This window comes from Bos grunniens, chromosome 2, assembly GCF_055505025.1.
Source record: "Bos grunniens cultivar Pamir isolate PY7600 chromosome 2, Bosgru_T2T1.0, whole genome shotgun sequence".
Taxonomy (NCBI): Eukaryota; Metazoa; Chordata; class Mammalia; order Artiodactyla; family Bovidae; genus Bos; species Bos grunniens.
The window spans coordinates 66481990-66554078 of NC_141166.1; the positions used below are offsets into that span (position 1 = coordinate 66481990).

The 72089-nt window shown below is 41.8% G+C and overlaps 1 long non-coding RNA gene and 1 pseudogene across 2 annotated transcripts; one reads left to right on the forward strand and one right to left on the reverse strand.

Moving 5' to 3' along the window:
• Positions 1-15203: 15203 nt before the first annotated feature.
• LOC147378194 (small nuclear ribonucleoprotein G pseudogene) lies at positions 15204-15517 on the reverse strand (annotated as a pseudogene). The gene has a single exon (XR_015149736.1). The product of XR_015149736.1 is annotated as a small nuclear ribonucleoprotein G pseudogene (transcript).
• A 26315-nt stretch (positions 15518-41832) lies between these two features.
• LOC147378195 (uncharacterized) lies at positions 41833-45221 on the forward strand. The gene is made up of 2 exons (XR_015151466.1): positions 41833-41959; positions 43947-45221. It is a non-coding gene; the product is annotated as an uncharacterized LOC147378195 (long non-coding RNA).
• Positions 45222-72089: the final 26868 nt, after the last annotated feature.

Consider the following 72089-nt stretch of genomic DNA (forward strand, 5'->3'; position numbering starts at 1 on the left):
TTGTGTACCTCTATCAGAAAAACTGTTTGGGATATGTACCGTACCACTAGTGTAAGTGTTAGTAGCTCAGTTGTGTCTGACTGTTTGTGACCCCGTGGACTGTAGCACGCCAGGCTCCTCTGTCCATGGAATTCACCAGGCAAGAATACTAGAGTGGGTTCCCAGAGGATCTGCCTGACTCAGGAACTTAACCTGGGTTTCCTGCACTGCAGGCGGATTCTTTACCATCTGAGCCACCACAGATTCCACCTCCCATTAGGTGCATATTTATTTGCATATGAATTTTATATGTGAACTACTGTGTTAAAATGTTGTGTATATCATTAAATATACACAAAGAAATAAAAATGTTTGTGATAAAAATAAGTAAATTCTAATTTTTTTCCTCACATTCAAATGGTATGGCTTTATTTGGTTGAAATGTTTGTAAGTAGAACAATAGCTATTTAAATATTAATAACTGAATGAATGCTTATAAAATGCTTAAATGGAATGTCTTCTAAATATATAAAACAGTTCACTTGCAATAGGATTTACCCTTAAGTTGTGTAGTAAATGTGTTCTTTACAAATAAAGATTTTTGAGGGGGGTAACTTTAGATTTACAGAAAAGTCACAAATATGGTACAAAGAGTTTCCAGGTAGGTAGGCTTCATTCAGTTTCCCCTAATGCTAACATCTAGTAAACACATTTTTCATAGGTTGTTATCAACTGAGCACCCTCTGGGATGTCTGACCCAAGCCCTTTTGGGGAACATTAGCTTGTTTTGAGCAGAGCTTGAAAGGTGTGTGCCCCAGTTCTCTTGTTCAAAGGTAGACCTTCAGAACCGAAAAAAAGGTCTAGCACAAAAAAGGCACTTAATAAATACTCCTTAACCAAGTAACAGACTGAAAAAACAAAATTCTCTCTATATGTCTTAGAAAGTAGACAAGGGCTGTAAATATTTTCTCCTGTTGCATGTTCAGATAAAAAAAAAAAAAGAACTTTATTTGTCACAGAAAAGGAGATCAATTAGAGTTTTGTCATTTATGTAATAGATTGCTTGTTAGCTGATAGTGTAGTTTCAACTGACTCCATGATTGGACTTCTGTGTAAATGAGTGTCCTGAGTAGGCACCTGCCTGACCCACCTCTTATACTGGCTTAGGTATCCATGTGATAGAATGTGCTTTTCTGTTAGAGTTACTTCACACAGGGGACTTTCCCCATCCACATTGGTCTCTTCCTCTTCTGAACTTGCCACAGAACTTTCCATCTGTACTGACTTCCCCATAATTGAAATTGTCTTCTGTCTCCCCTCCAGGATCTTGATGGTTTAGTGAGTGAGGCTGTGTTAAATTAATTCATTTCATGTATTCAATCCTTGCATCGTCAACTATGTAATGAACTCCTTGAGTATAGTCAATGTCTTCTCATCACCAATGTCTTACAGATTTTACAATGTAGCAATATCAAATTAAGATGCTGGAGTTCTCAGCTATCATGCAGCTCCTATCCAGGAAGATCACCACAGTGAGTGATCATTACTTGGTCATTCCACACTTTCAACAGATATACATTGAGCACCTACTGTCTGCAAGGCATTGTTTACTACCCTTGAGTGTGTATACATGTGGAGTGTGTGTGTGTGTGTGTGTGTGTGTGTGTGTGTGTTAGATGGAGTGGTCAGGGAGGGCCTTTCTGATAAGTCAACATGTGTGCAGAGACCTGAATGATGCGAGAGAATGAGCCATGAGGATGTAGAGTAAGAAGGAACAGCCAGTGCAAATGCCCTAGAATAAGAAAGCTAATGATGAACCATTAGCAGCTTCCCTTGATTTTCACATTCAGTCTACTTCCCTAAGATCTGAGGGAATTCTTCATTCCTGCACTTAGGTGTCCTTGCCAGCTCACTAGCTTAGTTAACTATACCAGATTTCCAAGCTAATGCATTTGTAACTTTATGGGAAAACTACTATGTGATGGAGAAAACATCTTTTTCTTTGCTAGCTGAGATGGGCACTCTCTTCTCACATATTTTATTTCATTTTCGGTTGTTGGCCTTACCCACTGAGTCTTGAACAGTTATGCAAGGAGGCTTGCAAGGCCCAACTCAGGGGGAGGAGTAGTGACCAAAGGGGAGGTCATTCACTAGGGCAGGAAGCAATCCTTAGAAATAAAATAAGGCCTGGACAGGGAAGAGGAACATGATTTAGCCTGCCTTGTTCTGGATAGTGAGTGGTCTGGAGGGAGTTTTTTTAAAGTGAGTTTGTTATCTTACATGATAAACAAGACTCTGCAGATGTGATTAAATTAATGATCTGGAGACTGGGAGATTATCCTAGATTATCCCAGATTATCCCATTAAGTCCAATATAATCAAAAGGATTCTTTTAAGGGAAAGAGTGAGGCAGGAAAGTCTGACAAAGAGATATGACAGTGGAAGCAGAGATCAGAGTAGAGATCTGAAGATGCTACGCTGTCTTTGGAATGAAGGAAGGGACTGCAAACCAAGGAATGCAGGTGGCCTCTGGAAGCTGGTAAAGATAAGGAAACAGATTCTCCTTTATAGCTTCCAAAAGTAACACAGCCTGACTAACACTTTGATTTTAACACTTCTAAGCTCAGAACTGAAAGATACTAAATTTTTGTTATTGTAAGTCACCATGTGTGTGGTAATTTATTATAACTTGCTAAGTTGCTTCAGTCATGTCCGACTCTGTGTGACCCTATGAACTGTGTAGCCTGCCAAGCTCCTCTGTCCATAGGAGTCTCCAGGCAAGAATATTGGAGTGGATTGCTGTTCCCTCCTCCAGGGGATATTTCCGACCCAGGGGATCAAACCTGCGACTCTTTAAGATCTACCTGCATTGGTAGGCGGGTTCTTTACCACTAGTACTACCTGGGAAGCTGAATGTATTATAGCAGCCATAGGAAATAGCATCAGTTATGGAATGTGCATGACTGTTTCCCTCTTCCTGCAGCCTAAGGCAGGACACTTGTGCCAAGACATGATCCCAAGGATACCTGCCAGCTATGGCCAGTCCCATTAGGACACTACCTTAGGAGATGTGGGCCGGCTCAGAGTTTGTGCTGAACAAGTTACCATAGTGGGAAACAGAAGCTCCCAAAATGTCCTGGGGGCAAAGGGGAGAAGGTCCTCTTGTTTGCCTCAGTTCAGTTCAGTCACTCAGTCATGTCTGACTCTTTGCTACCCCATGGACTGCAGCACACCAGGCTTCCCTGTCCATCACCAACTCCCGGAGCTTACACAAACTCAGGCCCATTGAGTCAGTGATGCCATCCAACCATCTCATCCTCTGTCATCCCTTTCTCCCACCTTCAATCTTTCCCAGCATCAGGGTCTTTTCCAATGAGTTAGTTCTTCACATCAAGTGGCCAAAGTGGAGTTTCAGCTTCAGCATCAGTCCTTCCAATGAATATTCAGGGTTGATTTCCTTTAGGATGGACTGGTTGGATCTCCTTGCAGTCCAAGGGACTCCCAAGAGTCTTCTCCAACACCACAGTTAAAAGCATCGATTCTTCTGGCCTCAGCTTTCTTTACAGTCCAACTCTCACATCCACACAGGACTACTGGAAAAACCATAGCTTTGACTAGACGGACCTTTGTTGGCAAAGCAATCTGCTTTTTAATATGCTGTCTATGTTGGTCATAACTTTTCTTCTGAGGAGCTAGCATCTTTTAATTTCATGGCTGCAGTCACCATCTACAGTGACTTTGGAGCACATGAAAATAAATTCTGTCACTGTTTCCAGTGTTTCCCCATCTATTTCCCATGAAGTGATGGGACCAGATGCTGTGTTCTTAGTTTTCTGAATGTTGAGTTTTAAGCCAACTTTCTCACTCTTCTCTTTCACTTTCATCAAGAGGCTCTTTAGTTCTTCTTTACTTTCTGCCATAAGGGTGGTGTCATCTGCATATCTGAAGTTATTGATATTTCTCCTGGCAATCTTGATTCCAGCTTGTGCTTTATGCAGCCCAGCATTTCTCATGATGTACTCTGCATAGAATTTAAATAAGTAGGGTGACAATATACAGTCTTGATGTACTCCTTTCTGATCTGGAACCAATGTGTTGTTCCATGTCTGGTTCTAACTGTTGCTTCTTGACCTGCATACAGTTTCTCAAGAGGAAGATCAGATGGTCTGGTATTCCCATCTCTTGAAGAATTTTCCATAGTTTGTTGTGATCCACACAGTCAAAGGCTTTGGCATAGTCAATAAAGCAGAAGTAGATATTTTTCTGGAACTCTCTTGCTTTTTAGATGATCCAGTGGATGTTGGCAATTTGATCTCTGGTTCCTCTGCCTTTTCTAAAACCAGCTTGAACATCTGGAAGTTCACAGTTCACTTATCGTTGAAGCCTGGCTTGGAGAATTTTGAGCATTACTTCGCTAGCATGCCAGATGAGTGCAATTGTGCGGTAGTTTGAGCATTCTTTGGCATTGCCTTTCTTTGGGATTGGAATGAAAACTGACCTTTTCCAGTCCTGTGGCCACTGCTGAATTTTCCAGATTTGCTGACATATTGAGTGCAGCACTTTCACAGCATTATCTTTCAGGATTTGAAATAGCTCCACTGGAATTCTATCACCTCCACTAGCTTTGTTCTTAGTGATGGTTCCTAAGGCCCACTTGACTTTGCCTTCCAGGATGTCTGGCTCTATATGGGTGACCACATCATTGTGGTTATGTGGGTCATGATGATTTTTTTTGTATAGTTCTTCTGTGTATTATTGCCACCTCTTCTTAATATATTCTGCTTCTGTTAGGTCCATACCATCTCTGTCCTTTATTGTACCCATCTTTATATGAAATATTCCCTTTGTATCTTCTGAGAGAGACCTCAGAAGAAACCAATCCCACTGATAACTAGTTCTTGGACTTCCAGACTCCAGAACTGTAAGAAAGTAAACTTCTGTTGTTTAAGCCATCCACTCTTTGGTGCTTTGTTATGGCAGCCTTAGCAAATGAATACAAGGTACAGTGGAGATTCATCACCAGGTATTACTAATTCCAAAGCCCCAGCTGGCCCTTTCTCTGTACCATGGAAAAGATCAGCCAGGGATGTGGGAGACAGTAGGACAGGAGTTAAATGAGTGATATGAAAAGTTATTAAATGTGGTAGGAGGGATTGGTGGGCAGGGTTGAAGGTCAGGAAAGGCCTCCTGAATGAAGTGAGCATGCTGTTGATTAGGGGAACTTGGGAAAGATGCAGATGGGCCAAGGGGAAGGAGGAGGGCATCCCAGGCCACAAGGCTGCTTTTTTGCTGGAACCCAAAACCACCATCCTGCTGTCTGGGTGGATGCTTGGCCAGCTGAGCTTGCATGTGGACACACTACTAAGGAATGTTGGCCCTGACTGAGAATGAGGAGATGGTCTGTAAATCAGGAGTCTCTTTTATGGACAACTTCTTCCCCTGAAGCCCCAGAAGATGACCAAGAACAAAGAAGCCGTCAGCTTCTCATATTTATTAAGAGGCAGAGAGTGTGAGAAGGAGGGACCAGGAAGCACTAGCAGAAAAAAAGGACACAGTTAACCTTAGAATAGTTAATCCAGTTTCCTGGGTCTTGAAAAAATAAAGCTGACAAGAAAGCAGTCACGGGATTGAATAGAGTATGGGAATGAGTGAGGGGAGGGGTCCCAAGTCTGACACACAATGTATCAAATATAATAAGTCTTGTGAGGCCAATCAAATCCCCTGTCACCCCCATCACCACACTATGCCAAATAGTAAAAGCAGATGTTTTGCAAACTGGTAACAACTCAGAAGTCTTTTCTTGTGATTGGCAAGAGACGGGCAGAGACTGCTGAGAAGGGTGGAGAGAGAAGGCTTCTGGGAAGGGTCCAAATATTAGTGCACCAAAAACCTTTCCCTGGGCTCCTGCAACAATAGGAAAAGAGAGATTCAATTCAGCTTGGGTAAAAAGAGAAGATCTATCGTAACATGGAAGAAATTCAAATGTGATAGGAGAACAAAGTGACATTTCAAGTGACTGTGATTTATCCAGCCCCGTTGCCTGGCCCATTTCTTTCAAATACCAAGCTGACAGGGCCAATTGCAATACCTCATAGGAGAGTAGGGGTGGAAGGTCCCCTCTTATGCCTCCGGAAATTCAGTCTCTACATACTTCATCCTGAGACTTTGGCTTTCCTCTCCATGGCAGAGGAATACCCATCATCCCTGCAGCTTCCAGAGCATTCTTGATGGCAGTAGTCACCAGGGGTAGCATTCTCCAAAGTAGCCATGGTACTGTCTCTGCCTAAAGGCAGTACCCAATGAGCAGCTCCTGTCCATCCCATCTAGCAGCCTTGCAGGGAGATTCAGGTACATGCACACAAGCCAAGGCCCAGCCAGTGAGAGGGAATCCAGGCTTTTGAAGGGACAAATGGGAGTGAAGTGGTTTGGGTCTAGGCTTTAGGCAATTCATTGAACTTCTTTGCTTTATTTTCCTGCCTTCGTCTATGGGGAGGACATTCTATGAATTCTATGCTCTCATTTTTGGTATGACATGCATATAACTGTATGTATTTAATACATACAACTTGAGTTGGAGATAAGCATGCATTCTTGAAATTATTATCACAGTCTACTACATAAACATATCCATCACCTCTAAAAGTCTCCTCCTACTTTCTTTATTATTATTATCATTACTATTTCATGATAAGAACACTTAACATCTACCCTCCTTGCAAATTTTAAGCATACAAACACAATATAATATTATTAACTATTGGGTCAGGAATATTCCCTGGAGAAGGAAATGGCAACCCACTCTAGTATTCTTGCCTGGGAAATCCATGGACAGAGGAACCTGCCAGGCTATAGTCCACTGGGTTGCAAAAGAGTTGGACATGACCTAGCAATTAAACAACAACAATGGTAGACAACATGCAGATGACTTTTAGGACTTATTCATCTTGCATAACTAAAACTTCGTACCCCCTAGTAATATTGAAGACCTCCTTGTTTCCTCCTCTCTCTAGCCCCTGGTAATCACTATTCTATTCTCTGCTTTTTATGAGTTTACTATCTTAAATTTCTCATATAAGTGGTATCATGTATTAGTTTCACCAAAAAGTTTTTCAGATTTTTCCATAACAGCTTATGAAAAACCCAAACAAATTTTTTGACCAACCCAGTAGTATCTGTCATTCTGTATCTGGCTTATTTCACTTAGCATGATGTCTTCCAAGTTCATCCTCATTATTATAAGTGGTACGATTTCCTTTATTAAAGCTGAATAATATTCCATTGTGTGTACATACCACATTTTCTTTATCCATGTTGATGGATATTTAGTTTGCCTCCATATCTTGGCTATTGTAAACAATGCTGCAGTGAATATCAGAATGCACATATCTCTTTGAGATCCTGATTTCAATTCTTCTGAATATATATCCAGAAGTGGGATTGTTGGGTCTTATGGTAGTTCTATTTTTAGAATTTTTGAGAAACTTTCATACTTTTATTTTAGTGTCTGCACCAATTTACATTGCCACCAATAGCATGCCCGGTCTCTCTTTTCTCCATATCTTTTCCAACATTTTTTATGGTTCTTTTTTAAAATTAGTCATCCTAGCAGGTGTGAGATGATATCTCATTGCTGTTTTGAGTTGCATTTCCTTGATCATTAGTGATGTTCAGCACTTTTCACAAACCTGTCAGCCATTTGTGTATCTTCTTTGGAGAAATGTCTATTTGGTTCCTTTGTATTTTATGGAGTTGCTCTTTCATACCTTTATTCCATCGTGCACTTGTGGTGTACACTGGTGTACAGCAGGAACACCACGGTGTCCCTGCTCGCATAAGCTTGTCTTTGGTTGTGGGGATGGGCAATGGGAAGGCAGATGATGAGTGAACAAATGTATCACTTGGTTATGATAAGATTAAAATAGATTCTAGCTCTGAAAAGTCTAAGCAGATTTGAGGTGTGATTGTGCCAGTGACAGAGCTGCCCTGTCAGCATCCAAAATCAGCTTGATAAGAAAACCCTTGACTCCTAGTGGGCAAAAATGAACTTGACTCAACACTCTCTAAATTTGAGAAAGAATAGGCATGAAAGATGGAGAAGGCAATGGCAACCCATTCCAGTACTCTTGCCTGGAAAATCCCATAGGCAGAGGAGCCTGGTAGGCTGCACTCCATGGGGTCGTGAGAGTTGGACACAACTGAGCAACTTCACTTTCACTTTTCAGTTTCATGCATTGGAGAAGGAAATGGCAACCCACTCCAGTGTTCTTGCCCCAGGGATGTTCTTGTCCCCACCAGGGATGGGGAGCCTGGTGGGCTGCCGTCTATGGGGTCACACAGAGTCGGACACGACTGAAGCGACTTAGCAGCAGAAGCAGCAGCAGGCATGATAGATGATTATACCAGTTTTGTGTGTGTGTGTGTAAAATCTATTGTGATGATGCTTTATTGAGACAATCTGGGGTATGCAAGGTGTTTCAACTTCAAAGGTATCCATTCATGTTTCAGTCTCATTCTCATACTGGACTATAATCCCAGTTCCTGCATTGAACGCTGGGCTCAAATCTCTTGCTTGTCATTCTTATTGATTAGAAGGGAAGTGACAGTTTTTGGTTGTCTTCCAAGCTAATACAAAACAATAATCAAGGCTTTTTCTTATATAATTTTGCCTAATCCTCATCTCAACCCCATGAGGGAGATGTTAGTATACAACTTTATGGATGAGCGATATTCAATAATTTGTCCAGAATTACACGTTACTAAGTGGTAGAGTTGATATTTGAGTTCTAAAGCCCTTAAGTATCTGTTTTAATAAAATCCTTACTAATTTGAGGTAATGAGACTGAGAATTGAACAGTGGTCCAAGAGAAATATATTTTTCATCTATTATCATTTCAGTGATATGCCATCATTGAAACCATTTTATCTATGTTGATTGATTTCTGGTTTTTCAAGTTGTCAGATGCCAGAAAGATGTCTTAAAGTGTCTCTTAGAAAAATCTCAAGACTGAAAGAGTGATAATTATGACAATGATCTCTGTTGACCAATGTTAACCCTAGAGTAGGCAAAATAAGAGACCATGAGTTCTTAGAAAGAGGCCCCGTGGTAAGAGTGAGGGGAAATGCCAGATAGTTCTCATTTCCTTTCTGTGGATTAAAGTTTTTAAACCCATAGTAATTTATATTACTGGGGACTATTGCAGATAAGATGTATCTGAAGTTTAGAAGTTGTTGACTAAATCTCTTAGGGTCATACCTACACATTTAGGTGATTTCATAGTAAAGGGAAGTTCTTACCTAAAAATGTTAAATGCCTTTCTCTAATTCCAGTCTTAACTCCCTCTTTTCCTTTATTGCCAAATTTCTTAAAAGTAGTTCATATTCAAAATGTCAAAATTCTCAGTGCTTTTCTCTGAAACCTATTACAATTAGATCTATGCTTCACAATTTGTTCACTAAGGTCCTCAACGGACAACGCAATAGAAATAATGCCAGAATCATTCCTTTTACCTCCCTGGAGGTCAGTATTTGACGTTGATGATACATCCATACATACTTCCTAAAATCTGTTCTTTGCTCCCAAAGACCTAACTGCTCCTGTATCACCTGGGTGATGATAGGCAGCCCTCTCTGCATGACTCTAACATACACAAGTTTTAGCTTCTACAGTTCAGTTAAATAACACCAGTCCCTAATAACATGGTTCAAATTTTATTTACCATGACATAGTAATTATGATTTCATTGTTAGATTAGATTAGAAATCTAGGCATCGATTTCATCGTTAGCTCCTAAGTCTGAAAACCTTTTACATAAACAACAGATATGCATCATGATTAGAAACGACCGTTGTATCTTTAAAGTCTGTGGTGATTGCTTATTGTGCACCTTTTATTCAGTTCACATACGGACAGTGAAAGTTATCATTGCTTTGCCTTCTGTCTCCCAGTGATAAACCTACATAATATTTTACAAAGAAAGACAATCAAAAGAGGAAATTTGGCCAATAAAAATGAAAGTGCAGCAAAAAAAATCCATAAAACGTGATAATAGTAGAAGTAAGATTTGAATGAAATATCTTGGGTTTATAGAAGAAGTAGCTGGTCATAAGAATATTGACACTGCTGCTTTGCTGAAAACTCTAGTATGCTTCAAGGAACTTAGTAAGGCCAGACTTATTGACATAAATGAGGAAGACGTCATGAAAAGGATGATGTCCCAGAAGAAGTGACACCAGGAAACATTACACACTAAAGAAACTCTCAGAGATGTTTCACAAACTGTAAGTACAGAGGATAAAGTGTTGGAAGTGGATTCAAATGTAGAAAGAAGTATGAAAATCTATCACAGCTTAGGAAAGATGCTACTTCTTTATCAAGAAGCCAGTCATTCTTGTTAAGCCTTTTTTCCCCCCAGTGAAATAAAACACTTTAATTCTCTTCAAGTATTTTAAGTTACAGTGTATTAAATATTAGTTTTACTATTTCTTTTCGTTTGCCTTCATGTTGATAGCCTACAATAAGGATTTTTAATGTTTTGATGAAAATTTTTAGAAGTTTCAGAATAATTGTTCAGTTCAGTTCAGTTCAGGCTCTCAGTCATGTCCAACTTTTTGTGACCCCACAGACTGCAGCACACCAGGCTTCCCTGTCCAACACTAACTCCCAGAGCTTGCTCAAACTCATGTGCATCGAGTCGGTGATGCCATCCAACTATCTCAAGCTCTGTCGTCCTTTTCTCCTGCCCTCAATGTTTCCCAGCATCAGGGTCTTTTCCAATGAGTCAGTTCTTCGCATGAGGTGGCCAGAGTATTGGAACTTCAGCTTCAGCATCAATTCTTCCAATGAATATCCAGGACTGATTTCCTTTAGGATTCACTGGTTTGATCTCCTTGCAGTCCAAGGGACTCTCAAGAGTCTTCTCCAATTGTTTTGCATGAATTCAGCTTGACCAACCTTTCTCTGGTGGCTCAGATGGTAAAAAGTCTGCCTGCAATGTGGGAGACCCAGGTTCAATCCCTGGGTCAGGAAGATCCCCTGGGGAAGGGAATGGCAACCCACTCCAGTATTCTTGCCTGGAGAATCACTTGGACAGAGGAGCCTAGCAGGCTACAGTCCATGGGGTTGTAAGGAGTTGGACCTGACTTAGCAGCTGAGCACACACACACACACACACTTCCATTAAACCACTAATCAATGATGGCAGTCTCTAGGTGATATGTTTAGCTGAAGTGTACCAGCACATGTATAAAAGTATTGTTTGAAATCCCAAAGATGAAATAGTTTTTTTTAGATATATCAATGACTCCAACATATACATTTAAACAATAAATATTTCCATAGAAAAATTAAGTCATTTGGTTATCAAGAGGCATGTTGAAGTTTAAACACACCTCTCAGGAATCAGGCCCTTGGTGGCTAATCCCATTCCCTTGCTGACCACCTCCCCTTTCAGAAGATTCCTCTCTGGGGGCCCTCTGTGAACAAGGTCTGACCCTCTGCTCCTGCCTGGGAATATCCTGGGACATGTTTATGTGGTACAAGCAAAGGAAAAGCAGAGAAACACATTCCTGTCTATTGCTCAGAATATAAATCTGTCACAGAAGCCCTCAAAAGACAGTTTGGCCAAGGAGTAATGAAGTGAGGGAATCTATAGGTGACCAAGGATGACGCAGTCAATTCCAAATAATTCAGTATGATTAGGGAATTAGCAAGAACCAAGGGAGCTGGTGAGAAGAGATGCGTAAATTTCTCCTGGCGTAAATGAGTGCAGATCAGCCTAGCCAGGGAAGGGAGGTGGCTACTCTCCAAAGCTGGCTGGGATTTTAAAAGCAGTACATTTCTGAACAAATCCAAAGGATTGGCTTTTGGAGATTAAATCAGTCTTGACAAAGAAGAGGGGAATGAACAGAATCACAAAGGGTTCTGTCCATAGACTGACTGGGAACTTGGGCGTGGCTGCAGCTGAGAGATTGGCCCTGGTGCTGACTCCAGACCTCAAAAGCTGGCCTCCTTCAGTGGTTTCAGCTTTATTCTTAAGTGCTGCACAGAGAATCCAGGATTGCCTAGCTTTCTGGGACTCACAACATTTATATTATAGGATTTGCTTTCCCCTGGGACCATATTGCCAAAAATATTATTGATTACATTTACAATGTAATAGAAAGGCTTCAAAAATATTTTGGCTTGCTTAGTGCTTTCATGCAAATTTATCTTTTTTGAGTCTTATAATACCCCAGTAGATGGGAAGATACGGTACACACTGACCCTAAGTCTTTTTAAAGTTGTAGTTTTAGTCTTTGTTTTTTTGTTTTTTTTGTTTTTTTTTTTTTACAAAATATCACATTTATTGAATAATTTTGCCTGAACAAACTTCAGAAAATATAGATGAGTTTTAAGAAAAAGGTTTCAATCACTTGTGATCCTTTCATAAAGTTATGTTTCCCTGCATTTTTCTATGCTATTTTATATTCTATTTATATGCACAGTTTTGCAGCTCTAACATAGTTTTGATTACGAAAGTATTTATATATCAATAAGTACACAATTTCATAAACTTTTAAGTGAATGAATATACATACTCTTCTACTGTCTTATTGTACATTGAGTAATTCAATCCCCTAGTGTTGGATATTTTGGAGAAGGCAATGGCACCCCACTCCAGTACTCTTGCCTGGAAAATCCCATGGACGGAGGAGCCTGGTAGTCTCCAGTCCATGGAGTCGCTAAGAGTTGGGCACGACTGAGTGACTTCACTTTCACTTTTCACTTCCATGCACTGGAGAAGGAAATGACAACCCACTCCAGTGTTCTTGCCTGGAGAATCCCAGGCACGGGGGAGCCTGATGGGCTGCCGCCTACGGGGTCGCACAGAGTCGGACACGACTGAGGTGACTTAGCAGCAGCAGCAGCAGTGTTGGATATTTAAATCATTTTCAAGGTTAATGACTGAACACAATTATTTAAATTGTTTTTAATGTATTAATAATCAAATCAATTATGATTTCAATATTAGGTATAAACATAATAATTACACAATCACTAAACAGATTTACACTAAATAAACACTATTTAATATTCAAAATAATAATGAGGTTAACATCTGTGACTAAGTCATCAGGCACACCTGTGCTTATTTCCTGGACCTTTTAAATCAGCTTGATTCTACACTGATACAGACTTTTCAGAGTTTACAGTCAATGAAAATGAACCTTAGATATTTCTGTCCTCTTTCTGGAATTGTAAACATCTATCTCTGCACTCAACATTATTTTTCTGTCTTACTCAACTTCAACTGCCACCCAACTTCTAACACTTCAGTGTTAATCCAAAAACCAATTTCCAGACATATGTGACATATGTCATATGCTACATGCTAAGCATACAACACAGTGCATAAGAACTGGTCCCTGTCCTCAAACTGCATGCAGTTCAGCTGACAATACAAACAAGAGAAGGACGAGTACAGTACGAATTGTAAATACCATGCTGCAGGCAAGAAATGGGTGCTTATATGATTCCAGAGAGAAGCCTCTAGCACAGACTGAGGAGTTAAAGAAGTTGCTAAGATAGATGGTAGGTCACGTGTGATGCCTCTGGAATGATGACTGTGAATTAGCCAGGACACAAGGGGCTGGGCCAGGGAAAGGGGAACATATCAGGCAGAGGTAGCAGTTTTCACTGTGTTCCAAAGGAGATATTAGGATGACCCACCTATTAGATCTGTCTCAGTCATTGTGGTTGCTTGGAAAATACAGATTAAACATGGATAGGAAACGCAATATGAGCCAGTGTATGTGATGGAATTACTAAGAGAGCTTCTAGACCTTGTAGGTGATGTTCGGTGTCTAGACCCAGATGAAGTCTATCCCCGACTCTGAAAAGAACTTGCAAATGTGACTTATCTCAGAGTCAAGAAACCTTGAAAAGTTTCAAGAATATTTGAGATAGTAAAATTATATACTTATTTTTGTTAATGGGGCAAGAATTGCTTCAGAAACTAGTAGAATTGTGTTGACCCTTGGTTAATGTCAGAATATACTCTTACTAAACAGGTGGTTTGCCAACATTTTGGAAATCACACAGTGACTTCTAGTCATCAGCATAGGTTCACTGGGAACATGTCATGGAGAACTAATCTTGATTCCTTTCCATTCAGGGTTACATAAATGACATCTTCAGCAAATTTAGAGGATTCCGTTTTCAGAAAAGCACTGGATAGAATATTTTGTCATTGTTCCTGTGTATAATAGACACAATGGTAAAGCTTGAAGAAGAATAGAGAAGAGATGAGGATATGAAAGCTAAATACTTGCAAGTTAGATGGTCTTAATATGTGTTTATAGTTACAGTTCAGGGAGAGTTGATCATCTAGTACTTGATAGTGGTGAAATTGCATCTGAAGTAGCAGATTTTACTGAAGATACTACATTTGAGGAAGAATGCAGATGCCTTGGTGTTTGGAGATGAATCTGGATATAGTGTCATATATGAAAGGTGATAGAGTTATTGTACATGGAAAAGAGAAACCTACAGAGATGATATCAGTCTGTAAAATTCTGGAGCTTCTTAGATCTATCAACTGATGTTTTTCATCAGTTTTAGAAAATTCTCAGCCATTTTTTGTCTCAATATTCGTTCTACCTTTTCCACCCTTTTCTTCTTATGGGACTCCAATTGACTCTTTTGCTATTACACTTATCATTTGGGTTTTTATTATGTGGCTTCGCAGTTAAAGAACTTTAATTTTATTTTTTCTTATTTTTTTAGGCTTTTAGTTCTCTGGTGAAATATCTAACCTTGCCTACTATCTTCTTGAATATAGAAGGGATTGTTATTTAAAGTCTTTATCTGATAAGTTTGATAACTGGACACCCCATGGATCTGACTCTATCTTCTGTTATTTCTATTTATTATCAGTCATTTTGTTTTACATCTTTGTATACCTACTTTGCTTTTGAGTGTGTTCTCCTAACTGTAGTGCAAAATTGTTGGTGGGAAAAATGGTGAGAACAAAAGTGATGTTATATTTCACCAAAAAGGATTTTTGTTAGTTCTGACTGAAGCTAGGGAAGCTAATAATTAAGGATCACCTTAACCCAGCTTTATAGCTTAAGATTTTACTGGCTATTCAGATGACATGAATCTGCCCTTGTCAGGGCTGGTTTCTTTCTTTCTTTTTTTTTTTTTGGCTATTACAAAAGTTTATTTAACAAAAAAGTTCAGTAAGAAAATGTACACAACCCAATTTTTCTGGTAGTAAAATGTGGAGAGGGGACATGTGGAAGCGTTGATTTCTCTGGTGAACTCAGGCATTGTTCATACTCGTTCCAAGGCTTCTAACATGATGATACTATTTCCTCGTATTACCACCATTCCAATATTGTTCTGTTGTCCACTAGTTGCTATTTCCACACATTCATCTATCACAAGATTCATAAAGGGATCCAATCCCCGCAATATTCTTTGGACATGTCTGCCACTATTTAATTTCAATGATAACTTCTTGTCCATAAATTTCTTCAACTTGGAGGGTGTGCTTTGCTCATGATGTCTACTCTCTGGTTTATTTCTGATTCACCTTTATTTCTTGGATATATTCCTTTGGGGTTACACCTAAAATGGGGGATTACTAGCTTCCCATCACTCCCCCTTGACTGGCTCTGGAATCCAGCTCTAGTCTCTTTAGCCATATGAGGCTAAAAACTAGGGGAGTTTAGTCCCCCTATCCTTAACCCAAGGTCAATGTCTGCTCACGGGGGAAAAGCAACATGATTGCTTTTCTCTAGATTTAGATTTTCTCCTGGGTTTTGACCTGGAAGTTCTCCATTACTCCAGTAGCTCTTAAAAACACTTTATTCATCTCTTCTACTTATTTTCTGTAGGAGGCTTGATTTTAATTACAAGCGTGTAACGGCTAGAAACCATTAAGTGAGAAAATAGATGTGTTCTGTTTTGTCCAATGGTTGGATGAGATCTGATGGATGGAATTTACAAAGAGGCCAATTTCTACTAAACCAAAGGAATAACTTCCTAGCAATTATTTTAAAAATAATAAAAAGCTGCCCACAAAACTGGGAGTTTTCTGTCATGTCTAAGTTAAAATGATGCTTTGCCAAAATTTCTTCCAGAGACTCTCTAGCAGCAGAGGAAAAGGAGCTTGTATCCCTTGGGAGTGTGTAGGAGGCACATGAGGCTGCTTTGAGATTTCCCCAACCTAAAACATATCTCAACCTAACCTAACCCAGACAGAACTCTGGATTTCTCTCCTGTTTCTCTGATGGCACTGGCATCCACCCAAATATTCAGGCTTTAGATTTGAGAATAGCTTTCATTAGTCTCTTTCCTTCACATTCCACATCTAATCCATTGATAGGAATTGTCTCTTCCAAAGTATATCTCTTCCAAAGTATATATCCTGGACTTGACCATTTCACTTATCACTGTCTTTAGAACCACAACTCTAACCCTAACTGAACCTAATCCTAAATTTGCTAGGACTGCCTAACAAAGCCCCACAGACTGGATGACAGAAACAATAGAAATGTCTCAGTGTTCTAGAGGCTGCAAGTCCAAGATCCTCGTGTCAGCAGGCTTGGTTTCTTCTGAGGCTTCTTTCCCTGGCTTGTAGATGCTGCTTTCTCCCTGTGTCTCCACATGGTCTTCCTTCTGTACGTGCTTGTGTCTTCATCTCCTTTTCCTTTAAGGACACCAGTCATATTGGATTAGCATCTACCCTCAATGGCTTCATTTTACCTTAATTACCCCTTTAAAGATGCTGTCTTCAAATATAGTCACATTCTGAAGTACTAGGGGGTTAGAGCTTAAACATAAGAATTTTGGGGACACACAACTCAGTCCATAATAGCTACCATCTTTTCTTGGCTTGACCATGGCAATAACCTTCATTCTCTTTCAGCGTCATTTCCTTACAGTTCCAAAGCCTGTTGTTCACTCAGCAGCCAGAGTGATTTTTCTTTCTTTCTTTCTTTCTTTTTTTTTTTGAGTTGATCATCCATTAAGTTTTATTTTTTTTTAATTTTATTTTATTTTTAAACTTTACATAATTGTATCTAAAGTACACATTATATCACATCATTTCTGTGCTGAAAATGCTACATTGCAAACCAGAATAAAATGTACGTGTAGGAGCACAGGCACTATTTGACCTCACCTTCGCACAACTCTCTGACTTCCTATCTGTTTAGCATTCACACTGCATCAGTTACCCTCATCCTCTGTTGTCCCTGCAAATATTCCAAGTTTGTTCTGAGGAATTTGGGCCATGCTTTCTTTTCTTCTTAGAAAGTTCTTTCAGTCTTTCATGGCTGGCTTTTTGGGGTCATCTCAGTAGACCTTTCTTTATGTTCTAGCTAAAGCAACAACATGGGGTTCCCTGGGGGCTCAGATGGTAATGAATCTACCTGCAATGTGGGAGACCTGGGTTCAATCCCTGGGTCAGGAAGATCCTCTGGAGCAGGGAATGGCTACCCATTCCAGCATTCCTGCCTGGAGAATTCCATGGACAGAGAAGCCTGGCGGGCTACAGTCCATGGGGTTGCAAAGAGTTGGCTACAACTGAGCAACTAACACTTTCACTTTCAAAACGACAACATACCTACACCCCCGCCTTCTACGACTTAACCCTCTTTATTTTATTGATATTACTTATGAGTCGGAAATAACAATGCGTATTTATCGTCTGTTTGCTCGTCACCTTCCTCGTACTCCAGAATGACAGTCCTTTGAAGACAGAAGCACTGCTTGTCTTGGACCCTGCTGTCCCCAGTCTAGATGCAGCGCCTGCCATAGAAGATGCACAAGAAATAGTCATTCATTCACCGATTTCAAGAATATAGGCACTCCAAATCTCTTCCTCTCTCCCTTAATATTTTGATAAAGTTGATTATTATGAGTCTTTTTTCCTCCTGTAAAAACACTTACTCCCTGGCATGAACTGCATTTTTTTAGGGGCTGAAGAAATCTTTTTTCAAAAAGCTTGGAATAGAGAATGACTAGATCTGAAGTGGTAAACTGATTTCTTCTTGTGCACAACACTGGTTGCTTAGAAGTGGCTGAGATGAATGTTGAGGTTCCACCTGAGCTCATTGGGAGTGTCATGATTGATTAGCAATGTCTGCCAGTGGCACTGTATGGGAGACTGCAGGCCTCATTTATTGAATGCCCATTGCTTGCTAACTGGTGTCCACAGCATATATTAATGAATTAAAAGCTTGTTCTATATTCTGTCTTTAGTGGTGTTCCAGGAAAAATTAAAGACTAAGATATTCTGTAAGTATAGAGTCATATAACCATGGGATTCATTTAAAATTATGCTAATTGGAGACAAAATCTTCGAGATAAGTTAATATATCCAGTCCCCTAACTACCGATGATATTTAACCACACCAACAGGAATACGCAGCCTCAGAGACATGAAGCCAACCACGGCCCCATGAGTTTTGACCAAGCCTAAGTATTTTTGCCAAAAGAAATTTCTGAGACTTATTGAATGCTCAAATCTTAAGGCAGCCCTTCGAGATTTTTGCCACTGAAGATTATGTTTGCAAACCAATCAGCAAAATGCAGAATGAGATTATTCTGTTGGTGGTTTGGATAAAGAAAAGCACATTCTTTACTGTGTAGATGAAAGTTGAGTGGGGTGTTTCCCATCTGAATTCTCTGGATCCTATAATTAAGGATACCTGGGAGTTTCAGAATATTAGACATAAGCAAACAGTTGCAAACATTTTATGAAGTAGTGGCAGTGGGGGGCGGGGATCCCACATTTTTCCAATTATTTAGCAAGGCATAGCTCTTGGCCTCTTTATATGAGCAAAATAAACAAAGAAGTCACTCTTTGCTCTTTTATATCATCAGAGCAAATGTCGATAAGGATATGTTCTCCAGTGCCAACATAGTGGCTAATGTTTAGTTCCAAAAGGATCAAGGTGGAAGCAACCTCTCCCAAAGGTAAACCTTCTCCTTTGTGAATTTGCTTTAAGGAAGGCTGTAGACCAAAACTCCTTTTTGTTGTCATTATTAAATAAGTCTCTAAACATAAATATTGATGCTTTCAAACTGTGGTTCTGGAGAAGACTCTTGAGAGTCCCTTGGACTACCAGGAGATCAATCCAGTCAATCCTAAAGGAAATCAACCCTGGATATTCATTGGAAGGACTGATGCTGAAGCTGAAGCTCCAATACTGTGGCCACCTGATATGAAGAGCTGACTCATTGGAAAATACCCTGATGCAGGGAAATATTGAGGGCAGGAGGAAAATGGGGCAACAAGCGATCAGATGGCTGGATAGCATAATCAACTCAATGGACATGAGTTTGAGCAAACTCCAGGAGATAGTGAAGGATAGGGAGGCCTGGTGTGCTGCTGTGTATGAGGTCACAAAGAGTCAGACATGACTTAGTGACTGAACAACAAAACAGAAATACATAAATAAATAAATTCTTAAATCATCTGTTTGAATTACAATTATATACGTGTATATAGGACTTCCCATGTGGCGTTAGGGGTAAAGAACCTGCCTGCCAAGGCAGGAGACATAAGAGATGGGTTCAATCCTTGGGTTGAGAAGATCCCCTGGAGGAAGACATGGCAGCCCACTCCAGTATTCTTGCCTGGAGAATCCCACAGACAGAGGAGCCTGGCAGGTTACAGTCCATAGGGTTGCAAAGATTCGGAGACGACTGAAATTACTTAGCATGCGCACACACATGCATATATATATATTCACTGCATTTGATCCCATGTGTCATATTTCCCCCATGTATTCATTTATATGTGTGTGAGCTGGCATCCAGTACTATTACTTCATGGCAAATATAGATAGGAAAACAGTGGAAACAGTGGCTGACTTTATTTTTTGGGGCTCCAAAATCACTGCAGATGGTGACTGCAGCCATGAAATTAAAAGACGCTTACTCCTTGGAAGGAAAATTATGACCAACCTAGACAGCATATTAAAAAGCAGAGACATTATTTTGCCAACAAAGGTCTGTCTAGTCAAAGCTATGGTTTTTCCAGCAGTCATGTATGGATATGAGAGTTGGACTATAAAGAAAGCTGAGCACCAAAGAATTGATGTTTTTGAACTGCAGTTTTGGAGAAGACTCTTGGGAGTCACTTGTACTGCAAGGAGATCCAACCAGTCCATTCTAAAGGAAATCAGTCCTGGGTGTTCATTGGAAGGACTGATACTGAGGCTGAAACTCCAATACTTTGGCCACCTCATGCAAAGAGCTGACTCATTGAAAATATCCTGATGCTGAGAAAGACTGAAGGTGGGAGGAGAAGGGGACGACAGAGGATGAGATGATTGGATGGCATCACTGACTCATGGACATGTGTTTGTGTAAACTCTGGTAGTTAGTGATAGACAGGGAGGCCTGGAGTCCTCAGGGTCGCAAATAGTCGGACACGACCAAGCGACTGAACTGAACTGAGCTTGTATTTGTACACATATGCCTCTATGAATGTATGTGTTAGATATAAAACACATTTTTCATGTGGCAGAAGGGAATGCTGTCAGTAGCTTTAGCAAATCAGTTAAAGCTGCCACGGTTGGTCCTTTGCATAGCCTTCAGCTCCCTTTCTGTGTCCTGCCTGTACTACTCAAGACTAAACCAGGTAGGAAGTATTGGAGTTCCCATGGGAACATTATAATGTTCTTCACATCTGCCATTGGGTAAGAAGTCTGAGATGAGAAATGAGAAGTTTTATAGGTTGGGATCTAAACACAGGAGGGTGTGTGTGTGGGGGGGTATAGATACACACACACACTCATAGCCTTGATATTGTCACACTGTGCTCTAAAGCACTGTTAATATGTCTTTTGGGGATCCTCAAACAAGCCAGGCTCTAATTCTCCTCTGCCCACTTGTTGTGGGGCTCCTTCTTATCTTTCTTTCCTAAATATCACTATTCAGAGAGGCTGTCCGTGACCGTATTACTCAAATTCCCTTGTTTGCTTCCTTCCAATTTATTATTAGAAGTTTGTCTATTTGGTCCATTTGTGCACCGTTTGTATCTAACTCTCTCAGGAGAAGGTAAGCTCTGTGACATCTGAAGTCTCGTCTCTCGTTTTCTGCTGTAGCCTCAGCCCCCAGCACAGAATGTCTGATGCCCTGGCATAGTTTTCTGGTTGCCCAGGAAACCCCATTTCACTGTCTCACCTGGTCCTGGGCGCTGAACATTTGCTGCTCTGACAGTCCTGTTTCACTTTCCACAGCAGTGCTCAGCCACTTAATCATGTCCGACTATTTGCGACCTCATGGACTGTGGTCCACAAGGCTCTTCTGTCCATGGGATTTTTCAGGCAAGAATACTGGAGTGGGTTTCCATTTCCTCCTCCAGAGGATATTCCTGACTTAGGGATCAAACCCATGTCTCCTGCATCTCCTGCATTGACAGGAAGATTCTTTACCACTGAGCTACCTGGAAGCCCTATTGATTTGTGTACTGATACCCAATCAGAGATGCTCTGAAATAAACATCCTTGCTAAAGTGTGACAGGAGCATGGTGGTTTCTTTTAGTCATTCACTTCCTCACCCATCCCTAAAAACATTCTCTAAGGCTTTTCTGAGACAAGCCTGTGGAGAACATTAAGGATGCTATTATGAATAGTATCAATATATGATAACTGTCCTCAATAAGTTTGTGGGCTAATGGGGGATATGGCCTATGAGCAGACAAAGGACTCTGGTAGCAGCAACCACAGGGTTTTGTGTGGGCTCAAAGGATTGGTCCTCAAACTCAGTCTATATGGGCAAGAAGATCCCTGGAGGAAGGGGAGTTTTAGAAGAATCTTGAAGGACCAGTAGGAGTTAGATAAGGTTGGGCTGGTCTGAGGGGTTATGCAGAGTGATTCAGGGGAGGAAACTCCATGTTCAAAGGCATTAGGATCCTCTGGAGGCTGTAAGAGGTCTGGTGTGCTGAGTGCACTGTAAAATCATAGGGGAGGGTAAGGGACAAAGGTGGTCCTGGACAGATGGCGTACATCATGAGATGGGCTAAGGAATTTGGAATTCATCCTAGTCACCATGGGGAATCACAGAAAGATTTTACCAAGATAATTATATAATTAGATTTGTTTTAAAAATGATCACTCTTGTTTACAAGGTGGTAAGGGTACAGTGCTCATTCATTCATTTGTCCATCCATCCATCCAACCATCCAACAATCTTTATTTAGTACCTACTATATAACAGGCATTGTTCATCATTGAGGATGAATAATGAAGAGCAAAACAGAGTCTCTGACTCTTCAATCTTCTGGTCTGGTGATGATAGACAAATATAGCACCAAAAATAAACAGAAAAAGACAAGTTGTAATAATGGCTATGAAAGGGAAAAATAAGGAGCTGTGGGAGCATTTGACAGGGTCCAGGAGGCCATGAGGAGGAAATGATGTTTGTGTTGACCTCTGCCAGGTGGTGATGTTCAACTGCCCCTGCTCATTCTCCCTGTGAGAAGTTCTCTGGCTTTGACCAAGATGGTGGAAGTGGGATTGAGGGAAGGAGGCAGTTAGAGAGATCATAGGGAGGTAGAATCAATAGGACTTGAAGATATTTGGGGGTGGGGGGCAAGGGAGAAAGGGGGAAGGAGAGAGAAACAATTAAAGAATGGCCCAGGCATTTGACTTGGGCACTCTGTCTTTTGCCATCACCAGGACTGCAAACATCAAAAGCTACAATGACTGGACTTGTCCTATCTCCCAAACACTTCTCTTACAGACTTTATCTCACTGAACTCTCATAACAGCCTTATTTGGTATTCTCCATCTATTGGGTGCCTTATCTGTCAAGTACTGTACTAAGTACTTTCCATATATTAATTCTTCTATTAATCAGATGAGTCAAAGGCTCCTGGCATATCAAACCTCAGAGAGGTTAACTAACTTGATTGGGTCTACACAGCTCATCACTTTCAGAGTCTGTATTGGAGCCCACATCTGCTGCTCTTCAGAATAAGTGGTTGTAACCATCCTGCATGGTCAGTTTGGGATGTCTACAACATAGACATTGACCCCTCGTATTTGTTATTCATTAGAATCATCAGTGCCTTGGCTCAAAAGTCATCATCTAGTGCTACTATTTAAGGAACTCTATTTCTCTACCATTTATAGGCATCATTTGATGAAAATCTCAAGTTCACCCTGAGCTAATAGGACTTACTAACCACTGAAATGCATTTCACTAACCAGTGAAATGCAGACATTAAGGGAGATGAAAGCACAACTGTCCTACCCATTCCCTGGTCAACTTGGAGGCGCCAGGCTCCTTCAGGGTGGACATTTGTTGACCAGGAGTCCCCAAGTGGGGAGACACATGTGCTAGGAGCCTCCTGGCACCCTACTGGGTGCCTTACCTGTGCTCATCCTCATGGTCTTCTAAGCATCCCTCTGAAGTGTTGGGAGTCATTTCATAGTTAAGGAAGCTCCCACACAGACCAGCTAAAGTCTTGTTAAATCTACACCGACTAAGTGACTAGAAAGTTAGAATTTGAATCCAGGCCTGCATGTATCCCCTACTCCACTAGAAACGATGTGGCAGGAGAGGTTGAAGAAACCAAAAGGGCTTAACTTGGAAGGAAAGATTTTGAGATGTCAGGGTGAAATAGAAAATAGATGCCTCCTCCCTAGGGTCCTATCAGGCAGAAGGAGGACCAAGAGTAGGATTCAGATTCAGTCAGCTGACCCTGCTGTGGGTCAGGCCCTATGCCAGATGCTGGGATATCATGAACAAAACATCAGCCTTGGCCTCGTGTAGCTCATAGTCTGGGAGAACAGATGGACACGTGACCAGGTGCTTCCCACAAAAGCCTCACATGCTGAGTGTACCAGCAGACAAGGGAATGGAGGAAGAGGGCCTGATCACTTGTGACCAGGCATACCAGGGAACTTGAAAAAGATGGTCTCCTTTAAACATTGCTTCAGTGAACAAGTAGAGTCTTGACAAATAGAGATAGAAATAGTAGAAGGTTCTTAGGAGCTGGGCAGGAGGAGAAAGAGCACCAAGGCAGGAGACTGGATAGTGGATTTGGGAAGAGTGCATGCTGGGCAGGGTCAGCAGGTGGCTTCTACTTGGAGAAATGCCAACCATGAGCCTGAAAATATCTAGCCTTGAGTTGGGGGCGGGCCTTGAACATCAAGCTTCCTGAAGTAAGATGTGTGTATCTTGCTTTAGGCAAATTTGAAAGAAGAACATACAGATTTACACAAAGATACTCATTGTTTACTGCTGCTTTTTCAGATGTTGCTGATAAGGTGATTGTTATTGAAGTTCAATATTTGCTACTAGAAAAAAAATTCAAACCCTAATTCTTCACAAAGAACTCAGGTCATTCTCCAGATACGCACAACCCCAGTGACTGTGCTTTTAAATATGAGCCTGAGATGAGAACCTAGGGACCTGAAGGTATCTCAGTTCTTTGAGGATTGTCAACTGAGTGAGGTGACAACTGGGTCAGGATAGGAGGGGGAACGTGGGGACTCAGATGCCACAAGAGTGTCCTGGAAATCCCAGCCCATTTGGCATTAGCCCGATGTGAGAGGGGCAGAGGGGTTGGTACCCTAACATTTTCTTTTTGATGACTATTTTGCTCTGTGTATTTATAGAGGAACAAGCACTAACAAGTTTTGGCATTTTTTCAAACATTTGACTCTTGATTGCAAAAAATTGTAACAGGCCTCTTAACTGCTTAAAGTCCTTAGTGCAAAGACTGGAGGTTGTTAGATTTATTATTATTTTTTACCGTCTCCCTCTAACCCAGCTCTAGTGCTTTTCAAATAGTTGAAGAAAGACAATTGCTAGTCTTTAAATTGAAGTGCATGGAAGAATGTCTTGGGAGAAACAGTGTTCAAGAGGTGAAAGATTACCATATATTTAAGTGTTTGAGCCCATCCATCTTTTACAGCAGAAGTCTTTAATCAGGGCCAGTGATTACAGGGATAATGTCAAGATAAAAATCGTATGCATGCTAGCATTTAAAAAAATTCTCTGCCCTAAGTCACTAATGGTAGCTTAGATTATTAGCACAGAGATCATCCTCAAGGCCTAATGGGCCCTGGCTGGTTCCTCTCTTGGCAGGCCTTGGGCACTGGGCTCACCTTTGTAATTTCACCTTTGGCTTGGAGTCTGTGTCTCCACAGGCACCTCGATTTGAAAGCAATCAGCTGACTTCATCCTTAGAAGTGAGTGTTACCAAAAGATCACGTGACTGTTATTTTCAAAGTAACTAGTTAGTTAACTGAAGTCAGAAGTTGCAGCAAAGTGGGTTGAGTGTGTAGCTGCCATTTTGCTTACAAAATGCTTTCCCATTGTGGCATTCATGTGTTTTGTGAACATTTGTTGAGAGCTTATTATCTAGAGGCTCTGTACTCAGTACTGAAATGCATACAAAACACAAGATACAATCCAAGCCTAATGAAGCTTATGGTGCAAGCACTCATTCATCATTTGTTCCTACACGCAGCACACATTACAGGGTGTCTCAGTGTGTCTGTTGTGAAGGCGTTGATCCAGGTGCGGGGCTGCAACACAGCACATTTCCTTCTCTCAGGTTGTTTGCATTTTGGAAAGAGATGTTGGGAACTAGACTTTGTCAGGTATTGATGACAACAAAGGATAATAAAACTGGGGATATGGGCATTTTTAAACAAATGATTGTATTTCTTACCTTCTTTGGGTGAGATTAGTAAACCCATTCTAAAGATGCAAACAAGGTTCAGGATGCACATAATGGCTATGTCCTGCAGGGAGCCATCCAGAGAGAGGTACGTTTGGCCCCAGGGCTGCGCCATTCTGGCCCTCACCTCAATGTGCCGGTACCTTGCCTTTCAGGACACCCTGCTGCTTTCTCTTTGGGGTTCTACCTGAATGGCTAGATGTTCCTTTTATGCATGTGTGCATGGTCAGTTGTGTCCAACTCTTTGCAACCCAACCATGCTCTTCTGTCCATGGAATTTTCCAGTGAGAATACTGGAGAAATGAGTTGCTATTTACTCCTCCAGAGGATCTTCCTGAACCAGGGATCAAACCAACGTCTCCTGCATTTCCTGTTTTGGCGGCAGATTCTTTACCACTGAGCCACCTGGAAAGCTCCTCCCTTAATGCAATCTCCTGTTAAAAACTATCTCCCACCTCCAGCCCTTCGCCCAGACTTTGACTTTCTTTCAGATGATTTTATTTGTTTTTGTTTTTTTTCAGAAAGAATTCTTACAACTGTCACTTATGCTTTTAATTTTAATACCCTCCCTTCACTCCCAGGAGGGAAACCAGCAACAGAATAAAGCCCCAAAGAACCAGCACTGATGAGCTGGAAAGACCTGTGAGTCCTGCAATAAGCCTCAGGGGTCTAGGACTGCCGCTTGCTGCCCTTGGAATTTGTTTCCATCCCTCCCTTCTTTCCTTTTCCAGAATCTCCCATATCTATAAAGTCATGAACACTAGCACCCCCAGCCACTTGCCAGGATTGTAGTGAAGGTCACCTAAGAAAGCAGCTACAGAAGTCCTTCATGAACTCGCCCCTTGGACAAAAACCCAAAAGAATAAAATAGATCACTGAGTGTTGTGGAGAGAGCACCCACTCTGGAGTTAGGGGGCCTGGGTGGGACCCTAGCACACCAACTACTGAATTCGGCTCAAGCATTTAGTCTGCCAAACCTGTTTGCTCCTGTCACTATAGAGCCTGCAGTGATGGAGGGCCACCTGGCTGAGGGACAGAGCAGCAATATCTCCATCATAAGGCAGAAAATTGAATGAAATGGTGATGTAATAGTCTCACTCTGTGTTCATATTTTCTAAACCCCAGGCATTCATGAGCACCTTCATAACATTTGTCACATCAGCGCTCTAAATGTCTTCATTTACATTTGTACTTCAGCCATGGCTAAATAAAAGCTATAAGATCACAGGTTTTATTTCATGAATGTCTTACAATTAGAACAAATATGTAATCATTTAATATATTATATTATATATTATAATAAAATGTATAATATTATATATTATATAATAAATATAAATTCCTGAGATTCTTGTAAGCAACCCCAGTGCCATGTGAATGTTTATCAGGTGAATGCATTGTAGGTCCTCTTTCTGATCTTTTCATGGGCTTTAATCATCAGCACATTTTCATGGAGTTTCAAAGTCTGATACTTTATTTTCACAAATGTCATCTCATTTGATCCTTAAGATATTCACAGCTGAGAACAAGGCTAAAATTATTGTCTCCACTTTATGGCAGAAAGGGCTTGGCGAGAGGAAATAATTTGCACGGAGTCATGCAGCTTATTAGATGGGAGCCAGGAAGAGAACCCAGAGCTCTGGATTCCCAGCCTAAAATGCCTCCCTCCTGTGTCTGAGATGTTCCTTCTCCTCACAGGGCCCTGGGCCACCCACCCGCTGTTGGTTCCTCCCCTCCAGACCTGGCTGAGGCCTCGGAAGGCTGTCTGGACTCTCAGAGCTCAGCTGTAAATATTGGAGAGGGTTTCTCTTATCTGAGAGTCACTTCTCACTCATCCAGCTGCCAGCAGCCTAAGTATCCATCAACTTGCAGACTGTAAATCAGTGCCCAGCTCGACAGCAAATCCATGAGCCTGAGCTGGAGCCCAAACAGGCATCAGCCCCTGCCTGAGGAATTGCAGAGAAAACTTTGAGGCTGAGCCCAGCCAAGAGCCACTTTAAGAGATGCTTTGGGTCCAGACACATCATCCTGCCCCCAATGGAAAAAGACCAAAAGGAGAAAGCCAGGGGCTGCAAACCCAGGCCACTGGACCCCAGACTGCATCACATAGGGACAGAGAGAAGGGAAGCCCACTCCTAAACTTGATGGTTTGCTGCCTGAGCACATCAGCTCTACATCCAGAGGGTCAGGCAAAGGCTGATACGGATACCTATGTCAAAGCGTTAGGGGCCGCTTGAGACTAATGCTCAGAGAGAGGATCCTTGTCTTCTCCCTAATCCTCCAAACAACTCCAAAGTTAACTTGGAAAGACCACTCCATGCTGAGATTGGGAAAGACAGATTATAACTAAAAGGAAAAACAAAAACAAGCAACTATTTCTGTATTTCCTGGAATTGAATATGGGAAATAGATGGGGAAACAGTGGAAACCGTGTCAGACTTTATTTTTTTGGGCTCCAAAATCACTGCAGATGGTGACTGCAGCCATGAAATTAAAAGATGCTTACTCCTTGGAAGGAAAGTTATGACCAACCTAGATAGCATATTCAAAAGCAGAGACATTACTTTGGCAACAAAGGTCCGTCTAGTCAAGGCTATGGTTTTTCCAGTGGTCATGTATGGATGTGAGAGTTGGACTGTGAAGAAAGCTGAGTGCTGAAGAATTGATGCTTTTGAACTGTGGTGTTGGAGAAGACTCTTGAGAGTCCCTTGGATTGCAAGGAGGTCCAACCAGTCCATCCTAAAGGAGATCAGCCCTGGGTGTTCATTGGAAGGACTGATGCTAAAGCTGAAACTTCAGTACTTTGGCCACCTCATGCGAAGAGTTGACTCATTGGAAAAGACTCTGATGCTGGGAGGGATTGGGAGCAGGAGGAAAAGGGGATGACAGAGGATGAGATGGCTGGATGGCATCACCGACTCAATGGACGTGAGTTTGAGTGAACTCCGGGAGATGGTGATGGACAGGGAGGCCTGGCATGCTGTGATTCATGGGGTCGCAAAGAGTCAGACACAACTGAGCGACTGAAATAACTAACTAACTATACAACAAAGTCTGTAAGACCTTCCAGGATGGGGTCCCTGCCCAACCCCTCAGCCCTGACCCTCTTTATTCCCATTCAGAACATTCCTGCCACACCAACTGTGTGATTTCCTAGACAGGCCTGATGTCCCCAGCCTCTAGGACTTCACCCTGAGTACATCTCTGCCAGGGTCATCTTTTTTCCTTTTCCCACCTAATTCCTACTCAGCCTTCAAGACTTTTCCTTTGCTGATTCATTGATTAACCCAACCAAAGGTTTAAAAAAAAATAGATGAAATAAAGTTCAGGGATTAGCCTAGCAATAGAAGAATAGTGCTTACAGCAAGCACCTTGGCAGGGTCAGCTAAGAAGATCAGAGTAATAGGGTCTGAAACCACCCTGAGCGCCCTCCCACCTTCTCTAGCAGCCTTCATCTGTCTGTTGGCTTGATCCCACATCATGTTCTAGGGCCCTCTCTTACCTCCTTACCCATCAGGATCTTACTGAACCGTTAGGGCTCGGGAACCCTACCAGGAGCCCCTCATATCACTAGACTTCTTGGAGAATCTGATGGCTAAATTCCAAAATGATGCCTGTTTATACTTTGCAATTGTTGGGGTTGTTATAAGTTCCTGTTTCTCTCCCCAAAGAAACTCTGAGTTTCTCAAATGGGCCTTCATTTTTCACTCTCCTTGTTCACTTCTCCCTATCCTTCAACCTAACTCCCAGCATCTGTGCCTTGAGTGGTCCACAGGGCAGGGTCAACAATATATTAGGGATAGTTCATGGGTTCTCCAGGGCTGATCTTCTCATTGTTTAATATGCACACTCTGGGTGCCCATATTTTCCCATCATTTCATGGCAAATAGATGGGGAAACAATGGAAACCGTGACAGACTTTATTTTCTTAGGCTCCAAAATCACTGCGGATGGTGACTGCAGCCAAGAAATTAAAAGACACTTGCTTCTTGGAAGAAAAGCTATGACAAATCTAGACAGCATATTAAAAAGCAAAGACATCACTTTGCCGACAAAGGTCCGTATAGTCAAAGCTATGGTTTTTCCAGTAATTACATACAGATGTGAGGGTTGGACCATAAAGAAGGCTGAACACCAAAGAATTGATACTTGCGAAATGTATTACTGGAGAAGACTCTTGAGAGTCCCTTGGACAGCAAGGAGATCAATCCAGTCAATCCTAAAGGAAATCAACCCTGAGTAGTCATTGGAAAGCCTGATGCTGAAACTGAAACTACAATATTTTGGCCACTTGATGTGAAGAGCTGACTCTTTGGAAAAGACCCTAATGTTGGGAAAGAGTGAAGGCAGGACGAGAAGGGGACAACAGAGGATAAGATGGTTGGATGGCATCATCAACTCAATGGACATGAGTTTGAGCAAACTCTGGGAGATGTGAAGGACAGGGAAGCCTGGTGTGCTGCTGTCCATGGGGTTGCAAAGAATCGGACATGACTTAGCAACTGAACAACATTTTGCCAAAGAATAAGATGCCTTTCAACAACAGTGTTTTAGGCCATTTAAAATGACTCAAATTAATCCTATAAATCTGGGATTATTTCCCTCAGGAGCTCAAAAGTAATACAATGGTAAATATCATAATTCTTCCATTTCTCGTATGCCCTCCCACTATTAATGGCTCCATGTTGCAAGCTGGCCAAGGACACAAGTTGCTAATTTTAGCTAGACTGAGAAAGGAACAGCCCTGGCACAGCACAGCGGCTGATAGATAGCAATCCTAGAACTAGGGTGAAACTTGGCAGGTGAATTTCAGAGAGGTGGTTCTCCTACCTTGCCTCTGACCGACACCCATGTCATGACTACAGGCAATTCTGGATGACTGAACAATTTAAAATCTTTTTTATCTTACATGGTTCTTCCATTCTCATTGCAGTTATTGCTGATGGCAGGCGTGCTGATGTCTTGGCAGAGTGGAGCCTTCCTGCTGGGAAGAGGGGTTTTGAATTTGATGTCCCATTATGACTCTGATAGATTCAGACAAATTTCTCAGGCTTGGTGGACCTTTGCCCAGGCTGGAAATCTTCCCTGGGCAGCAGGAAACATCTGAGGCACCCAGACCCTAAACGGGGTGTTTTGCTTTACTAATCCCCAGATCTCCATGGACTGCAGCCAGAAGGGTTTGAGAAAGACAAAGCTGGGATTCAGTCTCCAAGGCCTGAAGTGGTAGCAATGAAGTTCCTCAATGTAGGGAGTCATGAAACAGTGTCCAAGCCCTTCACTAGGTTGGACCAGGCCCAGTACAAGCTTCCCTGGGCTGAAGACATCCAGAATATGAGTTAGCCTGGGCTTTACTAACAGGAAGGCTCTATCCTGGGGCTGTGCCTTTAAAGAAGTTCACGGAATATTTGCATTTAGGTGGCCTGGAGAGAGAAGTTTGGAAGAAATACAAGAATGGAAATCATAGTGGAAGCTGGGATGTGGTAGAAGTGGGTGTTAATGGATAGAATAAGTCTAGGGCAGAACTGAAAGGCTCTAGAAAATGGGCAGTGGTTCCAGAGTCAGGATGAAGCAGGGCATCTGGAAGTTAACAACAGTAAAGCAAGTCATACTATCACCTCTATGTTACATGTGTACCTGGAGTGTGGACTCGGACACACCTTGCAGGGGACTGGGCTCAGCATCTGTCTTGGAAAGTAGGACCTAGCCTGTACCCACTCACATGACCATGAGACTTCATCTGTAGTCTCAGAGCTCAGGAATAAATGTCACAAAGGACTCCAAGTTGCCAGAAGCCAACCTCTGTCCTAGCTTGTCATCTCTGCTAGAATGCCCCAGTAAGCTTCTTGGACCCTAAGAAGAGATATCTGACAGAGTCTTTCCCTTCCTCGGTCCTTGGCCCACGTTCCTTAGAAGATCTGTTCTAATGGAATTCTCTTTACAGGCCAAGGATGCAAGCTGTTATTCAGTATTGTGGTGTGTCAGGCACCAAGACATGCTTTGAATTCCAAATGTTACCATAAGAATAGTCTTACAGTCTAATGAAAGGGAGGGAGACCATTATGCGTAAGGACTTTGAACTCCAGATGTACAAAGTTCTGAGGCTATCCAGAGGAAGCATGATTTGAGTATGTGCAGAGAGGAGTAAATGACTATGTCGGGTTTTGAAGGATAAATAGGAGTTCTCCAGGCAATCCACTCCAGTATTTCTGCCTAGAGAATCCCCATGGACAGAGGAGCCTGGCAGGCTATAGTCCATGGGGTCGCACAGAGTTGGACACGACTGAGTGACTAAGCACACCAGGTAGGTAGGGGTAGCTAGGTAAGTAGATAAGCTCCTTGGTGTGTTCAGGGAACTGGAGGTGGGCATCCGATCATAAAGCACTCACATGCCCTGGTAAGGATTCAGTTTTGCAGGTTATGGGGAGCTACTGAAAGGTTTTCATCAGGGTGAGGGTTACAGATAGCAAAAATGAAGGTGAAAGTGTTAGTCACTCAGTTGTGTCTGACTCTTTGCAATCCCTTGGACTGCCAGGTTCCTCTGTCCATAGAATTCTCCAGGAAAGAATACTGGAAAGCATTGCTATTCCCTTCTCCAGAGGATCTTCCTCATCCAGGAATCAAACCCAGGTCTCTGGCACTGCGGGCAGATTCTTTCCTGTCTGAGCCACCAGCGAAACCCACACAGATAACAAGGATAGCTTTAAATGAAGAGCCTTGCTTAAGTGAAACACAGTTAGAGTAGGAAGAGGTCTAAGTCAGTGGTCGGGAAAGGCAGATTCTGCCCACTTGGCCAGTGGATGGCATGGCTTTCTGGCACTCACTTCCCCTGCAGGTCTTTGCAGCCATATCAGCCAAATCCCTTCTGAAATATACTTTTGTAAGCAGAACATCAGAGGAAGTTAATGAATACAAAAGCTCTTCAGGAAAAAAAAAATGGACTATAAATGCAAGATGTTGCCATCCTGTTTTTATTTTCTTCCTGAGCTTTTAAAACGAATAGCAAAGCTATAGGCTTTGAGTGCTCATTCTGCCACCCAGGAAGGCTTAGGCACACAACTTCTCAAGATGCGCCGTGGAAAATGGAGAGCCACGTCAGCTGTTCACTGGTGTGCCAAATCGGTTCGGCTAGGGTGTCGGACTGTCTGGTGCCGTACCCAGCTGGAGGAAGGATTTTCTGGGGCTCGGAAGCCTAACAGTAGTTTCTTTCCCCTCCCTGAGGAGTCACTGCAGATTCTCGCTTAGAAACCAGATCCACGTGTCCCAGGCGGGCTAATCTGCGAGAAGCTCCAGTGACGGTGACCAGCAAATGGATCATTGACTGACAGGTCCCCAGGCCAGCTTGGAATGCCTGCTTGGGGTGAACTGGCAGTGCTTCCTGCTTTCCGGAGTTCATGGGAACGTGCTGTTCTTGTACAAACAGCCTGGCATGCCTGCAGGCTGGGGAGGCAGGGACTCGGAATGTTTAGAACACAAGGAAAACCCTCAGATGCCTCAAAGAGCAAAGGACAGCTCTGAGGTGGCCTCTGTTCCCTCCTCAGCATCCCAGACCCATATCACCTGGAGCTCTGTTTTATTATCAATTGCTACCAAGTGATCAGCTTCGGACAGATTTTGGAGACCCAATTGCATCATCAACAAGCCATGTGACCACAGGGAACTTCAAACTTCTCAACATCTTGGTCTCCTCGTCAGAAAACAAGACTAGATAATTCTAGAGATTTTGGTGTGGACAGAATGGTACAAGGAGAAAACCTTGGCTTTGAAGTCAGCAGATGGGAATTTAAATCCAGTTCTGTGGCTCCCTGGCTGTGTGATCTTGAGAAAGCTGGTTTCTCTCATCTACATGGTGCCTGGCATTGTGTAGCTCCTCCAAAATAATAAGTAATATGAATGTATTTTACTTAGGCACAACCAAGTCCCTATGCACGCAAGCATGAGTCAATACAAGCACATCGTTAGAACAGTTTCAGGGCAATGGGCTCCAAGTGACACAAATCTCATGATTCTGCTGGGCAGCTGTGGTTTGCAGGTCAGTGTTGCCCATAGAAGACTTCCCAGGTGGCACTGTTTGGAAAGAACACACTTGCCAATACAGGAGACATAAAAGACACAGCTTCAATCCCTGGGTTGGGAAGATTCCCTGGAGGAGGGCATGGAAACCCACTCCAGTATTCTTTCCTGGAGAATCTCTTGGTCAGAGGAACCTGGGGGGCTATAGTCCATAGGGTTTCAAAGAGTCGGACACGACTGAAGCAACTTAGCATGCATGCAGGTTGCCCTCAGAAAGGCCCTCAGGGGCCTCTGGGAGAAGGAAATGGCAATGCACTCCAGTATTCTGCCTGGAGAATCCCATGGACAGAGGAGCCTAGTGGGCTATGGTTTTTGGGGTTGCAAAGAGTCGTAAGGACTGAAGTGACTGAGCACAGGGGCCTCTGGGGTCCGACCTCCAGTCCAACCCCATTATAGGCCATGGAGATCTTCTGCAGTTTCCTCTAATAAGGCAGATGCAATCCCCAGGATCCTGATGCAGGGGCCAGTGGGCTGCCTAAACCTACCATGGCACTAGGGGCAAACCACTCGGATCCTGCTTTGAGATAGGACTGAGCAGGAATCTGAGCTCATTGCTGAAAGATGAGCCTAGTTGATCCCCAAGTAGGGCTCAGGGGATTCCTTTGTTGCCAGGTGGTTGTGGAGGCACCCTCTGACCCAGCAGTACAGATGCCTGGACCAAGAGCCCCGGGATCTCTGAGGAGCAGCTCACGGACCCAGGCTTTATATGGAACAGATCATGGGAGTGGCTGCTCCTGTGTTAGAAATCCTGAAGAAATAGAAACACATTGGAGAAGCAACAGCATCAATAAATAATTGACAAGAATAAAACAAGGCAGGCACACACCCATACAAGGAAATGCAGCACAGCTGTTACAAGTGATGTGTGTGAAGAGTTTTCCATAAGATCTGAAGGTTTATGTCTTACAATGTCAAATAAAAAACTGGTATATTCACCTGTTTGCAAATAAGTAAACCACAGACTTAGGAAAAACAATCCTTGAAGAAATCAATCACTGGACTCTAGGTGGTCCTTCTTGGCTTTCTACTTTGATGTCTTTTCAAATGTGCTACCATGTGCCTATAGCATTTTCAAATGAAAAAAAAAAAAAAAACTAGAATTTCCTTGCCATCATACTGAGACAAGCAAGCTGGAGTGCTTTATCTGAAAGTTTAAACTGGGCAGCAGCTTGATCATCTCAAACACTGATGGCAAGAAGATTCTGAACCATGCAAATGCCAGGAGAAGAGCCAAAGTACAAAAATCTCACCACCACGCAGAGTGCGGAATGTCACACAAATGCCTTTGGTTCTTGGCACCTCCATCAAGAGCACAAATAACAACCCCCACAATAGTACACAAATTAAGAATATAAATTAACATGGTTTAAACTTGTTATATTTACAAACATACAGGGATTTTTATAATCTTTCAAATAGATGCTGCTGCTCTAAGAAAAATCCCTTAGGCGATACACATTTATTCCCACATTGTTGTTACAACTCAGAAAAATCTTTCTCTACTTTTTGGAATCATCCTTATTTATGGATGTGGTCAAAATTGCCACATCTTTGCCGTTTCAAGATGGATTATGATTTTCCAAAAGTTATTTGGAAAATCTGCCAATCCTTAAACTGGGCCATTACCTTGGGAACCACTTTTGGGTAAAAGTGAAATGTGACTGGAAAAGACCAGAATCAGAAATGACCTACCTAGAAAGATGCTGCCGACCAGGCTGGTACCCAGACTTCCTGTGAAACTGCAGCTTCAGAATAACTGCACAATCTCTGCAGGGGGCTACTTTGGGCCCAACTTCAATTGCTATGTATTATTTTGCCTATGTGGCAGGAAAACATTAAACCTTTAAGTACTAATGGAAAGGTTATTCCCATGTAAGTGTGAACCAGAAAATAGAGAAAATGAAGCATAGCTTCTGCTTGTCTTCCAGGGGCTCCCCAAATCTGTCTCTTTGCCATCACTTCACATACACACATATACATATATCCACATATTTCACTGCGGGTATCTGGAAGAGACATGGGAGACAGCCCATGGCCTGTGCATCAGCATTTTTATAATGAGTGGGGAAGGGACCCTAGGGCAAAAGGTCAACTTTTGGACAAGAGCAAGATGAATCTTTTCTCCCTGTCCCTCTGCTGCCTGAATCACCTGAAGCAGACAGACCTGGACTTTGTTACAGGTAAATAATTACAGTTGTATCTGCCATAAATATCTTGCTGAAGGGGCCATTGCAAAAATTGAGATTGTATCTCCAAGCAACTGTCAAATGGCTAGAATAAATTCAGAGGACTTGAAATACTGATGTACATTTTCTATCATAGATATCTCTTGGTCTAGACTTTCAGACTGCAACTTGACAGAACACCTAGGATGGCTGAGAAATTAAGGAGTCAGGAACAAAAAAATTACATAGTGTTGGTGTTCTGTGGTTTGTGTCTTCTTTATCTGTGGTCTCGGCAAACAGGAAGTCCTTGTGAATTGGGGGGCTTGAGCAGAAATGTTAAAGGCACAGATCCCTGGAATTAAAAAAGCCAAGGAGGTAATAAATCTTGGACCAAAATGGAAAGCCTGAAGAGGTCAGTGAGCTACAGCCAACCTAATATCTGTACTTCTCAGGGCCGCAATAAATCTGACACTACTCCTTCTTGGCTCAGCTGGCTTCTGTGTAGCCGGCAGATCAAAGCCTCCCCCAGGACCGTCTGCAATCACCTGTTTCTCATTGGCCTGGTAGGCGAAGTAGGCAGAATGGGGAGGGAAGGATGGGGCTGTGCCCTCCTTCTCAGCACCATCTGGGGACCATATTTAAATACCTACAACCTGGAGTTTAGGGAGAGGGTCCTGGGGGAACTGGAAAGCTCTGTCCTAAACTGGAAGAAGTGAAGGATCAGCAGCAGAAAGGAGTGGCAGTGAAGCAGACAAAGGTTTTCTAGATGAAGATGCTGTGTTGTTTGGGTCTAAAGGGAGAAAGGGAGGAGGAACATCTTGGAGCTCTCTGAATTTGATCACTAGTCAATTTCAGCTCAGCTGGATCTTTATCTCACACATTCCCCCAAATTATTCATTTTTTTCCCTTCGGCAATACTTAGTAAAATGTCCGTTTATTTATTTGTGTAAAAATCTATGGCAGACCTCTTACTCACCTTATCACTAACACTGCCAAGGAGATATTATTACTTTCTTCCTTCAGGTGAGGAAACTGAGGCTCAGGGTAGTTAAGGACCCTAGCTGCGGTCATATAGCTAGGGGGTAGCAGAGTCAGGATTTGAATTCAAGCTTCCAAAATGGAAAACTCCACACAGTTCCTATGCTGCCATGGTAAATCTGCTGTGATCAGGGTACCACTAAATCCTGCAAAGGATGTAAAAATAAAGCAGAAGATCCTAGTTTAAAAAAAAAAAACGATTTGAAAGTTGAGATCTGACATATCTATAAATAATAGTGATACAAAATAGAGTGTGATAAATGCCTTGAGAGACATACAGATGAAATATGAGGGAATTGGAGGAGGCAGCAGTTGCTTCTGGGTAGCGTGGGCACTTGTATTGGCTCTCAGAACATCAGTAGGATTTGGGCCTCTGGCTCTCAAAGGAAAGGATATTGCAGCTGAGAAAATGGCTGTTGGGAGGCTCCAGCCAGCAAAGCAATGAGAGCACATGGGATTTCAAGAAGCTGAGTTTGGAATAAGCTACCCCAAGAGGAATATTACAGGGAGATGAGTTTGGAAAAACCTGTAGTTTAAGGGTATGTATGTCTTCTAATCCTGGATTAGGAAATGGCAACCCCCTCCAGTATTCTTGCCTGGAAAATTCCATGGGCAGAGGAGTCTGGCAGGCTACAGTCCATGGGGTTTCAAAGTATCAGACATGACTGAGTGACTGAGCATGCACACACGCATGTTTTCTAATGGACTTCCCAGGTGGCTCATTGCTGGAGACACAGGAGACACGGGATCGATCCCCTGGAGTAAGAAATGACAAACTCCTCCAGTATCCTTGCCTGGAAAATTCCATGGCATGGAGCCTGGCAGGCTACAGTCCATGGGATCACAGAGTCGGACACAACTGAGCGACTAAGTGCTTGCGCACACACACACACACACACACATACAAACACAAGTCTTCTAATACTGAATGGAAGTTCCTATAAGCGAGAGTTATTGGAGACTTTTAAGCTCATGATTTAGAAAGCTTATTTTTTTGTGACAGAGTAGAGGACAAATTGGAGAAGACAGAAAGGATGCAGAGAGATGAGTGGGAGGCTATTGTAATAATCCAGGTTTTGAGGATCTTGCCCTTGAAGACTGTTTGACTTCTATATATTTTTGGCTTTGTTGTTGGGGGAAGATCAATTTTTTCTGAACTTTTATCAAATGTCCTTTTCCTAATTAAAGTATAGTTGCTATATAATATTAAATAGGTTACAGGTGTACAGTATAATGGTTCACTATTTTTAAAGATTATATTACATTTGTAGTTATTATAGAATATTACCTGCATTTCCCATGTTGTAAAATATACCTAATAGTTTGCACCTTTTAATCCTCTGCCCCTATTGTGTGCTATCCACTTCCTTCTCCCCACTGATAACCACTAGTTTGTTCTCTACACCTGCTTCTATTTTGTTACATTTGTCAGTGTGCTGTATTTTTTTGACTTTCCTGGTAGCTCAGCTGGTAAAGAATCAGCCTGCAATGCAGGAGACCCTGGTTTGATTCCTGGGTCAGGAAGATCCCCTGGAGAAGGGATAGCATACCCATTCTAGTATTCTTGGGCTCCCTTTGTGGCTCAGCTGGTAAAGAATCTGCCTGCAATGTGGGAGACTCTGGGTTTGATCCCTGGGTTGGGAAGACCCCCTGGAGGAGGGCATGGCAACCCACTCCAGAATTCTTGCCTGGAGACTCCCCATGGACAGAGGAAATGATATCACACAGTACTTGTCTTTCCCTGTTTGATTTATTTCACTTAGCATAATGCCCTCCAAGTCCATCCATGTTACTGTAAATGGAGAATTTCATTCTTTTTTATGTCTGAGTAATATTCCATTGCATGTATATACTACAGAAGATCATCTTTTTAATATTTATCAACAGAAGTGTTGTGAAGTCTTAGGTGTCCTGAGTCACACATTGTGAATCATTCTCTAGAGGTGAGCAAGTCTCTGGAGGCTGAGTAAGCATCCAGGGGATAACTAGATTATGAATAAAATGAGAGCTTCTTCCTAGTTTTCTCTAAAGGCTCTTCCAGAGATCCTGTCATTTCCAGTCCAGCGCTTCCACAAGCTTGCCCTTTCTCAAGGAATCAAAATTCCTCTCCAAGAGCTGTTGATTCTCTGGGCAGAGGAGCACAGGATGTATGGGAAGCAGAGGGGCCAGGAGTCAGAATCTCAGATTCCAGTCTCTGTGCAGGCCCTAAACTTTGCACCAATCACTTTACCTCGTTGGATTCAGTTTTACCATCTCCAAAACATGGAGAATATAATTCTTGGTTTGCCTAACATTGTATAGGATTATATAATACAGATTGCATGGGCGTTGGCTTTCAGATACCCTACCACCAAAGTCCTAGACTTCTTTTGAGATGTTTCAGATACTCCCCACAGATAATCACAGTCTGAACAGATCCTTGTGAATCCATTGTAACTGAACATATTTGGCTTCTGCTGTAAATATGTAATGCATGAATTAATGACTAAACCACTGGTGATGGATAAAAGACATTCAGTTGGGAATTGGGGGAGATGTAAAACAGAATCCAGGATCTACATAAATAGTGAGATCTTCAGCAAACCATTTATCCTCACCTGCAGCTTCTGCTTCTTCATCTGTCACATGCTTTGGTTTTGAATAGATGATCTGTGTCCCTTCCAGTGATGAGGCTATATTTCTCCATTATGTGGAGATTAGGGGAATATAAATAAAATGTATTGTGACAATGCTTTAACTAATGCTTAGAAATAGAAAGCAAGGCTTTGTATCACATCAGCTATGCAGATTATGATCAGATACAGGGAGTCAGGCCTGGAAGCATAGAGACAAAATGCATGCGCTTTACTCTTAGGAAGGCCACCTACAAGCCTTCATTTAGTGCTTACTCATTCTTAGTTTTTACACAGTTCTAACATGCTTGGTGATTTGATGTTACAGCTCACAGCAGAAAGGGAACAGCTAGCTAACATCAGGTACTTATGAAGCAGTGACAGTCTGACACAAAGCTGGTAGAAATGAAAAAGGTGAAAGGCCTTAAGAGGCTGGAGGAAGAACACAAAAGCACTTGAAGATAGGGATTGTTGATCATACAGGGGAAATTTTTTTACGCAACCTAGTTGCATCCATCTCCCTCTATGGCAGGAGTTAAGCTCATGAGACATCCAGAGGAATCCAAGACAGTTAGGAAATTGGCTTCCAAGTTAGAGCAGATGAGTTAGCAAAGAAGCAGAGCAAAGGCTACACCAAATATTTGTTTTAAAACCCAACCTGTCAAATCTGAGGGCTGAGGGAAAAACCAACTTCAGAAAAGCATGAGGTAAAAAGGGCATTGAGATTCAAGGGATCCAAGATAAAGAAGATTGTTCAAGTGGTTCTATTAGACACACTAATTGATGTTCCAGTACTGACCCTGGGTCATTATGATGAGAAAAGTACTGAAGGGAGCACAGAAGCCTTGGGAAGCTTTCTAACAGAGTGGATTTGGGATAGGGGAGGGTTGGGGGTTCAAGCTTTGGTTCTTAAAGGGTTAAGAGTTACTTGGAAATCTCCTTATCTAAATCCCCCCCAATATCAGCCCTCTCCTGACTGTTGAGGTACATGAATTTCAGGGGTGTCTGGGGGCATATTCCAGTGAGCCCTGATGGATGATGGCAAGCCCACAGTGCCAAGCATCTGAGAGAGGCTTCAGTGCCATCAGGCGCCCTGTTCATCTGTATTTTGCGCTGCTTTGGGAAGACATGCAGAGAGGAAGCATTACTGAAAACCCCAGCTGCCTCGTGCCAGACAGTATCTTCTTACTCCCTTTTCCCACCACCTCACCACTATAGCTAGTAATTTGCAACAACTTGTGGATCTGGTGACCTGGGTTGTGGGTGCGGGCAGGATCATGGGCCTGGAAGCCTTCATGAAGGGCCAAGGAAACCCTGGTTTGGATCCCTGCTCCCTGTGGTTACACTTCCCTCCGAGGAGCGCCTGTAAAAGCAGAGAGACATTCCAGAGAGCAGCCAGGAGGAAGCAGGAGACCACTTCACAGACGCAGGGCTAGTATGCAGCAATGGGAAGACTTTTAAGGGAAAAATTCGGCTGCTGTTGCCACTTTAGCACTCAGGACACCTGCAAATGTCAAATGTGAACAGGCTCTAAATCTTAGGTCTGCCTAGGAGCACTGTGCTCATACGGGAGATTTAGCCCATGTCCCTCGGAGTAAGGCAGTGATAGACCCATTTCACAGGCAGTGGCACTGAGGCTCAGAATGGTTAAGCAGTTTTCCTGACATAAAAATCCTAGGGTGACAACTAAGGGTTTCAAATCAGATGTGCCCTATACTGCCACACTCGGCTTTTTTCCCTATGCAGGTTTCCTGGAGGATCCCTCTTCAAGTTGGAGACAGAACTCTTCTATCTTGGAACAGAAGCAGCAGGATTACCTGGGAACCTGTTAAGAATGCAAATTCTTAGGCTGCACCCCAGATCTATGGAATAAGACACTCTGGGGTGGGGGGCATGGTTCAGCAATTTGTGTTTCAGTGAAGCTGCCTGGTGATATTGATTGCACCTGAAGTTTCAGAGCCCATGCTTGAAGGGCTTCCTAGTTAAAGTGTAGTCCCAGGACCAGCAGCAAGGAATCACGAGGGAGATTGTGAACAATTCAGCATCTCAGGCGCTCTTCTGAATCTTGGATCTGAGTCTGAATTTCAACAGGATTCCTGGGGACTTGAGGGCACATCAAAGTTGGAGAAGGACCCAGCTCTACTGGTTGAAGGTATTGCTGAATCCACACTGTGGTCCATGACCTGAGTGGTAAGCAGTTCTCCTGAAGTTCCAGAAAAGGACTGGCACCACCCCCAACAGAGCAGACAAATAGGGGTGAGTGAGCAGGGCTGGGCTAGACTTTGAATGGCAGGCCATGCCCAGGACCTCGTTGCTCTACTAAGGTTAGAGCATCTGGAAGAGACCACAACATCAGAAGACTTCACTTCTGTGAGATGCTCCCTGGAGGACAGGGAGGTAAAGGTTTTCTCCTTCCTTACCAAACTGACATAGTAGCTGCTGGGCTGTGTGAGCTGAGAAGAATTCTCCTTCTGTGTCTGGGTGCAGTAGTCGTGAATCCTGGGATCAATTAGAATGCCTGTCATAAGTGTGGGCTGGGGCAATGGTGTTACACCTGGGGCAATAGTGTATAAGAGTAGAAGGGCAGGGGATGGAGATTTTGAGCAGATTCAGGATAACTAAGAAATCTGGTAAACACTTAATTACAGATATGTTTTTCTCTTTGCACAGCTTGTAGACAATCATATATCCTTGTTAAAACCTAACAACCATTTTAAAAAGATAAAAATGAATATAGTAAAAAAAAAAAAAAAAAACGCAAGCAGTGTGTATACACGTATATAAACTGTCCTGTCTTGACAACCACTCCTTCCAAAGATACTTTTAGGCGCCCACGCGTGCACACACACACACACACACACACACACTTCACTTAATTTATTTGGAGTTTGGATCACTCAAATAATTATTTTCCAGGGTTACATAGTACTTCATCATGTGAATACACAATAATTTACTTAGCTAGTGCTTCATTAATGGGCATTTTGATTGTTTCTCATCTCTTTACTACCATGGATTATACTGCAAAGAATACCCCTGTGAATGTGTGTTTGTTTTCATGTGTATTTCTGTAGAATTGATAATCCAAGAGAACGTGCTAACATTGAACATTATTACTATCTAATCATTAGACTTTTTTCTTGAAAACTGTTTTTTTACTATTTAATTTTTTTATTGGAGTATAGTTGATTTACAATGTTGTGTTACTTTCTGCTGTATGCAAAGTACATCGGTTACACATATATTCAATCTTCACAGATTCTTTCCCCATACAGGTCATTACAGAGTATTGAGTAGAGTTTCCTGTGCTATATAATAGCTTATTAGTTATTTATTTTATAAATAGTGGTATATATATTTCAACCCAAATCTCCCCATTCATCCCCCTCCCCTTAGAAAGTGAAAGTCACTCACTCATGTCCGACTCTACACCCCCACAGACAGTCCATGGAATTCTCCAGGCCAGAATACTTGAATGGGTAGTCTTTCCCTTCTCCAGGGGATCTTTCCAACCCCTGGTAACTATGAGATGACTTTCTACAACTGTAACTCTTGTTTCTATTTTGTAAATAAGTTCATTTGTACCATTTTTTAAGGTTGCACATATATATGGTATCATATAATATTTGTCCTTCTCTGTCTGACTTACTTCACTAACTATGGCAGTCTCTAGGTTTATGCATGTTGCTGCAAATGGCATTATTTTGTTCATTTTTTATGACTGAGTAATATTCCATTGTACATATGTACCACATCTTTTTTATCCATTTCTCTGTTGATGAATATTTACATTGCTTCCATGTCCTGGCTATTGTAAACTCTGCTGCAATGAACAGTGGGGTACATATATCCTTTATAACCATGTTTTTCTCCAGATATATGCCCAGGAGTAGAATTGCTGGATCATATGGTAGCTCTATTAATAGTTTTTTAAGGAAACTCCATACTGTTCTCTATAGTGGTTTCACCAATTTACATTCCACTAACAGTGTAGGAGGGTTCCATTTCTCCCCACCCTCTCCAACATTTATTATTTGTAGATTTTTTGATGATGGCTATTCTGATCAGTCCACTCCAGTACTCTTGCCTGGAAATCCCATGGTCAGAGGAGCCTGGTAGGCTGCAGTCCATGGGGTCGCTAAGAGTCGGACACGACTGAGTGGCTTCACTTTCACTTTTTACTTTCATGCATTGGAGAAGGAAATGGCAACCCACTCCAGTATTCTTGCCTGGAGAATCCCAGGGACGGGGAAGCCTGGTGGGCTGCCGTCTATGGGGTTGCACAGAGTCAGCCACCACTGAAGAGACTTAACAGCAGCAGCAGCAGCATTCTGATCAGTGTGAGGTAATACCTCATTGTAGTCTTAATTTGCACTTCTTTAAGGAATGATGCTAAAGCTGAAACTCCAGTACTTTGGCCACCTCATGTGAAGAGTTGACTCATTGGAAAAGACTCTGATGTTGGGAGGCATTGGGAGCAGGAGGAGAAGGGGACGACAGAGGATGAGATGGCTGGATGGCATCATCAACTCAATGGACGTGAGTTTGAATGAACTCCAGGAGATGGTGATGGACAGGGAGGCCTGTCGTGCTGCAATTCATGCGGTCACAGAGAGTCGGACACAACTGAGTAACTGAACTGAACTGAATAATTAGGGATGCTGAGGTTTTTTCATGTGCTTTTTGGTCATATGTATGTCTGGAGAAATGTCTATTCAGATCTTCCACCCATTTTTTGATTGGGTTTTTTGTTCTTGTTGGTATTGAGCTTCATGAGCTGTTTATATATTTTGGAGATGAATGCCTTGTTGGTCACTTTGTTTGCAAATATTTTCTTCCATCCTTTGGGTTGTCTTGCTTTTTGTTTATGGTTTCCTTTGCTGTCGAAAACCTTTTAAGTTTAATTAGGCCCCATTTATTCATTTTTGTTTTTATTTTCATTACTCTGGGCGATTGGTCAAAACAATATGGTACTGGCACAAAGGCAGAAATGTCGTTCATTGGAGCAGGATAGAAATCCCAGAGGTTAACTAATCTGTGATAAAGGAGGCAAGAACATACAATAAAGAAAAGACAACTCTTCAATAAGCTACATGTAAAAGAATGAAATGATAACCCTCCCTAACACTATGCACAAAAATAAATTCAAAATGAATTAAGGACCGAAATGTAAACCCAGATACTTATAAACGTTTTAGAGGGAAATTTATGCTCCAGCATAAAATTTATACTTTGATCCACCTCCTAGAGTAATGAAAACAGACTTAAAAAAAAAAAACTCTCATCAATTGCTCCAACGATGCTCTTTGTAGCAAACAGATTCAGTCTGAAATCAATGGTTACTTTTAGTGTCACGTCTCCTTAGTCTCCTATTTGGAAAAGCCCTTCAATCCTTTTTGGACCGAGGATTACAAACCAGTTATTTCATGGAATGTTCCTCAATTTGTGTTTCTCTGATGTTTTCTGGTGATAAGATTCAGATGAGGCATCTTTGGCAGAATTATCACATGAGTGATGCGGGAATCTTTTCATCGCATCCTAGCAGGTGACGCATGAAACTTTTATTTGTCCCCATTGCTACCGAAGTTCACTTTGATCACTCGATTAAGGTGATGGTTGCTTGTGCCTTCATATTAAAGTAACTCTTTTTATCTTTATAGTTCATTAGTATTTTGTCAGGAGGAATTTTGAAGCTGTGTAAATACCTTGTTCCTCATCAGACTTTCCATGTACTCATTTATTGATCTTTCTTAGTACGCTTTACTTTTTAATAAGTCACATTCCATTACAATTGCTACTTATTTTGGTGTTCAAATTGCTCTGATTTGGCCATAGGAGCCCTTTTGAACAGGCTTCTACACGCTTTTGGCCTTTTGCATCACTGAGCTTCCCCGTTGTCCAGCCTCTGGGGTGTTCCTCTATCATATTGTACTTTCCCCTCAGTCCTAAATTCAGCCACTTCTCCAAGGAGTCCTGATTTCTTTTAGGGTTGAGTAATGGTTACATACACACACAAGCATACATTTACATTATGGTTATTTCTTTGTCTGTCTATACATACATATTGAAAACGGTGAGCTCACAGTGGTACTTCAGATTTCTGTGTTGTGTGCTATGCTAAGTCGCTTCAGTTGTGTCCAACTCTGTGCGACCCCATGGACTGCAGTCTGCCAGGCTCCTCTGTCCATGGGATTCTCCAGGCAAGAATATTGGAGTGGGTTCCATGCCCTCCTCCAGGGGATCTTCCTACCAGGGATAGAACCTGAGTCTCATGTCTCTTGCATGGCAGATAGGTTCTTTATCCCTAGTGCCACCTGGGAAGCCCCTATGGTTTGGTCTGATTTTCTCCCTTTCCATATTTTAAACTCCTTTCTGACAATAAGAACCTTAGGTGCTATTTTTCTGAGTATAGTCAGTTATTTATTTTAGCCTCTTGTATATAACCAGTCTCCCACCTTGATCTATACCCCTCTCTCACACAGATGTCCTCCATATCCATTCTGGCTACACATGTGGGATTTCTCTGCCACCCTCTCTTCCCACTGGTGAAATCTCTCCTGACATCATTCAGACTGGCCATTCCTGTGGGGTCCTCCTTGGCTCTCTTAGGCTGTGACTCCCACTCAGGGCCACATTCCCTCACATAGGTGCCCTCATCTTGCCAGGCTTCCACTCTGAGCCACTATGGCTTTTCCTACCTCCAGTCCCACCTAAAACCTTTAGGGCTGAAGTGCACAGAAAGGAAGGAAAGAGAAGGAAGAAGACACCAACCAGCAATTTAATGGTCTAGAGAACTCCTTCTCTTCCAAGAGAAATGATCCTTCATTGTTCCCTACTGTTGAATTTGATAAACCCCTATCTTGGGCCGCTTTCTGATTCAAGGGATCTTGGAATGTTTTCCTGAAAGAAATGTATGCTACTGAGGTTTGGTCTCGAGCAAGAGCATATGTGAGGGCAGGTTTCTGAGGCTATGAGTGGGGCCCAGATCTATTCTTGAGCACTTTTTATGTGTGACTTGTAAAAATGTAGATCCTCTGATAAGCAGTCATTAATGTGGGATTAGACATGCAAGAAATGTAACAGCTATGAGAGGAAAAGGGTAGGGGAAAGAGAGGCTGGAAGAGATGTCTACTTTGATGGTGGCCTGCCCTTGAGTGAAAGAGAGAGGGAAGGAAGGAGGGGCGGGTGAAGGCATTTCAGACTGTAGTGCGGTTCTAAGGAGAGTACGATAAGGCTTTCAGGGGGACCAAGCCAGTCTCCCAGCAAAGAAGTCCCCTGGCATATAGGAAGGGACCTATCTTAGCATCCCTGCTGACCTTAGTTATTGGCTGGGATAAGCTGTAGGAAGAGTGCTCTCAGCAGGAATGCCATGATGAATTTCAGAGGATGGCAACTGGGCCATGGGTTAATTATGCTTCCTGACATCAGAGATCTAAGAGGAGTCTTCTCATGGCTGCCACGTAAACAGAGGGCAAGGTATCTTTCAAGAAAAGTAAGATTACATCATCGTCTGTGACCATACAAGAATACCAGCAATCAGAGAGATGTCACCTGTCTCTACAAGCAGAGACACACAGAGAAATAGGGTGCGAGAAGTCTAGTAAAGAGGAAGAAAGATGAACCCTCTTGCCAGGTATCTGATGCAATTGGCAGTCCATTTTTAGACTAAGTGAAAGTACCCATCCATGAACCCCTTTGCCTGGAATGTTGAAACTGGCCACTCACAAAGCCAAACTAGCCTCCCACAGGCCCACTGCAACCATCACTCCCCTCTCTTGACTCTTGGATCTTTGATCCCCTGATTTCATTCCTACTTTAACTCCCCATGATTACCTAGCTCCTCCTTCTTGGTTGGCAACACACTCACATTCCTTTCTTGGCTTTAGTAGCCTTGGCGCCTCCACACCAGTGGGTTTTTAACTTGGCATCTCCCTTGGGCTCTGTGGCTCCCACAGCTGTGTGTGGGAATCATTTTCTCTTCCAACTCCTCTCAGCAGAGCCCACTGGCCAAGCCAGGCCAGTGACCTTTACTCTTCAGTGTAATTGGCAATTCAGGCAGAATGGGGACAACCTGGAGCATGTGGGTCCCCCAGGTAGCACTGGAAGATAGTAGGAAACTCCACAGTCCTATGCCTCTTGGTTAAATTTGATCAAAATACTCTTCATCTTTTGACATTGCTCATAGCCTTCCCAGGTGTCACAAGGGTAAAGAATCTGCATGCAAAGGCAGGAGACACAAGGGACATGGATTCGATCCCTAGGTCAAAAAGATCCCCTGGAGAAAGAAGTGGCAACCCACTCCAGTATTCTTGCCTGGGGAATTCCATGGATAGAGGAACCTGATGGGCTGTAGTTCATAGGGTGGCAAAGAGTCAGACACGACTGAGCAACTAAGCATGCACTCACAGCCTTCCAGTTTCACCTCTAATATTGGAAATAATTTGAATCCTTACATTTGTATACCATCTATACATCTTTTTAGGTTTTACAATAATGAAAGGTTGTAATAGCATTTTATAGGTGGGAAAGTGAAAAACCCATAGAAGGTTAAGTGATATGCCTAAGGTCACAGCTAGATGCTACAGAAGCACAACTGAGTTAACATTTAGTTAAATGTTCATTCCACAACACATAACCCGCCCCCCCCCCCATCTATTGTGTGTCTCCCACCTATGGATTCCTTCTCAGCTCTCTTGAAAACCTGCTGCATGAATTCTGATTCCCTCCCCCAGCTTCTGCAACCTTATGAAATAACGTGCTTTACTGAATCATCGCTTTACCTACAAGATATAATTTTATTCTACTGCCTCTGATTTCATTATCTCTGTTTTGTCACTCGATCTCGCTTTTTCTAGGGGTACCAAAGGATTTACAATGAATGATAAGAATGGAATTATAAGCACCAAAAAAATAGAGAATAATTAAATGTCAGTCATGGCCATGATAGAGTGAATGGAATTCTGTATCTCACTATTTGGGGTGCTGACTCTGATAATACTCATTAACTGTGTTTTTATTCTTATGGCTGTGAATTTGGCTGAGAATTCAACTGTATGTGGTGAATCATACTTACCTTGCCTTCCCCCCACCCTCGGGCCTCCCCCGGTAAGAAGATAAGCATCTTTGGGAGTGAGAATTTTTAAATAAGATTGTTTATGAATCAAGGAACAGTTATTAATACCTAAAGTGCATTCATATGGTGATTGTTTTCTGGTGATGAGAATGAGAAGTGTTATTTCTCTATTAAATTATGGAAGCTACTATATTATGCACGCCATACTGATGTGCCAGCTCTGTTTCTCTCTACTCACAGTGATGCTTGGAGTTTCATTTTCAAACCTGATACCTCCATAAATTGGCCTGAATGTTTTGTGCGTACATGAGTATTGGTGCCAAGGAAAAAACAATGGTTGCTAAATAAGCAAGCTGAGTCTACTCTAGGGTCTGCATTACAGGCAGGTTACACTCTGTAGACTGCTCTAGAATCATGTGGTCTGTCCAGGGCCCCACTCTTAAAGGAATATTAAAAATGCAGTGAGAAAGGGTTAGATCTACAAGGTGAGCCACAGGAAGAGCAGCCAAAGAAACCTGAGGAGTTCAGTATGAAGAGGCAAAGGCCAGAGCAGACGTGAGATTGTCTTGAAACACCTGAAGAGAACAATTTCCTCTGGGAGGCTGAAACTTGCTCAGTGTTGCCCTGGAACACAAAACCAGAATTTAAAGCTAGACTTATTTTACATCTTTACAGTTTTGAGGTACCTAACTACTCACAAAACCCTTTCAAAGACATGATCACTAGAAAGTAATCTTCAGGTTGACAGAGGTTTTACTGAAAAAAAAAAAGAAAATTTTTTTTATTTAGTGTCTGCAGCTCTTATGACATGCCTGGCATATAGTAAATTCTCACTATACATTGGCTATATAAATGAATGAATGAGCTGGCTCATGAGGGTTTGATGTTTTAAGCCCATTTTGCAGATGATGAAAATTAAGGTTCAGACAAAGATTTAATAATGTTGGCTTTCTATAATGAATTAGAGATTTCCAGTGGTAGTTAAGAGTTCATCAGAATTTGAACAGATTAATTCATGTTTCTACTTCCATGATTTCCTTGCATCATCTGGATAGTCAAATTTAGAGGGGTTGGGTGGAAACAGAATGGTCTTTCTTATCATCAAGGTAATAAGAGCACAGCTTTTCATACTCTGGAATTGAGTGCTGTGGAAGGTATCCAAAAAGGAGGCTGTTGGGCCCAGAGAAGATAGAGAGAAGTGGTACGTGTGCCTACTACGTAGCTTCAGTCGTGTCCAACTCTTTGCGACCTCATGGACTATAGCCCGCCAGACTCCACTGTCCATGGGATTCTTCAGGCAAAAATATTGGAGTAGATTGCTATGCCTTTCTCCAATGGATCTTCCCAATCCAGGGATCAAACCTGCATGGTGGCTCAGACGGTAAAGAATCTACTTGTAATACAGGAGACCCGAGTTCGATCCCTGGATAGGGAGGATCCCCTGGAGAAGGGAATGGCAACCTACTCGAGTATTCTTGCCTGGGAAATCCATGGACAGAGGAGCCTGGTGGGCTACAGTCCATGGGGTCCCTAAGCGTTGGACGGGACTGAGCAACTAATACTTTCACTTTTCACTTTTCTTTCATACGTCTACTCTCCATTTCTCACTTCTCCTCCCCTTTCTGTGCCTTTTTCATCCCTCCCAGTTCTACCATATAGTTGCTCTCTCACTCTTTGCCCCACTGGTTGGGACAAAATCTGTTTTAATTGACAACTAACACTTTAGTGAGCAATAGGTCAGCACATTACTTCTCTCAAAGTTATTTGGTTTTTCAAAGCATTCATTTATAGAGAAAAACTCAAAGGAATAAGTCTATGATAGTTGAATCTCACGTGCCAAGTACCTTGGAGTATGAGCTGTTCTTGGAGAGGGAAGAGAGTTACAGGGACCATTCTCATTGACCCTGGAATCCTGCCAATCAGGCAACTTTACACTCCATTTACAAAAGCCCAGCCCTGTAGGAAAGCTCCACCAGAGGGTCCTCCCCTTTCCTGCCCAACCTGATTCTGTCATCCTTACCTATACGATGTTCCCAGCCAGGCCTCCAGCTTTCTTACAAAGCTTATAAAGATTGCCTCTGCAGGAGCATCAGTGGATGTGTTTCTGAGTGACAAGGAACTCAAGAAAAGAAATGATTAAAGAGAAATATTCATTAAAATGGTTAAAGGTAAGGGAACTTTGAAGGTCTCAGATTAAACAAATCTGTGACACTCCCGTTTCCATTAGAGTCTGCAAAAAGTCTTGTTCCTCTACGGGTATTCTACTATGACTTGAAGTCCTTTTGTCTCTGCAGGAAAGTCCCCCCACCCCCACCCCCGCCCCACCAGTTTACCTGGCCTTTGGTGCTCATGCAGAGGGCATGGGCCTCCTGACTCAGAGAGTTCAGGAAACCACACTCCATTTCATCCCAGCCACTGATACTGACTCCAGAGGAGAAGAAACAATAGGAATTTTAAAAAGCACCAGCAACAAGGAATAGTTTATGGGACCACTAATAAAAAAGCAAACCTTGTACAGAAAATCTGTCTGCTTTCCTTTCCCCTTATCAATATTGCTCTGAAAGTCAATTTGTCACCCTACAGTCAGAAAGCTCACCCCGGTCTCCTTTAATGTTTCACGCTAGGTTTGCCCAACAAGAGTAATAAAAATAATGACACCATTATTCCTCTTCTCTCTTTGTTTTCAGTGCTTCACTTGCAGATCTGAATAATGAATTATACTCACATTATCTGTACTCTCTTGCTCTTGACTTCCTCTACTGGCTAAAAGTGAAGCTATTATCTGATTGTCACAGACAGAAGAGCCTTCCCTCTGCAGTCAGTGATCCTGTGATGTAGATACACTCTGGGGCAAAATTATCAAGAGTACAATTTCAAGCTATATAAGAGAAAATTACCAGCCAGTGTGGAAATGAATCTGGAACCTAGTGAAATATTAAACATTTCATTAGCAACCCTTTTGGAACAAAAATAAGTAGACAACAGAATTAGTTGTGAGTTGGGCATAAAAGGCTAATTAATGTTATTGTATTCGGCTGATTGACTTCAAGGCTATTAAATCATTATTTTATTGTCTGGATCTCTGCCTCATTCAGGCTAAAGAAGCCATTTCATTAAAAAAAAAATGCGTTCTTTCTCTTTAAAAAAAAGTTCTGCTGCTTCTAAGGATACCCACGCCCATGCCTGAGTAGGTTGCTTACATATTCAAGTTTACATCATTGATAAATCTTCCAGTGGACTTTAGAAGATGTGAAACGCACGTCTGGCATCACGAACAAATTAAAGGTGAATATGCCCTGCCTTGAGCACCCCCCAACTCCTGCCCACCATAGGGAGACCAGAACTCACATCTGGAAGGTCCTGCAGAGCTCAAATTGTTCATACCTTCACGCCAATAGATGGACGTCCTGACTACTCTTCATCAGCTTCGCCATCTTAATCATCATCATTTCCTTCTGCCTCTTGAAGAAACCTGGATCCATATTTCATTCCATAGTCTACTATCCACAGAACCAAGCAAAACATATCTCTCTGTCACACAAGCTAATGCAAAAATATGTTTGAACCTATTTGTGATGACTCTTTCCAAGTCATCACCAATTTCACAAATGTCAAGGGATAAATGTTGAGGACCAAATTTACCCTAAATATCCAAAGAAACTCTAATCTCTAAGACTGGGCCTAGGGCAGAGTGGCCTCTGGCTCATTTGACATCTTTAAGTCAGTTGGAAAAAGACTCTCTTCCTCTGTGTCATAGCAGATTTCCACCAAGTCATGTAGCTTAGAAACCAAAATACAGGGTTGGATTTTAGCACGACTTATTCCTTTGACCAAGCACTGTTGAGCAGTGAACAACCTAAATGACCATACACATCAGACTCAGGATAAACTCTTAGCAGAGCTGATTTTCAACAACAACAACAAAAGCATAAAGGAGGGAAAATCCACCTCTAGGTCTGGATCCCGTCTTTAGCTTCTTGTCCGTTCTTTTTTGGCCTGCTTTCCTGACCCAGATGCTAGAAGTTATTCTTCATACAGAGGTTAAGAAGAACTCAAGGTAATTCCTTTCCAGTGGACCTTGAAATGTCATTCTAATAGGGGTTCCTTAAAGAACAAGAAGACTTTGAAAGGCAAAGGAATACATTTTAAATGTGTAATTCCATGTATACAAAAAGCAATAAAGACTTTCTGATACTTTACTGAATCATCTTCCATTGACTATTTGGGTGGAATCCTTAGAATAGATAAAATTCCTCCCAGCTGGATTCTGGAGACCAATTGGCCAGATTTCACTTTTTGGGTCCTATGACCATTCTCAAAATGGCAGAAGCCAGGTCAAGGAGTGGGCCCAGACATGAAAATCACTGGGAGTAGGACTTTGAGTGATCTAGCTAGAAATTTAAATGGGCTGTTTCCAGTCTCTGCAGAGAATAATGGGAATGGAGACGCTCTTTACATAAACAATTCAGACCCAATCCTTGCCAAAATGAGTAACAAAGGCCTCCATGATGAAATGGTATCATCTGACTCCATCAGTCTCATTTGATAGTAACCTAATAACTCTTTTTTTTCTTTTAACACTCTTCCTGGTTTCTTTTTTTTAAAGAAGAAAATGGAAAAAGAAACAGAAAAAAAATAAAGTTTAAATGTAAGTGAGCATGGTGGCTTGAAATTGGGTGAAAAGTTTTATTTTTTATATCTTTAAAATCAGTAGCACTATTTCCTCTGGATAAAACTGATAGAAATGAAATGAAACTGAATCAATAATTAGAAATTATACAACACTGGATAGACGTATGGCCTGGTTCTGCTTTCTTAATGATGTCAGTTTCCTAAAGACAGGGATGTGATTGGTGAAAGATCCTTCTTTGGGTCTTGTGAGTAGATGCCACAGTGGGTTGGGATGGGGAGGGGAGAAACTAGAGAGGACTTGAGTTTTCCCCAAATGTAATTGATAGGTGCAACTTTCAAATGCAATGGATTTTTACCTGGGAAAACCACATTGCTATACTCTGAGAACCAGTGTACTTCTAGCTGAGAGGGATGTCTTATAGCAAACTTCCTTGAAAACCCACCTGGGCATGGACCAAGAACTCACTGTGTGAGCTCTAAGGGCCTGGTAAGAAGGCCAGTTTCATGTCTACGTGCTTGTATTATCTCAGAGGGGCCATAGCTCTGTTTCACAGTCCAGCCTGTGATCTTGCTTCTGATGTATGTGAGGGTACTTGTGGCAACAGGACTCGGTGAATGATGGAGCTTCCATAAAGCTACCACACATCTGATGATGCAGGAAGTGCATTCATTCAACACCAATGTGCTGCACCTCTGTCCTATTCCAGGCACCCAACACTTGTGGAGGGCATTCAAAGGCCATGTAGAAATAGTCCCTGACTTTCAGGAAATCACAATCTGATGGGTGGGGACAGAATAGGAAGAGACAGTGAATGAATTGAGCTTAGAACTTCATGGAAGTGCAGGGAATGGACCATATTATATTTTTGAAAACATCTAGAAGCGTCCATCTCAGCTTGGAGGCAGAAAATGTGGGGTTCTTTCTGAAAGGTGGCTCTTGCAGTTCCTAAGCATCATTCATCTTAATGAATCCTGTTATACTATAAGAAAACACAAAATAGAGGATAAAAATGAGTGCAATCTTGATCTTATTCTGTTTCTCTTGGGACTTTCCATTAGCTCCACTTGAAGCCACCCACACCCACCCAAGATTGTAGGTAGTCTCGTAAATGCTGGGTGGTTTCAACTCCCTCAGCTTCCATTTCTTCCCCCATTTTATTTTGAAAAAGTTGAAAAACCACAGTCTACATTGTTTAGAAGCCCTGGATGCAAATTAGGTTCTGTTAATATAATGTATTTGGGAGAGATTTGGAATACAGGCAGTGACCATCTCGGCTGCCAGCAAGGAAGGCTGGATAGAAATGTGAACATGTGGTGGTCACAGCAGTGGCAGGTCAACATAGTTAGTGTCAGATGTCATGGCAGGAATAGAGCACTGGCTTCCTGGCTCCGCACCCACAGTTAGAGTGGTATAACTTTGAAACTGGTAGTTCAGGGGTGGTTCCTGACCACTGGTTCCTCCAGCCCTTTCAAATATTTTGCAAACAATTATTCCATGTATTAAATCTTTTCTGCCCAAAATACTTGAAGAGGTTTCTGTTTCCTGCACTGAACTTTGATAGATACATTTCAACCAGCATACTCCTTGGCTGTCAAAGCTATGACAAACCAAGATGGTGCATTATAAAGCAAAGCCATCACTTTGCTGACAAAAGATCTGTATAGTCAAAGCTATGGTTTTTCCAGTAGTCATATATGGATGTAAGACTTGGACCATAAAGAGGGCTGAGTGATGAAGAATTGATTCCTTTGAATTGAGGTGCTGGAGAAGACTCTTGAGAGTCCCTTGGATAGCAAGAGATCAAACCAGTCAATCCTAGAGGAAATCAACCCTGAATATGCACTGGAAGTACTAATGCTGAAGATGAAGCTCCAACACTTTGGCCACCTGATGCAAAGAGTGCGCTCACTGGAAAAAGATCCTGATGCTGGGAAGGACTGAAGGCAAAAGGAGAAGAGGGCGGCAGAGGATAAGATGGTTCGATTGCATCACCGACTCAATAGACATGAATCTGAGCAAACTCTTGGAGATGGTGAAGGACAGGGAAGCCTGGTGTGCTGTAGCCCATGAAATTGCAGAGTCAGATACAACTTAGCCACTGAACAACTCCTTGGTCAAGATTTATTTTTCAAACCACTTGGCTTCCTTCTGTCTCTTTGTGCCTATGCTGGATACCACTTCTCTGACCCTTAGCCCCTTCTTTGACCATGACTCAAGTACACCCCTTGGGCTCTTCTCTCTCTAGTCTCCTAGGATGTAGCATTTGTTGTTGATGTTCATCCCATGCCCTGTTAGGCCATACCCCCTTGGTCCACTATGCAGCTGCTGTAAGGAGTTCCCAGCATGGTGACAGCTTAGTGCAGAAGTGACCCCAAGGGCAAGGAAGTTAACACCACTAGGGAGCAACCCTTAGCCAATAAGATGTTAGAGTCAGTAAGAAAGCATACCCCATCCTGCTCCATTCATTTGTAGGACATCTCTAAGACTCTTTTACAGTTTCTCTGAGCTCCTGCTGCTCATAATGGAAGCTACCTTCTGGTTTTCCTCCCTTCCCTCTCAGGCACTCCACAATTCCTTATTGTGCTTCCTCCAATCACTTCTCAGAGAAACTGCTTGCACTTAAGTCCTTCTCTTGGGCTTGCTTTTGGGGGATTCCACTCTAAGATCAAAGGTAAAGAATATGCCTACATTACAGGAGACCCAGGTTCAATCCCTGGGTCAGAAAGATCTCCTGGAGAAAGGAGTGGCTACCCACTCCAGTATTCTTGTATTCCAGTATTCCAGTATTTTCTCAAAAATCCCATGAACAGAGGAGCCTGGTGGGCTACAGTCCTTGGAGTTGCAAAGAGTCAGACACAACTGAGCAACTAACATTTTTCACCCTGAGATTGGGGTAAACTTGACAGTCAATTCACTTTCTATCTTAGCTATTCTCACTGCATCTGTCACAGGTCTGCCTCAGACTCTCCCAGCTTTAGCCCTGACAGTTCCACACGCTTGATAACCCCTCATTCCTGGGGACACCGGATAGTTGGTCACCTTAGCAAGGTTTACAAACAAGAACAAATTATGCTGTATTTTATAGCCCATCTCAGAGAATGCTATGATTTCCTCTCAAATGTGGTTCTAGAAAAATCCTGATGGCTGGAAAACCAAAATTTAAATGCAAAAACTGTTTGGCCACTGGTTGGTTTTATAACAAACTGCATTAAATTCCTGCTTTGATTTTGGCCTCCACTTCTAAAAGGCCATAACCAGAGAGCTGGCCTGGTAATGTGGTACCTGTGGGGTGCAGGCCCTGGAGTCAGTGACTCTGTGGTGTTTCCTTCAGGGCAGGCCTGGCAGGACCTCATGACATGATTAGAATTCACTTCCTGCCAATTCTTTGACTTCATTGCCTTCTCAAAGATCAGCCTTCAGAGGCCTGCCGGCACCTACCAGGTGTTCAACTCCATTCTAGGTGTGTTGACAAACAGGCTCAAGGCTCAGCTCCTGTTAAGGGAATAGGTCACACCCTCCCCATCACTCCTGGGTTCAACCAATTCAGCTCCTGTCTTTTGTGAGTGCCACCCCTGTGCTGGATGTAGTTGGATTCAGTTGGGCAAGCTGGAGGTCTGTTTTGGAGGGAAAGTAGACATTCATCAAATAATCACAAATGTTATGTTTGAAACTTATGGCAAATGCTACAAGTGAGAGTACAGGGAGTTCTGAGTAAATGAAATGGGCAGTGTCCCTAGCTCAAGGGTTAAGGAAGTCAGTTCCAAGGAAGCAAACTTAAAGCTGCAATAAAAAAGGAGTAAGCAATAGCCAGTGAACATTCACGGACAGAAGGACTTCCCTGGTGGCACAAATGGTAAAGAATTTGCCTGCAATGCAGGAGTTCAATCCCTGTGTCGGAAAGATCCCCCGGAGAAGGGAAAGGCTACCCACTCCAGTATTCTTGCCTGGACAATCCTATGGACAGAGGAGCCTGGCAGGCTAGTCTGTGGGGTCACAAAGAGTTGGACATGACTGAGAGACTAACACTTTCACTTTCAAGAAAGGTGTCAGCAATAGCCAGTAAGCCTCCAGGGAGAGAAGAAGAGAGATGGAGGATTTTCCAGGCCCTATAAGGCAAGTACTTTTCAAAATGAGGACCTGAGTGAAGATGCAGATAGCTCCTATATAGAAGCAAAGGGGAGTATTGAGTGAGTGGCTACAGAAGCTGGAGTGGGAGTAGACAGGCAGCCCTTGGAAATTGCTTAGGACATTTTTCTATATCCTTATAGCCATTGGGTAAAGGTAGGTATTGCAGAATGCTGTTTACTCTGCTGCTGCAGCTCAGGGAGGCTGCATGGGGTTAACTTGAAAGGATGCAAATAGGGTAGCAGGCTTACTGCCTTAAGAAACTGGTTGAAACACCTTTTCAGAGTAGGGCCAGGCCCAGGACATCCATGAGGGTGAACATCGTGTTTCAGGAACTGTCCCACAAATGCCCAGATGAGGAGGGAGCTGTGGGCCCCTGGTCTGACTCCAATCGTTCAACTTTCCACCTCTTGCCCTTGGATAAGTCTCTTTTTATGTCTGGAGTTCTTCATGGTATAATATATGTATGAGCACTTCATGTACCACAAGAGATGTCACAATACAAGGTACTGTTATTAAGAATATAAGGTTAAGTCAGATGGCACTTGGAGATCAAACATCTATTTGGGTCATGAAAAATGGAGGCCCAGGAAGGGTCGGACACTTGCCCAGCATCATCCTGCAAGGTAGAAGAAGAAAGATCCCAGCAGAGGGGAAGCTCTGCTGACCTCCAGGCCTGTGTTCTTCCATCACACCACTACTCTGAGCAGCCTATCTGACAATCTACCTGATAACTCCACCTGGACCTTTCATTCTTGATCTGTATAAAATATGAAGCAGACAGAAAGTTGCCAGTTTAGGTCTGAGTCCCCTAGACAAATATCTAAAACCATGTGAAACCAGTTCTGATGTGATGTAGCCACTAACTATGTCACATGCACCATAATTCAACAGATCCTCCAGGCTTGCTTGGTCCTTCTTTTCTGACACACAGCCAGCACTTCTCCTAAAGCATGAGCAAACCTCTCTAAATGGTGGGAAGGCCTCTATTGGTCAATGAAACCAACAGATTTGTGAATTTCTAAGAAACGCAATTCACTACAACTTGGTGTATTTACATACTTTATTGATAAGGGCAGGGGAGCTCAGTCAGAGTCTTGGTGTAGGGTCTCCATGTTTGGTATAAAGAAAAAACCATGCAGAAACAGAGAGAAGACCTGCAGTTGGACGGAAAAGAAAAGATCCTTGCATTGGAGCAATCTGGATGAGGCAGAGTTGCGGGCTGCAGTTTCTGGCTTGCTGGGTAGGAGGTGGGGTTGAAATAAGTACAAAAAAGGTGTATCAAGCAATTGCCAAGACAAACAGTGTGAGTGAAATGGGAAGCAAGGGTGTTTGGAGGTCGTGAAGCCTGTGATCTTTAGTCTGGAAATTTGCCTGGAAATTTCCATGGACAGAGGAGCCTCTTGGGGTACAGTCCAGGGGGTCGCAAGAGTTGGTCAAATCCCAACAGCATCATTTGATCACCATGCCTGCTTGGGGAAGCTGTTTGGTGAAATAGTAATTGGTATTTCATGGAGCAACTGGAAGAATTAAAGGCAACAAATCAACTTGCACATAATAGATGCTCATTAATATGCATTCCATCTAAAATCAGAATCTGTATTTATAATCTTAAAAGCAGTTTTAGACCAAAACTCTCTTGGGCTAAATATTTTCCTTAAATGAATACTAATCCTCGACTTTACCCCTTCCCCCTACACACAGTTGCTTTTTCCTTATGTTGACTAAACAGCATCATAAGAGACTAAAGTTGCCATCAGCAGCCCTGATTATGGAGATTTTGATAAAAAGATAGGACTCTTTCCAGCAGGCTTGCCACAGCCAGGCATACACTGGCAGGTGACAAGTGCTGTCCACTGGCACGTCTTGTTTTATGTGTGTGATCAGAGAGACAGCGCAGAGGGCGTCTCTCCTCTGGAGCTGTGTGTATAGTTTTTCAGAATCTGTCTGTTCACAAATCCAGCCATCGCTGTAAGTTGCCACATGCCTGCATGGGTCCATGTTTGCTGAATAAAGTTTTCCACAAAGCACAGTGCCAGGTTGGAATGTTGGTGCTGAATGAAACACATTTGAATTTCATAGGAGGCTGCTTCAAACCAGGCTGGGGCCCTGGACTATAAAATTTACGAAGGCACACTCTGAATTAATCAGCAAATATATACTAATTCACGCTGACCTTTTTTCAAGCTGAGGCCTTTTTATCACTCACTGTGGGTTTAACATTGGCCTACCGAGTGTTATTACAAAGGACTCGATGGTTGGCCATAATTATATAATGCAAATGACATTTGCTGTTTTGTTTGAGCTTATTCCCTCAGATGTTTCCTTCTTTTATCACACTCTTCACACATCTGTGTCCCCACCATGGCTCTGCTGGCTCCTCCTCTTCTGGTCCCCAAGTTCCTGTGCTGTCTGTCCCGACTGTCAGGCAGACACAGCCTGCTGTGAGGATGCAGCGGGTGTGATGCCTGCCTCTGACACAGGTTATGTTGACAGCTGGTCGGAACAGGTGTACACTGATTCTACCATCAAATGGCAACACGCATTTGGCTCCCTCCCAACGCACAGGCATGAAAAACCTGTTCTCCTCACATTTCTTTAGAGATTGATTGACTGTTCTTTGACACAGCACACTGTGACTGTTTGTAAGGTCCCTGGTCCTTGGCCGGCTCAGACTCATTTCAGGGAAGTCTCAGAGAGGACCTCCATGTGGCACCATGAATTATTCATCTGCTTCTGCGGGATGGAGGTGAGGGAGAATGGACTCTTCCCTCTCCTCCTCTCTACTCCAAGACCCGGAAGATACTCTGCTACAAATCTGGGGAGTTCAAACAGCAAGGGGCTGACTGCTGGAGAAAAAGAGCACTGAGGAGGGACATCGATATTTGGATTCTGAGATGATTTAAAATAGGAGCAGCATTTTCCAAGACCCACTGCCTCCTGTTACTGACCCAAGTAATTGTAAAATGGTGATTTAAAAACTGTAATAATTTAACCCAAGTTAAATTGCTCATCCCTCGGAAGCGGCTGAAGATTGGGTTTGGTCTCAGTTAAAAAAAAATAATAAACTCTTACGATAAAATGTCATGATTAATTTTTTTTTAAAGTTCCTGTTGAAGAAGGCAGCCTTGTGACCAACTGAACACTTCAACAATTCTCTGAGTGGATGACGTCTGGTTGAACTCTGGGGGAGCTTTTCGCCCAGTCACAGATAAAGGTTGTACATTTTTTTCTTTAAAAAGAGGACAAGAAAAAATAAATCCTGTTACCAAGCAGAAAAGGGGTTGGTGAGCATGTCAAATGCACTTATGGGTCCAGGGGTGAGCAAGTCAAAAACCATAATGCTTAATTCTTCCATTTCCAGGAGGACACAGCTTCCTGGGAAAACCAGGCAGATGTGGAGCAAGGGACCTGCTGCCCAGTGACTTCCCGCCATCACCTTCCACCTTTTCCCAGAGCCCTGGACCAGCAGTTCCTGTCTGGGCACATTTGCTCTACTGGATTTTCCCCTCTCTTTTTGTTTCTTTGCATGCTGACTCTTATTTTCATCCCTAATTCATTCTTTCATTTCTGTTGGTGAGTAGAACAAAAGAGCTTCAAAACCAAGATGGCTGTAGCAGGAAGAGTGAACTTAAAATCAGATGAGTGCTTCATGAGATTTTTATCTCCAACCCTACAGAGTCGAAGCAGAAATCTGTGGGCTTCTTTTGGGGAATGTATGGTATCAATGTCTAAAGGCATTTTAGGGCTTTATGCTCAGAAACTGCCATTGTTATCCTGAATTGATGATGCTATATTAGCACTCCACCAATTCATTTTGTACAAAAGTACAAATCTAATAAACTCATCTCAGAAATAACCCTAATGTATTCTGTTGCTAATGCCTCAGCTGCCTAATATATTTGTATACAGCAGAATTCTAAATCCAGTGGAGAATTCTGAGATGGGTTTATGCATTGCATGCTTCTCATAAAACCTTATTTGAACATTTGATTCCAGTTTACATTTTATTAGTAAAGCTCTCATTTTTCATTCAGAAAGCAAAAGCAGAGGGGAGGAGAAGTACATTCCTGCAACTTCAATTCTGTGTCCAAATAACTTACAAGATGGACACAAAATGGACAAGACTATGACTACCCTGAAGACAATTACAAAAAATACTTAATTAGGATGCAATGCTGGTTATTTTAAGCCATACAAAAGAGTTCTGTACATAATAGAGTGGCTGTTTCATGCAGCTCATATGATAAAATTCTCACCAGTCTTAAAATGACAGATGTAATATTACCTTTAATAAGTGTCTACCGATGCATGCAAATTGAATTAGATAGTGGGAGTACAAATTTGTCCGATAATTAAGATAAAATTTCATGTCAGCTTAAACCCTGGTGTATATTAGTAACTCTGTATATTTCTTCTCTGTTCTCTACCAATTATTTTTTAGTGTAGCTTCTTGATTACTGAAATAGGCTAAGGGGGTAAAAAATTTGCCCCCAAAATGTATTATTATAAATGGAAGCAAGTCAAATCCCTGATGACTACTCAGTTTATGCTAAGTTTAAAAATATCAAGCATAATTCAAAAACTTATATTCAATTGTGTATTAAGTTAGTGTTTCTGGCGTCTCATGAAGTGTTACTATGCCCTTAAGACTAATGCTGAGCTAATGCCATTTAGGGGAAATAAAAACACAAAATTTAGAAGTCAGTAATTTCATTGATTTAGAAAACCTGAGTTTTAAACTGATTCTGCAGTGTTTTATGTTAACATTGCAAATAAACTGGGTTCTCAATGTAATATTTTATTTATGAAAAAATCTTAGAAGGCACACATAGACACACACACATACACACACACACACACACACACACACACACCCCTTGTGTGCACACATGCAAAACGCCATGCTCACATACACAGCTTAAAGGGTAAGTGTTCTGCATGGCATTCAGCTCTATTTTAATACCCTCCACTGCTGTGATCACAGTCCCCCAAGAGAGGCAAATATCCTGAGCATTATTAAAAGTGGGATTATCCAATCTAATGCTGAAGATTTGGGAACCAGCCAAGAGGAGTCAGAAGCATGAGGGTAAAACAAAGAGGACTTATCGGGGCACAGACCACCGGGTTTGCAGTCCCTAAGCTTGTGCCTGGTGGCATGTGATTGACAACACCTGACAGGTGACTGTCACTTGACCAAACAATGAATGCCCTCAGATGCCAGTGTCCGTGGGGTTTGCCTGCCAGTGTCTGTCCATGAAAGAGAACACTGGGAGAACATATTTCCTAATAACTAGCTCTCCTGAGGAGTGCACTGTCCTCTAATTTGAGCTTCACAACAGTCCTTTGAGGTTTTTAGTATGAGGAGTATTTATGCCTTTCTATATAGAAAACTAGACTCAATGGGGTTAAATGGCATGTCTAGGGTTAGAAGCGGAGAAGGCAATGGCAACCCACTCCAGTACTTTTGCCTGGAAAATCCCATGGACAGTGGAGCCTGGTAGGCTGCAGTCCATGGGGTCACTAGAGTCGGACATGACTGAGTGACTTCACTTTCACTTTTCACTTTCATGCATTGGAGAAGGAAATGGCAACCCACTCCAGTGTTCTTGCCTGGAGAATCCCAAGGATGGGGAAGCCTGGTGGGCTGCCGTCTATGGGGTCGCACAGAGTCAGACACGACTGAAGCGACTTGGCAGCAGCAGCAGCAGCAGCAGGGTTAGAAGGTAAGTGACAAGGCCAGGATCCAGATATGATCACTTCCACTCGAAAGACAGTTCTTCAAGAAACCATGCTGACATCCAGACTCAGTTGTTCCACTTATTAGTTGTGTTCATGGCCAAATCCAGATCCAGCCTCCAGAGTCTATGACATTAAAGAGTTTGGCAAATTGACCACTGTGGAAAAGTGGTCCCTACTCAGCTCCATCAGTTACTACCACAAAGAATGTGGGATTTGCTACCCCATGCCAGTAAGATTCTGGATGGCTATAGCATTTATGTCTACAACCCCTATACATATGGCCCTGAAATACACCCCTGCCCTGAAATATAATTTTGTGCCTTACGGTAATCAGACATTATTTATATCATTCTTTAGTAATTTAGTACATTTTTGTACTGCAGCCTGCCCCCAAAACATCTTCATAGCTCTTATGTTATTTCTCAGACTAGCTAGGAAATTTCTTATAAAGGATATTTTTGAAACACCCCTGTATATAGTGAGTGCTAGTTGTTCACCCACAACATACATTCTCCCCTTTGTCCTTAGTAATAAAATCTTGACTTTTAACTGGACAGCTATGTACTAAGTCTAAAGACTATATTTTTCAGCCTCCCTTGCATCTCAGTGTAGCCACATGATTAATTTTGAGCTGATCAGATGTAAATACTATTCTGTGGGACTTCCTTGATGTCTCCTTAGAGAGAGGGGGTCCTTATTTGGCCCTTCCTAATGTTAGAGGTCTTGGACATAAATTGGCTGGAGTATTTGCAATCACTTAAGATTGTGAAGTAATTTTAAAATTTAAGTTGCTTCCACTTCTGTTACTGGTACCTAATTTTGGCAGATCAGTCTTTCTACTGAGAACAACTAGGAAAGCTGAGGGTTTTTTGTTTGTTTTATTATTTTCTTCAAAACATCTATTTAAAGTTTTCAGGAGCTTTCAAAGTGGTAAGGATTCAAGAGACCAAAGAGTAGGAGGGTGAGAAACACTGTGCCATCTTTCACCAGTTAGAGGATCTAAGAACAAAGATACTGGGGCTCCAAGGTCTGAGCCTTTGCCCTCCCAGGGGCCCTTCTGCTGGATTCTTCCCAAGGTCAAAAGTGGGGAACACAGAGATGTCATCCTTCAGCAGAGTGATCTGGCCATGCTGAGGAAGGTCAAGAAGTCCAGATGTTCTTATTAAACTACCGCCTCCCATACAGAGGGCTGAAGCTCATTGAGGAATCCTCTCTCCTAGCTCCTGCAAGGCTGACCCACTATGCCAGTGCAGATACATATTCGTGAGAGTCTTAGAAAAAGGAAGATAAACGATCCTCAATTTCACTGCCTTTTCCCCCACTAGCGCATTTGTCAATTCCAGTGTGGTGGTTTAGAGGCTGAAAACAGCAAAAAGCACTGACTGAGTTACTGAGAGCTGAGGAGAGAATTCAGCAGTCTGATAAGGCTGAGGGACATGGCCAAATATTAGAGTCCAGGCTCATCAGGCAGGAGGGGTCATGGCAAACAACCCAGGCTTCAGCTGGAACCCCCACAATGCCTATTCTAGAAATGGTCATGAAATAGATTAGTTTTCATGAAAACGTGGTGGTGAAATAAATTAGTCCTTCAGATCAGCTCCCTAAATTGGAATAAGACATACTACCCCTTAACTAACTTCGTGCCAGAAATAAAAGCAAATCTTTGAAGGAAGATGTCATCATTTTAGGGTTTCCCTTATGGCTCAGCGGTAAAGAATCTGCCTGCAAGGCAGGAGCTGCGGGTTCAATACCTGGGTCAGGAAGATCCCCTGGAGGAGGGCATGGCAACCCACTCCAGTATTCTTGCCTGGAGAATTTCATGGACAGAGAAGTCTAGCAGGCTACAGTCCAAGGGGTCAAAAAGAGTCAGACACAACTGAGCAACTAACACATACAATACAATGTGTTCACCACATTAAGTCTGGCTACCACCCATCACCATAAAATTGACTCCCTGCACCCATTTCACCCACCTCCTAAACCCCTTCTCCTATGGTAATCACCAGACTGTTTTTTGTATCTATGTTGTTTTTATTTGTTTTGTTTTTTAGTTTCATGATGCTTTCAAATTGTGGTGCTGGAGAAGGCTCTTGAGAGTCCCTTGAACAGCAAGGAGAGCAAATCAGTCAATCCTAAAGGAGATCAACTGAATACTCATTGGAAGGACTGATGCAGAAGCTCCAATACTTTGGCCACCTGATGTGAAAAGCCGACTCATTGGAAAGATTGAGGGCAGGAAAAGAGGGTGACAGAGGATGAGATGGCTGGTTGGCATCACCTATCTGATGGACATTAGCTTGGGCAAACTCTGGAAGATAGTGAAGGACAGGGAAGCCTGGCATGCTGCAGTCCATGGGGTCACAAAGTGTCGGACACGACCTAGTGACTGAATAACAACAAGTGAAACCACATGTTATTTGTCTTTCTCTGTCTGGCTTATTTCACTTACCCTCAAGGTCCATCTGTGTTGTTGTAAATGACAACATTTCCTTCTTTTAATGGCTATGCTGTAACCCATTGTTTCTTTATCCAGTCATCCATCGATAGGCACTCAGGATATTTCCATATATTGGTTATTATAAATAATGCTGTAATGAACATAAGGGTGCATATAACTTTTAGAATTAGTTGTCTTTGTATTCCTCAGATAAATACCCAGAAGTGAGATGAATACCTCGATCATATGAAAGTTCTATTTTTAATTTTTTGAGGAACTTCTTCTTTTAATGTAGTGTCTGCACCAACTTACATTCCCATCAATAGTGTACTAGGGTTCCTTTTCCTTTATATCCTCTTCGACACTTGTTATTCTTTGCCTTTTTCACAATAGCCATTCTAACAAGTGTGAGGTGACATCTCATTGCTGTTTTGATTTGCATTTCTCTGATTATTAGAGATACTGGTATCTTTTCAAGGGTCTATTGGCCATTTGTATGTCTATGGAAAATGTCTATATTTAATCAGGTTGCATGGATTTTTTTTTCTTCTTGCTACTGAGTTGTCTGAGTTCCTTTTATATTTTGGATATTAACACCTTATTAGATATATGATTTGTAACAATTTTCTCCCATTCAGTAGGTTGTCTTTTCTTTTTTTTTTTTTTATCATAAATGGATATTGAATTTTGTCAAATGCTTTTTCTGCCTTTACTGAGATGATCATATGAGTTTTATCCCTTATTTTACTAATGTGGTGTATCATGCTGATTTGCAAATATTGAACCATCCCTATATTCCTGTAATAAATCCCATTTAAACATGGTGCTTGATCATTTTAATATAATTTTGAACTCAGTTTCCAAATATTTTATTGAAGATTTTTTGCATTTATGTTCATTGTGAATATTAGCCTGTAATTTTCTTTTTGTGGTATCTTTGTCTGATTTTGGTATCAAGGTAATGCTAGCTTTGCAAAATGAGTTTAGAAATGTTTCCTCCTATTCTATCTTTTTGGAGAACTGAGAAGATTAGATGTTAAATCTTTGAATGTTTAGTAAAAATCACCAGTGGAACCATCTGGTGCTCAATTTTCAATTTGTTGTGGGGGGTGGGGGTATTTACTACTGACTCAATCTTCTTACTAATCATTGATTTATTCAGATTTTCTATTTCTTCATGATTCAGTCTTGGAAGGTTGCATTTTTCCCAGAATTTATCCATTTTTTATAGGTTGTTCTATTTGTTGATGTATGATTGTTCATAGCAGCTTTGTAATATTTCCCCAAAAATCATGTTATAAGTTTTAACTCTTTCTCTTTCATTTCTGACCTTATTTATTTGAGCCCTCTCTTGTTTTTGCTTGGTGAGTCAAGCTAAAGGTTTTGCCAGTTTTGTTTATCTTTTCAAAGAACCAGCTCTTAGTTTCATTGATATTTTCTTATTTTTTAAGTTATTTTATTTATTTTCATTGGAGGCAATTAATTATTTTACAATATTGTGGTGGTTTTTGCCATACACTGACGTAAACCAGCCATGGGTATGCATGTGTCCCCCGTCCCAAACCCCCCTCCCACCTCCCTCCCCATCCCATCCCTCTGGGTTGTCCCCGTGCACTGGCTTTGAGTCCCCTGTTTCATGCATAAAACTTGGACTGGTCATCTATTTCACATATGGTAATATATACGTTTCAATGCTATTCTCTATTTTCTGATTTTTTCAGGCTCCATCTCATTTATTTCCACTCTGATCTTTATTATTAGCTTCCTATTAACTTTGAGCTTTGTTCTTTTTTTTAGTTTTCTTAAGTGTAAAGTTAAATTGTTTATTTGAGATTTTTTATTTCTTAATGTAGGTCTGCATTTCTATGAACTTCCCTTTTAGAATTGCTTTGCTGTATCTCATAGATTTTAGAATGTTATATTTCCTTTTTCATTTGTCTTAAAGTAGTTTTTAATTTCCCTTTTGATTTTTAATTGACTTATTTGTTGTTCAGTAGTATATTGTTTAATCTCCACATATTGATTTCTAGTTCCATACCTTTGTGGTCAGGAAAGATGCTTAATATAATTTCAATCTTATTTATAGATAATTTTTTTGTGGCCTAATATGTGATCTATCCTAGAGATGTTTCCTACACATTTGAGAATAATATGTATTCCAGTACTTTGGGATGAAATGTTCTATATATATATATCTTTTAAGGTCATCTGGTTTATCATGTCATTTAAAATTGTTTCTTTATTGAATTTCTGTCTGAATGATATACCCATTGATGTAAGTGGGGTATTAAAGTCCCTTGCTATTATTGTATTGCTATTTCTCCTTTCAGGTCTATTAATATTTACTTTATATATTTAGATATTCCACATTGGGGTGTATAAATATTTATAAATATTATATCCTTTTTTATCAATCTCTTTATCATTATGCAATGCCCTTCTTTGCCTTTTATTAATTATAGTCTTGGTTTTAAATTCTGTTTTATCTGACTTTACCTACACCAGCTTTCTTTTCTTTTTTTATTTGCATGCATTATCTTTTCATCCCTTCACTTTTAATCTGAGTGTGTCCTTACATCTGATGTGGTCTCTTGTAGGCAACATATGGATGACTCTTGTTTTCTTATCCATACAGCCACTCTTTGTCTTCTGACTGAAGAATTTAGTTCATTTACCTTTAAAGTAATTATTGATAAGTATGTACTTATTGACATTTTGTTACTTATTTTCTGTTTTCCTTTTGTAGCTCCTCTTTCTTTTTCTTTTGCTCTCTTCTTCTGTGGTTTAGTGACTTTCTTTAGTGTTATGTTTAGATACTTTTCTCATTATATTTTGTGTATCTACTCTAAGTTTTTGCTTTGTGATTGCTCTGAAATATACATATCAGTTCAGTTCAGTTCAGTCGCTCAGTCGTGTCCGACTCTTTGCGACCCCGTGAATTGCAGCAAGCCAGGCCTCCCTTTCCATCACCAACTCCACTCAAACTCACGTCCATCGAGTCAGTGATGCCATCCAGCCATCTCATCCTCTGTCGTCCCCTTCTCCTCCTGCCCCAATCCCTCCCAGCATCAGAGTCTTTTCCAATGAGTCAACTCTTTGCATCAGATGGCCAAAGTACTGGAGTTTCAGCTTTAGCATCATTCCTTCCAAAGAACACCCAGGACTGATCTCCTTTAGAATGGACTGGTTGGACCTCCTTGCAGTCCAAGGGACTCTCAAGAGTCTTCTCCAACACCACAGTTCAAAAGCATCAAGTCTTCGGGGCTCAGCCTTCTTCACAGTCCAATTCTCACATCCATACATGACTACTGGAAAAACAATAGCCTTGACTAAACAGACCTTTGTTGGCAAAGTAATATCTCTGCTTTTAAATATGCTATCTAGGTTGTTCATAACTTTCCTTCCAAGGAGTAAGTGTCTTTTAATTTCATGGCTGCAATCACCATCTGCAGTGATTTTGGAGCCCCCCCAAAATAACAGTTTCCACTGTTTCCCCATCTATTTCTCATGAAGTGATGGGACCAGATGCCATGATCTTAGTTTTCTGAATGTTGAGTTTTAAGCCAACTTTTTCACTCTCCTCTTTCACTTTCTTCAGGAGGCTTTTTAGTTCCTCTTCACTTTCTGCCGTAAGGGTGGTGTCATCTGCATATCTGAGGTGATTGATATTTCTCCCGACAATCTTGATTCCAGCTTGTGCTTCTTCCAGCCCAGCGTTTCTCATGATGTACTCTGCATAGAAATTAAATAAGCAGGGTGACAATATACAGCCTTGACGTACTCCTTTTCCTATTTGGAACCAGTCTGTTGTTCCATGTCCAGTTCTAACTGCTGCTTCCTGACCTGCATATAGGTTTCTCAAGAGGCAGGTCAGGTGGTCTGGTATTCCCATCTCTTTCAGAATTTTCCACAGTTTATTGTGATCCACACAGTCAAAGGCTTAGGTATAGTCAATAAAGCAGAAATAGATGTTTATCTGGAACTCTCTTGCTTTTTCCATGATCCAGCGGATGTTGGCAATTTGACCTTTGGTTCCTCTGCCTTTTCTAAAACCAGCTTGAACATCAGGAAGTTCACGGTTCACATATTGCTGAAGCCTGGCTTGGAGAATTTTGAGCATTACTTTACTAGCATGTGAGATGAGTGCAATTGTGCGGTAGTTTGAGCATTCTTTGGCATTGCCTTTCTTTGGGATTGGAATGAAAACTGACCTTTTCCAGTCCTGTGGCCACTGCTGAGTTCTCCAAATTTGCTGGCATATTGAGTGCAGCACTTTCACAGCATCATCTTTCAGGATTTGAAATAGCTCAACTGGAATTCTATCACCTCCACTAGCTTTGTTCATAGTGATGCTTTCTAAGGCCCACTTGACTTCACATTCTAGGATGTCTGGCTGTAGGTCAGTGATCACACCATCGTGATTATCTGGGTCATGAAGATCCTTTTTGTACAGTTCTTTTGTGTATTCTTGCCACCTCTTAATATCTTCTGCTTCTGTTAGGTCCATACCATTTCTGTCCTTTATCAAGCCCATCTTTGCATGAAATGTTCCCTTGGTATCTCTAACTTTCTTGAAGAGATCGCTAGTCTTTCCCATTCTGTTGTTTTCCTCTGTTTCTTTGCATTGATAGCCGAGGAAGGCTTTCTTATCTCTCCTTGCTATTCTTTGGAACTCTGCATTCAGAAGCTTATATCTTTCCTTTTCTCCTTTGCTTTTCATTTCCCTTCTTTTAACAGCTATTTGTAAGGCCTCCTCAGACAGCCATTTTGCTTTTTTGCGTTTCTTTTCCATGGGGATGGTCTTGATCCCTGTCTCCTGTACAATGTCACAAACCTCTGTCCATAGTTCATCAGGCACTCTATCAGATCTAGTCCCTTAAATCTATTCCTAACTTCCACTGTATAATCATAAGGGATTTTCACTTTCATGCATTGGAGAAGGAAATGGCAACCCACTCCAGTGTTCTTGCCTGGAGAATCCCAGGGACGGGGGAGCCTGGTAGGCTACCATCTATGGGGTCATACAGAGTTGGACACGACTGAAGTGACTTAGCATAGCATAGCATACCTTAATGGTCTAGTGGTTTTCCCTACTTTCTTCAATTTAAGTCTGAATTTGACAATAAGGAGTTCATGATCTGAAGCACAGTCAGCTCCCAGTCTTGTTTTTGCTGACTGTATAGAGCTTCTCCATCTTTGGTTGCAAAGAATATAGTCAATCTGATTTCAGTATTGACCATCTGGTGATGTCCACGCGTAGAGTCTTCTCTTGTATTGTTGGAAGAGGGTGTTTGCTATGACCAGTGCGTTCTCTTGGCAAAACTCTATTAGCCTTTGCCCTGCTTCATTCTGTATACCACAGCCAAATTTGCCTGTTATTCCAGGTGTTTCTTCACTTCCTACTTTTGCATTCCAGTCCCTACTTTTGTTCTTAGCATTTAAACTGGTTTTGTAAATAGTCTATGACTTTTACTGTATATTTTCCTTTATCAGTGAGATTTTTATTATTATGTGTTTGTTTCTATTAGTTAGCACCTTTTCTTTTCAGCTTAAACAACTCCCTTTAACATTTCTTGTAAGGCCAATTGTATCTGGATGATCAATCCATTGATATAAGTTGGGTATGAACTCCTTTACCTTTTGTTTGTCTGAGAAACTCTATCTGTCCTTCGGTTTTGAACGATAACCTTGTTGGATAGAGAACTTGGTTGATAGTATTTCCTTTCAGCACTTTGAATAGATCATGCCATTGCATTCTGGCCTGCAAAGATTCTGCTGAAAAACCAGGTGACAGTCTTGTAGGGGTTCCCTTGTGTGTAATGTGTTGTTTTTCTTCTGCTTCTTTAAAATTCTTTGTCTTTAACTTTTGATAGTTTAATTAAAATGTGTCTTGGTGTGGATCTCTTTGAATTCATCTAATTTGGAATGCTCTGTGCTTCCTGAACCTTGTTACCTTTCTTCTTTCCCAGGTTAGGGGTGCTTTTAGCCATTTTTTCTTTAACTAACTGTTACTTCCCTCTCTCTCTCTTCTCCTTCTGAGACCTCTATAATATGAATGTTATTCTGTTTGATATCATCCCATAGGTCCCTTAAGCTATCTTTATTTTTTTAAATTTATTTCCTTTTTTGTGCTCTGTTTGGGTGAGTTCCAATCTCCTGTTTTCCCAATGATTCATTATTTGCTTCATCTAGTCTGCTGTGGAATCCCCTCAACTGTGTTTTTCAGTTAAGTTATGGTATTCTTCAGCTTTGTGACTTCTGTTTGATACTTTCTTATATTTTCTCTCTCTTTGTTGAAGTTCTCACTATGTTCATTCATTCTTCTCACTCTTTATGACCATTACTTTGGATATTTTATCAAAGATTAATTATCTTTATTTCATTAAGGTCTCTTTCAGGGATTTCTTTTTGAATGTATTTCTTTGTTTTCTAATTTTACTTGACTCTCTGTGTTTCTAAATATTAGACAGGATAGCTAACTCTCCCAGTATTTCAGATGTGGCATTGTGCAGGAGAT